Source organism: Hydra vulgaris, chromosome 05, assembly GCF_038396675.1.
Source record: "Hydra vulgaris chromosome 05, alternate assembly HydraT2T_AEP".
Lineage (NCBI taxonomy): Eukaryota > Metazoa > Cnidaria > Hydrozoa > Anthoathecata > Hydridae > Hydra > Hydra vulgaris.
In genome coordinates this window covers 16,516,321-16,588,409 of record NC_088924.1, presented here as the reverse complement: position 1 = coordinate 16,588,409, position 72,089 = coordinate 16,516,321, and the positions used below count along the sequence as shown (strand labels likewise).

At 27.2% G+C, this 72,089-nt stretch overlaps 4 protein-coding genes across 5 annotated transcripts in view; 1 reads left to right on the top strand and 3 right to left on the bottom strand.

Annotated features, from left to right (window-relative positions):
- LOC136080633 (location of vulva defective 1-like) overlaps nt 1-15,428 on the bottom strand; it is a 205,367-nt gene extending 189,939 nt beyond the window's left edge. The window contains exon 1 of the mRNA XM_065797535.1: nt 15,316-15,428. The gene's annotated coding sequence lies outside the window, so the exon portion shown is untranslated. The remainder of the gene's footprint in view (nt 1-15,315) is intronic.
- A 16,845-nt stretch (nt 15,429-32,273) lies between these two features.
- On the bottom strand, nt 32,274-43,774 carry LOC136080210 (uncharacterized). The gene is made up of 6 exons (XM_065796824.1): nt 43,605-43,774; nt 42,973-43,451; nt 42,067-42,601; nt 33,944-34,186; nt 32,527-32,611; nt 32,274-32,363 (listed from the first exon to the last, which is right to left on the bottom strand). Exons 1-6 carry the CDS (start codon nt 43,772-43,774, stop codon nt 32,274-32,276), a joined length of 1,602 nt encoding a protein of 533 aa, XP_065652896.1.
- Nucleotides 43,381-44,770, bottom strand: LOC136080631 (uncharacterized). Its single transcript, XM_065797532.1, has 3 exons — nt 44,196-44,770; nt 43,543-44,083; nt 43,381-43,451 (listed from the first exon to the last, which is right to left on the bottom strand). Exons 1-2 carry the CDS (start codon nt 44,672-44,674, stop codon nt 43,858-43,860), a joined length of 705 nt encoding a protein of 234 aa, XP_065653604.1. The 5' UTR covers nt 44,675-44,770; the 3' UTR covers nt 43,381-43,451; nt 43,543-43,857.
- A 5,271-nt stretch (nt 44,771-50,041) lies between these two features.
- LOC136080630 (coadhesin-like) lies at nt 50,042-58,274 on the top strand. Of its 2 annotated transcripts, none has more exons than XM_065797530.1 (6): nt 50,042-50,194; nt 51,945-52,115; nt 53,552-53,722; nt 53,885-53,994; nt 56,795-56,859; nt 58,077-58,268. In XM_065797530.1, the coding sequence occupies exons 1-6, from the start codon at nt 50,083-50,085 to the stop codon at nt 58,090-58,092; spliced, it is 645 nt and encodes a 214-aa protein (XP_065653602.1). In that variant the 5' UTR covers nt 50,042-50,082; the 3' UTR covers nt 58,093-58,268. The 2 variants fall into 2 exon arrangements, with proteins under 2 accessions (XP_065653602.1, XP_065653603.1); XM_065797531.1 differs by having other exon boundaries at nt 50,064-50,194; nt 51,894-52,115; nt 58,077-58,274.
- Nucleotides 58,275-72,089: the final 13,815 nt, after the last annotated feature.

Genomic DNA, 72,089 nt, shown 5'->3' with positions numbered 1-72,089 from the left:
TTTTTTTTTTTTAATTTTAAAAATTTTGTTTAAAAAATGAGATTTAAAATTGTTTCAAGTGAGAGTAAAATTGTTTCAAATCCATTTATAATTTAATTAAATGTTTATTAAATATCTAATTTAAATATTTAATGAATTCAAATTAAGTATAAAATATTTTTTATGTTTGTTAAATATATGACATATATTTTTTTAGAAATGCATTAGTTCATCTGCTATCTAGTTTCTCTGTTTTAGTGTGTTGTCACACACAGAGTGGAAATTCCAACCCCATTCCCTACAAAAAAATTGTAGTGTATAGTTATAATATAAACTATAAGTATACTATATTATAGTAGAGAACATAATAAGTGAGTAACATAAAGTGAGTCCGCACTAAACCATTATTTTTGCCACCCCTTCCCATCCTTCTTTTGTACAAAACAGTTGTTTTTTTTAAAGACTCATTCTGCCTCTGCGTAAGTACAAACAAAATCAAGATCGTTAAGTAAAATTTCAAAACATTATAAAATCAAACTTTTTTTGTTTAAAGCTTGCTTTTATTATTCTTAGGTGTTTAATTCACGGGAGAGGACGTTTATTAATTTTCGGAAGTTTTTCCCTCCCAGAGCAATCTTATTAAGCTTGCGGTGGAATCATCTCAAAACTGAAAAAAAAAGGAAAAAAAAAATTGCCCTGTCATGAGTGTCCTCCACTGACACACCAGCCACTCTCATATCCTCCACCACTGCATCCATAAACCTCCTCTACCTCTCCTTCTCTTACCGGGAAGTTCCATCCCCAAAATCTTCCTGCTAATATAGCTCTCCTGTCTCCTCTCTACATGTCCAAACCATCTCAATCTCGACTCTCTAACTTTATCTCCAAAACATGCTACATGTGCTGATCCTCTAATAAACTCATTTCTGATCCTATCCTTCTTCGTCACTCCAAATGAGAATCCTAACATCTTTATCTCAGACACCTCCATCTCCCTCACTTGTCTCTTTGTCAGTGCCATTGTCTCCAGTCCATACAACATAGCAGGTCTCACTGCTGTCCTATAGATCTTACCCTTCCTTCTAGCCGACACCCAACGTGTGAAAGTCCGTAATATACATAGTAATATACATAAAGACGACATGTGAAAGTCCGTAATATACATTATTATTATCCATCTGTTGATAGTAATGCTTAATGATAGTGCTCGCTTGTGCATGTTTTTCACGGAACTCTTGGTAGCCATTAAAGCCGAAAAAGAGTCCTTCAGAACTTTTATGTACAAAATGTAAAAAATTTATGTAAATATGCAATTTATTTAAATTGGTTGTAAGATAAGATTGTAAAAGTTTCATTTGTATTGCGTAACGAACAAGCGCCTTTAAGTGGAAACGTCACTTTGTGATGTTGAGTTATGCGTAATTTAACTTTTTAAATTTTCTGAAAGTTGTAAATCATTTTTACTGAAACTGTTTTGTTTTATATTTAAAAAAGCGGCAAGATTGAAAATATTCTTATATATTTTTAAGTTTGTTGTGTTTTATTAAAAATACTTTTAAGCTTTTAAGAAGTCCTTTATTGTAATTTTAATATTTTGTGAATTATTTATTTGAATAATTTTGTGAAATATTTATTTGGCAGGCACATGTATTAACTCATAATATCTTATACTTTATACTAATGAATTCTTATGCCTTAATTATTTATAACTATTTAATTTGTATACAGTACTATCTCTCTAATTCGAATTTTACAGGGGAAAATAAAAGTTCGAATTTGAGAGATTTTCGAATTATAGAAAGGTGACTTTTTTTTAAATATTCTTTTCAAAGTAACGAATAGAAATCAAACAAACAAAGACATAGTAATTCTTAGGCCTAAAAGCAATATATATTATGTGTTTTAAACTTTTAAATTAAAAAAAAAAAAGTAAATAATTGTAGATTGTCTTTTATGCGTTAGTAAATTCATGTCAAAGACACGATTTATATCTTTAAGAACCTCTGTCAAATTATCTCCAAATTAGTTTGCTTTTTCTTAAATTAGTCTAACCATCCTCCCGAAGCTTGAAAATTTTTGAAGCATAACTCTATCGCAAAATATAAAGTTTTTTATTTTAGCAGCAAGCCACTAATTGGTACATTATCTGCTCTCATTTGTTTGAAACATTTAAGTGCAGCTTTTTCGAACTATGGAGATTCGAATTAGAGAGATTGTACTGTATTCAGTTTTTGTTATGTAAGTTTGAAATTTGCCTGGTTTATATATTATTTTGCACGTCAACAACTATTAGGGTAGAGCGAGGCATATCGGAACAGTTGAGCATAATGGTACAGTTATGCCTGAAGTCTTGTATCTCAGCTAAAAATTACTTTTATTCAAAAATATTTTTTGATAAAATATTTTAAATTATTATGCTTTATTATTGTAAAAAATAAAATACTTTTAGAAACACCAAAATACATTAAAGTATCAAATTGCATCAATAAGTTTGCGAAAAACAAAATTTGCTTATTTTCTTAATCTTTAATTAAACTTTTTGAATAGTATTAATTTCAGTAAAATGACTTTTGTGAGGCATATTGGGACAATAAGTTATTTATATAATTGACTATATTACTACCATTTTGTGAGGTTGTTTACAGTTGATGATTTTATTTTTAATCTAAAATATTATTTTTCTAGTTTAGAAAAGCAATATTAGTAATAAATTCAAAGAAATTCTTTTTTTTATAACTTAATCTGGGATATTTAAGTTTGCTCTACATTGGCATAATGCTAATAAATAAGCCAGCTCATCAAAAATGTTGCCAAATAGTTTCCGGATATTATTTGTGTGATTTACGTGATCCATAATATTTTTTGTTTGATTTTAAATTTAGTAGTAGTTACCAATTTAATAATGCATAGCTTAGAGTAGAGCAGGGGTATTTTATAGAGTAGAGCGGAGGTATTTGTTTCTTAAATGTCCCACTCTCCCCTATGAATCTATCTGTTATATTCACGTGATTTATACTAATAATAACAATAAATTTATATTTGTATGTATAATTTATGTGTATATATTTTAATGCACGTGTAAATGTGTGTAGATCCGTATTATCTGATGTTATTTAAAACATCAGATAATACGAATTCGCTCGATAATTTTTTTTTTTTTTTTTAGTATTGAAAGAATTCTTATAATCTGGTGTTTAAAAGTAGTTTATATATATACATACGGGAGGGTTTAATCTAACTGTAAAAGGTTAAAATGCTTAGTAATTGTTAGAGGAGTAGATAGAATTTTTATATTAAAACACTTTAACTCTCTTGTAGGTGCGATGAGTATAACTAAAATAAAAGCAATATGCAAATTTCAATTTAGTTGCTTCATACGCTAAGTTTTGCGATTCTTTACCTTACAATCAGGAGGTTGTCGAAACATTTATAAATCTAATGGTTCTGAAGATGAAGAACTTTTTGTTAACTTTAATTTGAGTTTTCTTTTTATATTTAAAATTTCTTTTTCCTTGTTTTTTGTTTATATATATATATATATATATATATATATATATATATATATATATATATATATATATATATAATATATATATATATATATATATATAATATATATATATATATATATATATATAAATATATATATATATATATATATATATATTTATTGATAAATGTTGTATATTGCTGGAAATACAACTCTGTTTAAGAGTGATCAATATCTTTTTGAAAAAAAATAGATCAAATAATAATATTAAAATATTTTAAATGAGAAAATACAACTTTATAATGGAACTTGAAGTTTCTTGCCATTCGGCAATCATCAGCCATATTATTCAAATATAAAATAAAAACCGTTATGAAAAATACAAATTTAGCGTTGCAACGGCATCTGACGTCAAGTGTACGTGATCCGATATTTGCGAATCGCCGGTATCAAAGTTAGAAAGTGAAATTTTTTTCCTATGTCTACAAGCAGAAACCAATTCACTTTTTTTATTAAGTAAAAAACCACTATCAAAATTCATAATAAAATATTTTTCACTGATGCAAAGGTTACACCTTTTTGTAGATGGATTATAAGATTGGCATCTTTTAATTATGTTCCACTTAATTATAGGCATGTTACCTGCGTCTTTGTGTTTCCAGATCTCTTTGGAAAGTTCTGTATCATTTCTATATCTGGTTGCATTAAATGATTTAAGGTGGTTTGCAAAACTGAGCTTGAAAGCGTTTTCACTGATACCGATGTAATATTTTTCCGTAAGACTGGGATTAGGTGATGATAAAGTGGCTTTATATACAACGTTTTTTGATAGACATTCGTTATTTAACGGGCATGCAGTTTTCTTAATGCAGTTGCAATTTATATCATTAGTGGTGAGTTTGTTGCGCAAAATTTGTTGGTTGTGTGAATTATTAATAGATCGAATATTTGGCATGCAGCTGTAACTAACTTTTATTGTGTTTCTGTTGAAAATTTTGTGGAGCTTATGATGTAATGGAAAATGTAAGTCAATTAAGTTTAAGAAAAGGTGTCCAATTTTTGTTACCACATTTTTACTGAAAGGGGGATTAAACCATATTATATTTCTTTTTCGTTTATTAGTATTAGAAGGATTTAGATTTGAATGATATTGGAGATTGGTGGGAAATCCGGACTTTTCTAATGCGTCTTTATAAATAGGAGCAGACTTTTGGAAAATTTTTTCGTTTGAAGAATTGGAAGATAATCTATGTTCAACTGAGGTTGGTAATTGTTTTAAAATGCTTGGTGGATGGTTGGAACTAGCATGGATATAATTTAGCGTACTATCAGGTTTATGGTAAGGTTGAAAAGTGCAGTTATTAAGATCAAATGTAACATCAAGGTAGTTAACAACTTTCATATTAGATTGAATGGAAATACAGAGGTTGTATTGTGTAAATATTTGAGTAAAATGCTTCTTAATTTTTTCCATTTTTGGACCGCTTACGTTTTTAAACACGGCTAGGCCATCGTCTCTATATAATCCAAAATCAGATTTTTTATAAAATTGCGAAATCTGGAAGAGAAGAAATATACCAACTAACTCACACACTTCCGCTCCATCAAATGCACCCATGGTAACATCAAACAAACCACTTGATTTCTTAATCCAAACTTGATCATTGGTAAATAATAAAGACTTACGCGCGTGGAGAATTAAAGATTTATGATCAGCATCAATGGAAACGTATTGTTCTGCAAAGTTTATGGAGTTGATAAGTAGCTTTTCATTTATAGAAGGGTAAAAGTCAACAATGTCGAAAATAAGGAATTTATAAAAATGTTTGTCATTGATGTTTTTGAACCAATTTATTACATTTTGTGTACTATTCCACTGATTTAATTGTAAAATATTTCTTAGGTTGGTGATAATATCTGATAAAATATGCTTACTTATTCTACCAACTTCATTCTTAGCTGGGTTAATTAGACGAACAGTAGGATTATTTAAAAAATTAGGTTTATGGTCTTTTAATGTAATGAAGCAATTTGAAGAACTGTTTATATTGATTTTTTTAAAAACGTCATGATTCTTTAGAATAGTTTTTCCTTCTTTATTAATGTGATCTTTTATAATAGGGTAGGTTTTTCTATAGTTAGATGGAGTAGCGTTCATTAACAACTTATTGTATTCGTCTTTTGATAATTTATACAAATTTGATGTTTTATCTGCGTAAGTGTAAGTATACGTTGATTTTCGAACAGAAGAAATGTCTTAATAAAAAAAGTGAATTGGTTTCTGCTTGTAGACATAGGAAAAAATTTTTACTTTCTAACTTTGATACCGGCGATTAGCAAATATCGGATCACGTACACTTGACGTCAGATGCCGTTGCTACGCTAAATTTGTATTTTTTATAACGGTTTTTATTTTATATTTGAATAATATGGCTGGTGATTGCCGAATGGCATGAAACTTCAAGTTCCATCATAAAGTTGTATTTTCTCATTTAAAATATTTTAATATTATTATTTGATCTATTTTTTTTCAAAAAGATATTGATCACTCTTAAACAGACAAGAGTTGTATTTCCAGCAATATACAACATTTATCAATAAATTTATTGCTCCTCCTGTTGAGCACTCTTCTCAAGTCGTTAAAAATGGAGAAAGTTAACTTCAATTATTCAATAAAATTTATACCTATACCATCAAATAATGAATACAAATTGCAGTTGCTTGAAAAAACTGAGATATTGATTAAAAGGATGCAATGGAAGGCGTTTTTCTTCATAAATCACCAGTCTAACGGTATGAATGATATTAATAGTAATAGTAATAATTATACCAAATTTAATTCTTATGGTATTAACACACCGCATTGTCCACAACAAATTAAAGATATGCGTGCGTTTGAATGCGATTTATTCAAATTAATTAAGAACATAAAGTTTAGGAAGGTTCAATGCGCCTTCCAAAATAAATTAAAAAAAGACATTTCTTCTGTTCGAAAATCAACGTATACTTACACTTACGCAGATAAAACATCAAATTTGTATAAATTATCAAAAGACGAATACAATAAGTTGTTAATGAACGCTACTCCATCTAACTATAGAAAAACCTACCCTATTATAAAAGATCACATTAATAAAGAAGGAAAAACTATTCTAAAGAATCATGACGTTTTTAAAAAAATCAATATAAACAGTTCTTCAAATTGCTTCATTACATTAAAAGACCATAAACCTAATTTTTTAAATAATCCTACTGTTCGTCTAATTAACCCAGCTAAGAATGAAGTTGGTAGAATAAGTAAGCATATTTTATCAGATATTATCACCAACCTAAGAAATATTTTACAATTAAATCAGTGGAATAGTACACAAAATGTAATAAATTGGTTCAAAAACATCAATGACAAACATTTTTATAAATTCCTTATTTTCGACATTGTTGACTTTTACCCTTCTATAAATGAAAAGCTACTTATCAACTCCATAAACTTTGCAGAACAATACGTTTCCATTGATGCTGATCATAAATCTTTAATTCTCCACGCGCGTAAGTCTTTATTATTTACCAATGATCAAGTTTGGATTAAGAAATCAAGTGGTTTGTTTGATGTTACCATGGGTGCATTTGATGGAGCGGAAGTGTGTGAGTTAGTTGGTATATTTCTTCTCTTCCAGATTTCGCAATTTTATAAAAAATCTGATTTTGGATTATATAGAGACGATGGCCTAGCCGTGTTTAAAAACGTAAGCGGTCCAAAAATGGAAAAAATTAAGAAGCATTTTACTCAAATATTTACACAATACAACCTCTGTATTTCCATTCAATCTAATATGAAAGTTGTTAACTACCTTGATGTTACATTTGATCTTAATAACTGCACTTTTCAACCTTACCATAAACCTGATAGTACGCTAAATTATATCCATGCTAGTTCCAACCATCCACCAAGCATTTTAAAACAATTACCAACCTCAGTTGAACATAGATTATCTTCCAATTCTTCAAACGAAAAAATTTTCCAAAAGTCTGCTCCTATTTATAAAGACGCATTAGAAAAGTCCGGATTTCCCACCAATCTCCAATATCATTCAAATCTAAATCCTTCTAATACTAATAAACGAAAAAGAAATATAATATGGTTTAATCCCCCTTTCAGTAAAAATGTGGTAACAAAAATTGGACACCTTTTCTTAAACTTAATTGACTTACATTTTCCATTACATCATAAGCTCCACAAAATTTTCAACAGAAACACAATAAAAGTTAGTTACAGCTGCATGCCAAATATTCGATCTATTAATAATTCACACAACCAACAAATTTTGCGCAACAAACTCACCACTAATGATATAAATTGCAACTGCATTAAGAAAACTGCATGCCCGTTAAATAACGAATGTCTATCAAAAAACGTTGTATATAAAGCCACTTTATCATCACCTAATCCCAGTCTTACGGAAAAATATTACATCGGTATCAGTGAAAACGCTTTCAAGCTCAGTTTTGCAAACCACCTTAAATCATTTAATGCAACCAGATATAGAAATGATACAGAACTTTCCAAAGAGATCTGGAAACACAAAGACGCAGGTAACATGCCTATAATTAAGTGGAACATAATTAAAAGATGCCAATCTTATAATCCATCTACAAAAAGGTGTAACCTTTGCATCAGTGAAAAATATTTTATTATGAATTTTGATAGTGGTTTTTTACTTAATAAAAAAAGTGAATTGGTTTCTGCTTGTAGACATAGGAAAAAAATTTCACTTTCTAACTTTGATACCGGCGATTAGCAAACATCGGATCACGTACACTTGACGTCAGATGCCGTTGCAACGCTAAATTTGTATTTTTTATAACGGTTTTTATTTTATATTTAAATAATATGGCTGATGATTGCCGAATGGCATGAAACTTCAAGTTCCATTATAAAGTTGTATTTTCTCATTTAAAATATTTTAATAATATATATATATATATATATATATATATATATATATATATATATATGTATATATATATATATATATATATATATATATATATATATATTTATATATATATATATATATACATTTATATATATATATATATATATATATATATATATATATATATTTATATATATATATATACATATATATATATATATATATATATATATATATATATATATATATATATATATATATATATATATATATATATATATATATATATACCGTAAAATTGCCTATGTTCGGTCACCGTGTAACTTCGATCGTTTAAGGAAAAATATAAAAAAACATGCAAAACTAAAATTTTAATAACTTTTTTTGCTTGAATAATATTCACTTCAAAAATATAAATCTATAAAAAGAATTATAATGTTTGTTTGCAACCTGCTGAAATAATTATTTGGCAAAACAACAATTCGAAAAAAGGCATACCATTAAATTCTAAAAAAGCAAAGCATTATAATAAATGATCAAATTTAATCTTAGTATTAATAAGAATCGACAAATTAATTATAATAACTAAGAAAAATTATTAACTTTTGAATATTGTAAACTCTTTTTTTCGAAAATTAGTGAAATTTTCAAATACTCTTACTTGGTTCTTACATAGGTGAACAATGGTGATATGTGAAAAATGTGACTTTTTGAATATGAACTAGTGTTGCAAATGTAAAATTTACCCGTAAGTTTCGAATTTTTTATAATGGATACTTAGCATAGTATTTTATTCGATAAAATAACCTGTTAAAATTTATAATAAAAATTAACCTGTTTTAAAATAAAGTTTACCGGTAAATTTACTGGTAAATTTATATTATTGATATGAGCTAGTTATACTAATATCCCAGCAAATATTGTTTCAGTCGATACATATACCTATAAAGGCTTTTTTGAGAGGTTTATTGGAGTTTTGGTCATCGGTTACATAGTGGACCATTAATGGCAGCCGCTATAAATGACCGGCCAATAACTTTCCGATATAATAATAGTGGCTAGTCATCGGTTAGCCATTTTTGGCGGCTACCACTAAATGTCCACTAAGTAACCAATGAGCAAAACTACAGTAGACTGCTCAAAATGCCTATATAGGTACACTGAAACTTTGCAACAGAATGTTTGCTGAAATATACTGCAACGCACTAAAATAGTTCTTTTGCAAGTTCATATTTCTATGTTTTGATTTACGTGAGATATTTCTATGTATGATTTACTTGAAAAAGCACGGATGGATCGTGGTTTGAAGGCTGTGGACAAAGGTATTAGTAAGAGGAAATTAGCTAAAACACTTGGCTTCAAAAGATTAACTTTCATCGGCAGAAGTAACAGCAAGTATACTAAATAACGACAAATTAACTAATCCGGAATCCGGAAAACTCCACATTTTACAAACTATTTTTGTTTAATTATTTGAATTTTTAGATTGATGGCTTCTAACTCAGGACGGTGTTATCTATAGTGTCACGCAATCTGGCTGGATGGAAGGACCTGCTTTACTAGATAGTTAGAAAAGTTATTTGCTCCACATTACCGCAAGCTTGAAGAGCATGGCTATCTTGATTTCAAGACAGCCATGCTACACATGTAACTTTGGAACTAATTCATTTAGCAAATCTTAAGAGTATTATTTTTTTGAGCTATCGGCTCATACATCTCACGTGCTACAGCCACTTGATGTAGCGTATTCAGGACAGTGAAAAATAATATAACACTTCTTCGAGTTCATTAATACAAAGAACTTCTTTAACGTGTTGCACAACTGCTTGTGAGTATTGAAAGACATGAATTTTAAATGTTGTACATGCTGTCGTGCCCAAAGCTTTCGTATTAAAGCTAAATTTTCCAAATTATAACATGCATCTCATGAAAAGTTACCTTAGACTTCTGATGAAGCTTTGATAGAACTTACAAACAAAAAAAAAAGCAGAAAATAAAAAGAACGAAATACAAACTAGATAAGTTTTGTGTGAAAAAACAAATCAAGTTTTTTGTTTTGTTTATTAAAAAAACCTTTTTAACATAATTGAAAAATATATTTTCAGATTTATTAACCAGGGGCGTAGCAAAAGTGATAAAGACCAAAGTAATAAAACAGTTTTCTAATTGTAATAAAAATAAAAATTATTTATGTCTAAAAGGCCTTTTTTATGTGCTCTTTGTTGTTTTCTTTGGTGTCCCAGTAGACTTTTTTTGAGCCCGGGGCAACGCCCTCTTTGATTACTGGTATTACCTTATATTAAATCATCGTTTAACAATAAAAAAAGTTTAAAATTTATTTTTCATTATTTATGACGTTAAGTTTGTGATGCGTTATGAGGATTTATACAGCAACCCAACTTATGAGATGGTATTGCAAGTTTGGTCAACGTAGATGTTAGACTATTCAAAAGTTAAATAAAATAAATTATTCATATAATTTATTACCTCAAGGTATTGGAATTTAGTCAATATAAACAATTAATATGAATACTGCATACGGTTACCAATTAATTATGAATACTACATTTTTTGATGCGTGTATATACCCATAAAATTTTAGAGAATCTTTATTATTAGAAGAGGGACTTATAATAGATACCTGTTTTTTAAAATTAAAATAGTTTGTTGTCATCAACAATAAAAGAGCTTTCATTCTTTTATTGCCCCTCTCCCCCTCACACCTTGAAAACTGTTTTATTAGTCAATATTACAATATTACATCACAGTGGCGAGGTTGGTTGATAAAGTTTTCTCCTCCCTAAGCTAATATATAATATCTTCCTAAGCTAATACATAACATCTTTAAGCTAATATATAACATCTATAAGCTAATATATAGCATCTTATCTGATGTAATTGGTGGTTCATCACTAAAATATATTTTTTTCGAAAAAACAAAGTTTATTAATTTTTATTAACAAACAAACTAATATTACATCAAATAAGAAAAAAATCGTAAAAATTTTAAAATTTTGTTTAATATTTTCGACAAAATCAGCAAAAACGATTACGATTTGTTAAAAAGTCACCTATTAAGTCAAGAAATTTCTTGTTTATTCGAAAAATAATATATATATTGCCAATATAGCATGGGGCAGTACCCACAAATCTAAATTACAACCACTTTACTTACGTCAAAAACACGCTTCAAGACTAGTATACAACAAAAATAAATTTACTCATGCTCAACCCCTGCTGGAACAAATGAACGCACGAAATATATTTCAAATAAATATTTTTCAAAGTATACTTTTCATGTTTAAATATAAACTAAGTCTGGTTCCAGAACATTTTGCAGCACACTTTTATAAAAACAATATAAATAAATACAATACAAGAGCAACAGGCAACTTTAAGATACCTTTTGAAACAACAAGACTCTCAAAACTCTCAATAACATATCGTGGTCCCTATTTATTTAACAAATTAGTTTCCAGAAACAAATCACTTTTAAACTTAAACAACGAACACTCTCTGAAAAATAAGCTAAAAACTACAATAATCAAATTAAACAAATTAAATTTGAATAAATAAACAAATGGAACTTAACTTTTAATACAAATCGATAAAAAAAAAAATATTATTAACAAGGTATATATGTAACACATACATATATACCACGCATGCTACTGATTTTTTATGTGTATTACACGTCTTAGAAAAAGGTACTCGATGACAAGACTGACTTAAGTCTTCTGCGAGCTTCCTGTGACTACAAATAAGTAATTCTTTTTATCAATCTTACACAAATTTCGTTTTTATCATATTTATACACTAACATTATTTTGAAATGTGGTAAATAAACTTATAGTGAAACATCTAAACTCTCCTCCGAAAAATCAGCAGGTTTATTTTTATTTGTTGTATTTTTTATTTTAATTGGAGTAATATAGAGATATATTTCTCGGGTTATTTTTACGTACACGTTATTATATTGTTGTAATTGGTATTTATTTTATTCATGTCTCGGAGTTGTAAGCAACTATATTTTTATTTACTTCGTATATTTCGAACTTTATATTTATGATTTAAATTTTTATATATTTACTGCCAATCAGTGATTGGTTTCTTGCAATTACTTTGTAGTTGTAAAATAAAAATGTTTTAAAAAAAAAAAAAAAAAAAAACTTCTTCTCTAAACTTTTCTATACATACTGTACTAGAGAATAAACAAAAAAAATTAAATTAATGAAGCTAAAACTTGTTTTTGATTAATTTTTGTAAACATTTTGTTAAAAGTTGTTCTTTTTTCGATTTTTTTCGATTTTTTTCGATTTTTTTCGATTTTTTTCGATTTTTTTCGATTTTTTTCGATTTTTTTCGATTTTTTTCGATTTTTTTTTTTTTGCATTTTAATAAAACAGTCATATTAACATACTACAAGATAAAAAAAACTACTTAGCTTATCCTTCAGAGAATACTATTAGAAAAATTTCCTGAACTTTTCAAGTAAGTTGATGAATTTTTGGCCGAGTTATGATGTTTGAAGAGAAGAAAAAAAAGAAAATTCCAAATGTCATTTAAATCATATAAAATAAATAAACAATCGTTAATAAGCTGCGCATTCCATTCTAGTTGAAAAGTAGTCAACCAAACCAGAGACGGACCTAAACACCGTCAAGTGCTGCAACTGATGGGGTAAAAAAATAAATATTAATATTAAAATAATGACGTCTACCATCCGACCAAATATTGAATGCCGATCTTTTTATTTTTGTTAGAAAATGTATTTTGAAAAAATGCTGTTTTAACTAAGCTTTGCAGAGGATAAAAAAACAATTTTACAAAACTTTATAATGTAAATGATACTTTGCAGGGAATGAGAAAATTGGAAAAGCTTATTTGGTTCCTCACTTCTTAAAATTGCAATCTGTTTAAAAATAAACTTTGCAGTGTAAACTACACATTGCAGAATTTGCAGCAGTTGTTTGATTGGTTGCAAATGTACGCCGTTATATCAAGATTTAAATAAAGTATTCTCAAAAAAGTTTACGATTGTTAAATCATAAGTAAAGTACAAAATAAAAACGCTTTTTGAATTTTAACATCAAATCATGGGTGAAATTTGATAGAAAATGTTTTGAAAAGATTTGAAATTCTTTTGTTAATTCATAACATAACAGCAGTGTTTCTTTTTTTTCTAATATATATATTTTCTGATTACTGAAAACTGGCCAAAATTTGTTTGCACAGCGGACGTAGTTACAACTCTTACAACATGGCGAATGGCGTTAATTTATTTTGACGGGGTATACTAAAAACCTGCTTCCGCCCCTGCAAACAAACAACATTTGATCTACTTACTGAACAACAAAAATAATAAATAGTCCCAAAAAAAAAAAATAAGAAGAAGAGTTTAAATTTTATTATTATACTCATTATAATAGGAAAAACCTGATTGTAGCTAAGGTGTTGCTAAGGACTCATTAGTTTATGTATTTAACTAAAAACTTAAATATCACAATAAGTATATAACATTAAAGTAAAACTTTTTTCAAAAATCTAAAATAAAATTTTCTATTAAATAAGATAATAATATATCTTTTTTTTATCCATTTTTTTGTTGTTGTGAAAAACCTTTTTATTTTATCTTTTTACTTAATCCAAAAAAGACGTTAAAATAAGGGGGAAACGGTAGACCCATAAAAACCTCACATAGAAAAGAAAATTTTGTAGTCTTCATATGTAATCACTATGTTGCTTTGTTTTTTTACATAGACTTTAATTTTCAAACACACTAACATGCACAGTTTAAGTATATCAGCCTTTACACACATCAAACCGTGAGGAGTAATATTTTACGTGTTTACGACTTCCGAAAACTGAGATATAAGATAGGGTATTATTCGCACCTTAAGCAAAAAATGGAGTATTTTCAAAACTAATAATGATGGGTCCAAAAATTTTGAGAATATTTAATATTTAGGTATGTCTACTCATGATTCAATTAGATATTTGGATCATGAGTGTCTAATTGGTTAATTTGGATCATGAGTATCTTTAATTTGCATCATGAGTACCTCATTAATCCAATTAGATATTTTAGAACCCAAATATTTTTCTTAAAAACACAGAGGTTTTAAAAAAATAGAAAAAATACTCATATTACCCAGACCACTTGGTATTATAAGTACTTTATATTAGCTCAAAAAAATAACATTAAGTAAAAAATACCAACATGACAATTAGAACTAATTTGTGAAATATAATAATTCGTTACTTACACAACTTCTCATTGAAAGATAAAATTTTATAACACTTTTTATTGAAACAATACAGCTATGTTTTACGCATTAAAAAAAAAGATTAGTTCGTGATTTTTTCAATTGTATTAACTCAAACCTTTAAAATATAAAATTGCAAATTTTTTGAGTTTAAATTACAAAAAGATATTTGGTATTGGTAAAATACTAAAAATATTTGCTATGTTATGTTTTTATTAAAAAAGCAATTAAAACCACTGCAATTTTAGGACTCTAAACTAGGTAATTTTGATAAAAAACACTGCAAACGGATTTCCAGCTAACATATTTTTCTTTATAAAAAATTAAATTTCATTATTTTCACATAAAAAATTCGCGCAACAGATATATTCATTTTTCAAATTCAAAAAATACAAAGCAACTTTGACTTTACTGCTTAAGTCTTCGAAATCTTTTAGTATGCTCATATTACCAAGGTGCACATATTACCCTAATATACCCTAAAACTTTTTTTTAAGTAATAAAATAGTTATTAAAACAAATTATTTAAACTAATTGTTCTTGTCTAGTGCAAGTTACTCTAAATCTAAAAAATTTTAAAAAAATAGTTAATTAATTGTTTTGGATGTTGAACATTAATTTGTTTTAATAATTAAGATATACTTACTATAAAAGTGTTGTACAAATACATGGTCTCTATTTTTATTACAATATTTTTAATAACAGATATGCTCGTTGAACGAAAAGTTGAACACTTTCTTACTTTTATAAAAGTTTTGTGGTTAATTTTGCATATGTTCAAGTTAAAAATGCAACGCTATACAGCACCTCTTGAATTATAAATGTACTTTAGTTCACTTTTGCACTTTTGTTTCAATTTTTTTTTTTGAATACATATATATAAGTTACTACTTTCATTTTGTTTTAATTTATACTTTTTCGGAAGAACATTTTTGGTTTAAGATTTTAATTTTTAATTTTTATCCAACCAATCAAAATCATTAAAATAACAACCAACCAGCTGGCAACTAATCAAAAGTATAGAATAAAATAGTTAGAACCAGTAAGCTAACTACTGATTTTAGTTTTTGCATTTTTGGTTTGTTTAAAATGTTTCCAGTCATTTAAAGATCGAAAATTTGAATATTTTTGATCATTGAAAAACTGATTTATGATACATTTGCCTTGAATCCAGTTCATTATATTGAATCTAGTTCATTTATTAAATCCAGTTCATTGTATTGAATCCAGTTCATTATGTTGAATCTAGTTCATTATGTTGAACCCAGTTCATTATATTGAATACAGTTTATTATGTTGAATACAGTCACCAGCAACTTTTTTAAAATTTATTAATGTCAAAGTAGTTGAATGTTTTATTTTTGTATAACTGCGCATTGTTGATAATAAACGCATATTTTTAATTCGGCCAGTTCTTTGGGATATATATTTGTCAAAATATTTAGAAAGCAAATGTTTTAATTCATGACTCAAGAATAAAAGTTCCTTTTTTTGTTTGTTCAGGTTCTTAGTTATCTCTTGGGCCATAACCAGAGTAGGAGTAAATACAATAAACGGAGTTAGTAATAAAAAGGATTAATTTTCTTACGTTCGCAAACATGAAAAACACATTCGATATCTAATTTTGATGATTGAGCCAAATTGATCTCAGAAAAGATTGAAAATAGTGTAAAGAATTTATACTCAAATAAGAAAAAGGATTTTATTTTAAAGAAAACTGAAAAAAAAATGCAATAATACTTGAATAATTTTCAGTTTTTCCTGCCTGAACGTTGTCTTAAATTTTTCTTATTTTCTCAATAATCAATTGAAACTTCAAACGCGAATTAAACAAAATAGTACATTTTTTTGCAGCTTGATTTTTTATATTGAAATTTATAAGTATAAAGAGCAAAATAAAGTTTGAAACATTGTGGGATCAGGTGGGAATTTTTTTTATAGTTAAAAAAAACAGGTTTTCACTGATTTCTTTTGGTATTTTTTGTAATATTTTTGTAGATTCTGTGGGTTAATTAGAAAAAATGGTCAAATAAACTTGAGGTGAGCAAAGGAACCTAAGATTTTTACGACAAAACCCCTTTTTATGTACAAAAACTTACTTAATATAAGAAAATAATGCAATTGCAACAAAAAAACAGGTTTTCACTGATTTCTTTTGCAATCTTTTGTAATATTTTTGTGGATTCTGTAAGTTTATTAGAAAAAATGGTCAAATAAACTTAAGGTGAGCAAAGGAACCTAAGATTTTTACGACAAAACCCCTTTTTATGTACAAAAACTTACTTAAAATAGAAAAATAATGCAATTGCAACAAAAAAACAGGTTCTCATGGATTTTTTTGGAATCTTTTGTAATATTATTGTAGATTCTGTGGGTTTATTAAAAAAAATGGTCAAATAAACTTAAGGTCAGCAAAGGAACCTAAGATTTTTACGACAAAACCCCTTTTTATGTACAAAATCTTACTTAAAATAAGAAAATAATGCAATTGCAACAAAAAAACAGGTTTTCACTGATTTCTTTTGGAATCTTTTGTAATATTTTTGTAGAATCTGTGGGTTTATTCGAAAAAAAATGGTCAAATAAACTTGAGGTGAGCAAAGGAACCTAAGATTTTTACGACAAAACCCCTTTTTATGTACAAGAACTTACTAAAAAATAAGAAAATAATACAATTGCAACAAAAAAACAGGTTTTCACTGATTTCTTATGGTATTTTTTGTAATATTTTTGTAAATTCTGTGGGTTTATTAAAAAAAATGGTCAAATAAACTTGAGGTGAGCAAAGGAACCAAAGATTTTTACGATAAAACCCCTTTTAATGTACAAAAACTTACTTAAAATAAGAAAATAATGCAATTGCAACAAAAAAACAGGTTTTCACTGATTTCTTTTGGAATCTTTTGTAATATTTTTGTAAATTCTGTGGGTTAATTAGAAAAAATGGTCAAATAAATTTGAGGTGAGCAAAGGAACCAAAGGTTTTTACGACAAAACCCCTTTTTATGTACAAGAACTTACTTAAAATAAGAAAATAATGCAAATGCAACAAAAAAACAGGTTTTCCCTGATTTCCTTTGGAATCGTTTGTAATATTTTTGTAGATTCTGTGGGTTTATTATAAAAAATGGTCAAATAAACTTAAGGTGAGCAAAGGAACCTAAGATTTTTACGACAAAACCCCTTTTTATGTACAAGAACTTACTTAAAATAAGAAAATAATGCAATTGCAACAAAAAAACAGGTTTTCACTGATTTCCTTTGGAATCTTTTGTAATATTTTTGTAGATTCTGTGGGTTTATTAAAAAAAATGGTCAAATAAACTTGAGGTGAGCAAAGGAACCAGAGATTTTTACGACAAAACCCCTTTTTATGTTCAAGAATTTACTTAAAATAAGAAAATAATGCAATTGCAACAAAAAAACAGATTTTCACTGATTTCTTTTGGTATTTTTTGTAATATTTTTGTAGATTCTGTGGGTTTATTAAAAAAAATGGTCAAATAAACTTAAGGGGAGCAAAGGAACCTATGATTTTTACGATAAAACCGCTTTTTATGTACAAAAACTTACTTAAAATAAGAAAATAATGCAATTGCAACAAAAAAAACAGGTTTTCACTGATTTCTTTTGGAATCTTTTGTAATATTTTTGTAGAATCTGTGGGTTTATTCGAAAAAAAATGGTCAAATAAACTTGAGGTGAGCAAAGGAACCTAAGATTTTTACGACAAAACCCCTTTTTATGTACAAGAACTTACTAAAAAATAAGAAAATAATACAATTGCAACAAAAAAACAGGTTTTCACTGATTTCTTATGGTATTTTTTGTAATATTTTTGTAAATTCTGTGGGTTTATTAAAAAAAATGGTCAAATAAACTTGAGGTGAGCAAAGGAACCAAAGATTTTTACGATAAAACCCCTTTTAATGTACAAAAACTTACTTAAAATAAGAAAATAATGCAATTGCAACAAAAAAACAGGTTTTCACTGATTTCTTTTGGAATCTTTTGTAATATTTTTGTAAATTCTGTGGGTTAATTAGAAAAAATGGTCAAATAAATTTGAGGTGAGCAAAGGAACCAAAGGTTTTTACGACAAAACCCCTTTTTATGTACAAGAACTTACTTAAAATAAGAAAATAATGCAAATGCAACAAAAAAACAGGTTTTCCCTGATTTCCTTTGGAATCGTTTGTAATATTTTTGTAGAATCTGTGGGTTTATTCGAAAAAAAATGGTCAAATAAACTTGAGGTGAGCAAAGGAACCTAAGATTTTTACGACAAAACCCCTTTTTATGTACAAGAACTTACTTAAAATAAGAAAATAATGCAATTGCAACAAAAAAACAGGTTTTCACTGATTTCCTTTGGAATCTTTTGTAATATTTTTGTAGATTCTGTGGGTTTATTAAAAAAAATGGTCAAATAAACTTGAGGTGAGCAAAGGAACCAGAGATTTTTACGACAAAACCCCTTTTTATGTTCAAGAATTTACTTAAAATAAGAAAATAATGCAATTGCAACAAAAAAACAGATTTTCACTGATTTCTTTTGGTATTTTTTGTAATATTTTTGTAGATTCTGTGGGTTTATTAAAAAAAATGGTCAAATAAACTTAAGGGGAGCAAAGGAACCTATGATTTTTACGATAAAACCGCTTTTTATGTACAAAAACTTACTTAAAATAAGAAAATAATGCAATTGCAATAAAAAAACAGGTTTTCACTGATTTCTTTTGGAATCTTTTGTAATATTTTTGTAGAATCTGTGGGTTTATTCGAAAAAAAATGGTCAAATAAACTTGAGGTGAGCAAAGGAACCTAAGATTTTTACGACAAAACCCCTTTTTATGTACAAGAACTTACTAAAAAATAAGAAAATAATACAATTGCAACAAAAAAACAGGTTTTCACTGATTTCTTATGGTATTTTTTGTAATATTTTTGTAAATTCTGTGGGTTTATTAAAAAAAATGGTCAAATAAACTTGAGGTGAGCAAAGGAACCAAAGATTTTTACGATAAAACCCCTTTTAATGTACAAAAACTTACTTAAAAAAAGAAAATAATGCAATTGCAACAAAAAAACAGGTTTTCACTGATTTCTTTTGGAATCTTTTGTAATATTTTTGTAAATTCTGTGGGTTAATTAGAAAAAATGGTCAAATAAATTTGAGGTGAGCAAAGGAACCAAAGGTTTTTACGACAAAACCCCTTTTTATGTACAAGAACTTACTTAAAATAAGAAAATAATGCAAATGCAACAAAAAAACAGGTTTTCCCTGATTTCCTTTGGAATCGTTTGTAATATTTTTGTAGATTCTGTGGGTTTATTATAAAAAATGGTCAAATAAACTTAAGGTGAGCAAAGGAACCTAAGATTTTTACGACAAAACCCCTTTTTATGTACAAGAACTTACTTACAATAAGAAAATAATGCAATTGCAACAAAAAAACAGGTTTTCACTGATTTCCTTTGGAATCTTTTGTAATATTTTTGTAGATTCTGTGGGTTTATTAAAAAAAATGGTCAAATAAACTTGAGGTGAGCAAAGGAACCAGAGATTTTTACGACAAAACCCCTTTTTATGTTCAAGAATTTACTTAAAATAAGAAAATAATGCAATTGCAACAAAAAAACAGATTTTCACTGATTTCTTTTGGTATTTTTTGTAATATTTTTGTAGATTCTGTGGGTTTATTAAAAAAAATGGTCAAATAAACTTAAGGGGAGCAAAGGAACCTATGATTTTTACGATAAAACCGCTTTTTATGTACAAAAACTTACTTAAAATAAGAAAATAATGCAATTGCAACAAAAAAACAGGTTTTCACTGATTTCTTTTGGAATCTTTTGTAATATTTTTGTAGATTCTGTGGGTTTATTAGAAAAAATGGTCAAATAAACTTGAGGTGAGCAAAGGAACCAGAGATTTTTACGACAAAACCCCTTTTTATGTTCAAGAATTTACTTAAAATAAGAAAATAATGCAATTGCAACAAAAAAACAGATTTTCACTGATTTCTTTTGGTATTTTTTGTAATATTTTTGTAGATTCTGTGGGTTTATTAAAAAAAATGGTCAAATAAACTTAAGGGGAGCAAAGGAACCTATGATTTTTACGATAAAACCGCTTTTTATGTAAAAAAACTTACTTAAAATAAGAAAATAATGCAATTGCAACAAAAAATCAGGTTTTTACTGATTTCTTTTGGAATCTTTTGTAATATATTTGTAGATTCTGTGGGTTTATTAGAAAAAATGGTCAAATAAACTTGAGGTAAGCAAAGGAACCAAAGATTTTTACGATAAAACCCCTTTTTATGTACAAAATCTTACTTAAAATAAGAAAATAATGCAATTATAACAAAAAAACAGGTTTTCACTGATTTCCATTGGAATCTTTTGTAATATATTTGTAGATTCTGTGGGTTTATTAAAAAAAATGGTCAAATAAACTTGAGGTGAGCAAAGGAACCTAAGATTTTTACGACAAAACCCCTTTTTATGTACAAAATCCTACTTAAAATAAGAAAATAATGCAATTGCAACAAAAAAACAGGTTTTCACTGACTTCTTTTATAATCTTTTGTAATATTTTTGTAGAATCTGTGGGTTTATTCGAAAAAATGGTCAAATAAACTTGAGGTGAGCAAAGGAACCTAAGATTTTTACGACAAAACCCCTTTTCTATGTACAAAAACTTACTTAATATAAGAAAATAATACAATTGCAACAAAAAAACAGGTTTTCACTGATTTCTTTTGCAATCTTTTGTAATATTTTAGTAGATTCTGTGGGTTTATTAGAAAAAATAATCAAATAAACTTGAGGTGAGGAAAGGAACCTAAGATTTTTACGACAAAACCCCTTTTTATGTACAAGAACTTACTAAAAAATAAGAAAATAATACAATTGCAACAAAAAAACAGGTTTTCACTGATTTCTTATGGTGTTTTCTGTAATATTTTTGTAAATTCTGTAGGTTGATTAGAAAAAATGGTCAAATAAACTTGAGGTGAGCAAAGGAACCAAAGATTTTTTCGATAAAACCCCTTTTTATGTACAAAAACTTACTTAAAATAAGAAAATAATGCAATTGCATCAAAAAATCAGGTTTTCACTGATTTTTTTGGAATCTTTTGTAATATTTTTGTAGATTCTGTGGGTTTATTAGAAAAAATGGTCAAATAAACTTGAGGTGAGCAAAGGAACCAAAGATTTTTACGATAAAACCCCTTTTTATGTTCAAAATCTTACTTAAAATAAGAAAATAATGCAATTGCAACAAAAAAACAGGTTTTCACTGATTTCCATTGGAATCTTTTGTAATATATTTGTAGATTCTGTGGGTTTATTAAAAAAAATGGTCAAATAAACTTGAGGTGAGCAAAGGAACCTAAGATTTTTACGACAAAACCCCTTTTTATGTACAAAATCCTACTTAAAAAAAGAAAATAATGCAATTGCAACAAAAAAACAGGTTTTCACTGACTTCTTTTATAATCTTTTGTAATATTTTTGTAGAATCTGTGGGTTTATTCGAAAAAATGGTCAAATAAACTTGAGGTGAGCAAAGGAACCTAAGATTTTTACGACAAAACCCCTTTTTATGTACAAAAACTTACTTAATATAAGAAAATAATACAATTGCAACAAAAAAACAGGTTTTCACTGATTTCTTTTGCAATCTTTTGTAATATTTTTGTAGATTCTGTGGGTTTATTAGAAAAAATAATCAAATAAACTTGAGGTGAGGAAAGGAACCTAAGATTTTTACGACAAAACCCCTTTTTATGTACAAGAACTTACTAAAAAATAAGAAAATAATACAATTGCAACAAAAAAACAGGTTTTCACTGATTTCTTATGGTATTTTCTGTAATATTTTTGTAAATTCTGTAGGTTTATTAGAAAAAATGGTCAAATAAACTTGAGGTGAGCAAAGGAACCAAAGATTTTTTCGATAAAACCCCTTTTTATGTACAAAAACTTACTTAAAATAAGAAAATAATGCAATTGCATCAAAAAATCAGGTTTTCACTGATTTTTTTGGAATCTTTTGTAATATTTTTGTAGATTCTGTGGGTTTATTAGAAAAAATGGTCAAATAAACTTGAGGTGAGCAAAGGAACCTAAGATTTTTACGACAAAACCCCTTTTTATATACAAGAACTTACTTAAAATAAGAAAATAATGCAATTGCAACAAAAAAACAGGTTTTCACTGATTTCTTTTGGAATCTTTTGTAATATTTTTGTAAATTCTGTGGGTTAATTAGAAAAAATGGTCAAATAATTTTGAGGTGAGCAAAGGAACCAAAGGTTTTTACGACAAAACCCCTTTTTATGTACAAGAACTTACTTAAAATAAGAAAATAATGCAAATGCAACAAAAAAACAGGTTTTCACTGATTTCCTTTGGAATCTTTTGTAATATTTTTGTAGATTCTGTGGGTTTATTATAAAAAATGGTCAAGTAAACTTAAGGTGAGCAATGGAACCTAAGATTTTTACGACAAAACCCCTTTTTATGTACAAGAATTTACTTAAAATAAGAAAATAATGCAATTGCAACAAAAAAACAGGTTTTCACTGATTTCTTTTGGTATTTTTTGTAATATTTTTGTAGATTCTGTGGGTTAATTAGAAAAAATGGTCAAATAAATTTGAGATGAGCAAAGGAACCTAAGATTTTTACGACAAAACCCCTTTTTATGTACAAGAACTTACTTAAAATAAGAAAATAATGCAATTGCAACAAAAAAACAGATTTTCACTGATTTTTTTTGGTATTTTTTGTAATATTTTTGTAGATTCTGTGGGTTTATTAGAAAAAATGGTCAAATAAACTTGAGGTAAGCAAGGGAACCAAAGATTTTTACGACAAAACCCCTTTTTATGTACAAAAACTTACTTAAAATAAGAAAATAATGCAATTGCAACAAAAAAACAGGTTTTCACTGATTTTTTTGGAATCTTTTGTAATATTTTTGTAGATTCTGTGGGTTTATTAAAGCAAATGTTCATTTGAATCAAAAACAACCATGTATACCATTGTTTTTTAGATCAAGGAGTATTTTATGTCGATAAACTTTTTTGTGAAAATGAGTAATTCTCATAAAAAAAATCGAAAAACAGGTTTTCACTGATTTCTTTTAAAATCTTTTGTAATATTTTTGTAGATTCTGTGGGTTTATTCGAAAAAATGGTCAAATAAACTTGAGGTGAGCAAAGGAACCTAAGATTTTTACGACGAAACCCCTTTTTATGTTCAAGAACTTACTTAAAATAAGAAAATAATGCAATTGCAACAAAAAAACAGGTTTTCACTGATTTCTTTTGGTTTTTTTTGTAATATTTCTGTAGATTCTGTGGGTATATTATAAAAAATGGTCAAATAAACTTGAGGTGAGCAAAGGAACCTAAGATTTCTACGACAAAACCCCTTTTTATGTACAAAATCTTACTTAAAATAAGAAAATAATGCAATTGCAACAAAAAAACAGGTTTTCTCTAATTTCTTTTGGAATCTTTTGTAATATTTTTGTAGATTCTGTGGGTTAATTGGAAAAAACGGTCAAATAGATTTGAGATGAGCAAAGGAACCTAAGATTTTTACGACAAAACCCCTTTTTATGTTCAAAAAATTACTTAAAATATGAAAATAATGCAAATGCAACAAAAAAACAGGTTTTCACTGATTTCCTTTGGAATCTATTGTAATATTTTTATAAATTCTGTGGGTTTATTCAAAAAAATGGTCAAATAAACTTGAGGTGAGCAAAGGAACCTAAGATTTTTACGACAAAACCCCTTTTAATGTACAAGAACTTACTTAAAATAAGAAAATAATGCAATTGCAACAAAAAACAGGTTTTCACTGATTTCCTTTGGAATCTTTTGTAAAATTTTTGTAGATTTTGTGGGTTTATTAAAGAAAATGTTTAATTGAATCAAAAACAACCATGTATACCATTGTTTTTTAGATCAAGGAGTATTTTATGTCGATAAACTTTTTTGTAAAAATGAGTAATTCTCATAAAAAAAATCGAAAAACAGGTTTTCACTGATTTGTTTTGGAATCTTTTGTAATATTTTTGTAGATTCTGTGGGTTTATTAGAAAAAATAATCAAATAAACTTGAGGTGAGGAAAGGAACCTAAGATTTTTACGACAAAACCCCTTTTTATGTACAAGAACTTACTAAAAAATAAGAAAATAATACAATTGCAACAAAAAAACAGGTTTTCACTGATTTCTTATGGTATTTTCTGTAATATTTTTGTAAATTCTGTAGGTTTATTAGAAAAAATGGTCAAATAAACTTGAGGTGAGCAAAGGAACCAAAGATTTTTACGATAAAACCCCTTTTTATGTACAAAAACTTACTTAAAATAAGAAAATAATTAAATTGCATCAAATTATCAGGTTTTCACTGATTTCTTTTGGAATCTTTTGTAATATTTTTGTAGATTCTGTGGGTTTATTAGAAAAAATGGTCAAATAAACTTGAGGTGAGCAAAGAAACCTAAGATTTTTACGACGAAACCCCTTTTTATGTACAAGAACTTACTTAAAATAAGAAAATAATGCAATTGCAACAAAAAAACAGGTTTTCACTGATTTCTTTTTTGAATCTTTTGTAATATTTTTGTAAATTCTGTGGGTTAATTAGAAAAAATGGTCAAATAATTTTGAGGTGAGCAAAGGAACCAAAGGATTTTACGACAAAACCCCTTTTTATGTACAAGAACTTACTTAAAATAAGAAAATAATGCAATTGCAACAAAAAAACAGGTTTTCACTGATTTCCTTTGGAATCTTTTGTAATATTTTTATAGATTCTGTGAGTTTATTAGAAAAAAAATGGTCAAATAAACTTGAGGTGAGCAAGGAAACCTAAGATTGTTACGACGAAACCCCTTTTTATGTACAAGAACTTACTTAAAATAAGAAAATAATGCAATTGCAACAAAAAATCAGGTTTTCACTGATTTTCTTTGGAATCTTTTGTAATATTTTTGTAGATTCTGTGGGTTTATTAGAAAAAATGGTCAAATAAACTTGAGGTGAATAAAGGAACCAGAGATTTTTACGACAAAACCCCTTTTAATGTTCAAGAATTTACTTAAAATAAGAAAATAATGCAATTGCAACAAAAAAACAGATTTTCACTGATTTCTTTTGGTATTTTTTGTAATATTTTTGTAGATTCTGTGGGTTTATTAGAAAAAATGGTCAAATAAACTTGAGGTGAGCAAAGGAACCAAAGATTTTTACGACAAAACCCCTTTTTATGTACAAGAACTTACTTAAAATAAGAAATAATGCAATTGCAACAAAAAAACAGGTTTTCACTGATTTCTTTTGGTATTTTTTGTAATATTTTTGTAGATTCTGTGGGTTTATTAGAAAAAATGGTCAAATAAACTTGAGGTGAGCAAAGGAACCTAAGATTTTTACGAGAAAACCTCTTTTTATGTACAAAAACTTACTTAAAATAAGAAAATAATGCAATTGCAACAAAAAAACAGGTTTGCACTAATTTTTTTGGAATCTTTTGTAATATTTTTGTAGATTCTGTGGGTTTATTAAAGAAAAAGTTCATTTGAATCAAAAACAACCATGTATACCATTGTTTTTTAGATCAAGGAATATTTTATGTCGATAAACTTTTTTATCGAAATGATTAATTCTCTTAAAAAAAATCGAAAAACAGTTTTTCACTGATTTCCATTGGAATCTTTTGTAATATTTTTGTAGATTCTGTGGGTTTATTTGAAAAAATGGTCAAATAAACTTGAGGTAAGCAAGGGAACCAAAGATTTTTACGACAAAACCCCTTTTTATGTACAAGAAGTTATTTAAAATAAGAAAATAATGCAATTGCAACAAAAAAACAGGTTTTCACTGATTTCTTTTGGTTTTTTTTGTAATATTTCTGTAGATTCTGTGGGTTTATTATAAAAAATGGTCAAATAAACTTGAGGTGAGCAAAGGAACCTAAGATTTCTACGACAAAACCCCTTTTTATGTACAAAATCTTACTTAAAATAAGAAAATAATGCAAATGCAACAAAAAAACAGGTTTTCACTGATTTCCTTTGGAATCTATTGTACTATTTTAATAAATTCTGTGGGTTTATTTGAAAAAATGGTCAAATAAACTTGAGGTAAGCAAGGGAACCTAAGATTTTTACGACGAAACGCCTTTTTATGTACAAGAACTTACTTAAAATAAGAAAATAATGCAATTGCAACAAAAAAACAGGTTTTCACTGATTTCCTTTGGAATCTTTTGTAAAATTTTTGTAGATTCTGTGGGTTTATTAAAAAAAATGATCGTTTGAATCAAAAACAACCATGTATACCATTGTTTTTTAGATCAAGGAGTATTTTATGTCGATAAACTTTTTTGTGAAAATGAGTAATTCTCATAAAAAAAATCGAAAAACAGGTTTTCACTGAGTTGTTTTGGAATCTTTTGTAATATTTTTGTTGATTCTGTGGGTTAATTAAAAAAATGGTCACATAAATTTGAGGTGAGCAAAGGAACCAAAGATTTTTACGACAAAACCCCTTTTTATGTACAAGAACTTACTTAAAATAAGAAAATAATGCAATTGCAACAAAAAAACAGGTTTTCACTGATTTCCTTTGGAGTCTTTTGTAAAATTTTTGTAGATTCTGTGGGTTTATTAGAAAAAATGGTCAAATAAACTTGAGGTGAGCAAGGAAACCTAAGATTTTTACGACGAAACCCCTTTTTATGTACAAGAACTTACTTAAAATAAGAAAATAATGCAATTGCAACAAAAAAACAGGTTTTCACTAATTTCCTTTGAAATCTTTTGTAATATTTTTGTAGATTCTGTGGGTTTATTAGAAAAAATGGTCACATAAATTTGAGGTGAGCAAAGGAACCAAAGATTTTTACGACAAAACCCCTTTTTATGTACAAGAACTTACTTAAAATAAGAAAATAATGCAATTGCAACAAAAAAACAGGTTTTCACTGATTTCTTTTGGAATCTTTTGTAATATTTTTGTAGATTCTGTGGGTTAATTAGAAAAAATGGTCAAATAAATTTGAGATGAGCAAAGGAACCTAAGATTTTTACGACAAAACCCCTTTTTATGTACAAAAACTTACTTAAAATAAGACAATAATGCAAATGCAACAATAAAACAGGTTTTCACTGATTTCCTTTGGAATCTTTTGTATTAATTTTGTAGATTCTGTGAGTTTATTATAAAAAATGGTCAAATAAACTTAAGGTGAGCAAAGGAACCTAAGACTTTTACAACAAAACCCCTTTTTATGTACAAGAACTTACTTAAAATAAGAAAATAATGCAATTGCAACAATAAAACAGGTTTTCACTGATTTCCTTTGGCATCTTTATTTAAATTTTTGTAGATTCTGTGGGTTTATTAGAAAAAATAATCAAATAAACTTGAGGTGAGCAAAGGAACCTAAGATTTTTACGACAAAACCCCTTTTTATGTACAAGAACTTACTTTAAATAAGAAAATAATGCAATTGCAACAAAAAAACAGGTTTTCACTGATTTTTTATGGTATTTTTTGTAATATTTATGTAGATTATGTGGGTTTATTAGAAAAAATGGTCAAATAAACTTGAGGTGAGCAAAGGAACCTAAGATTTTTACGACGAAACCCCTTTTTATGGACAAGAACTTACTTAAAATAAGAAAATAATGCAATTGCGACAAAAAAACAGGTTTTCACTGATTTCCTTAAGAATCTTTTGTAATATTTTTGTAGATTTTGTGAGTTTATTATAAAAAATGGTCAAATAAACTTAAGGTGGGAAAAGGAACCTAAGATTTTTACGACAAAACCCCTTTTTATGTACAAGAACTTACTTAAAATAAGAAAATAATGCTATTGCAACAAAAAAACAGGTTTTCACTGATTTCTTTTGAAATATTTTGTAATATTTTTGTAGATTCTGTGGGTTTATTAGAAAAAATGGTCAAATAAACTTGAGGTGAGCAAAGTAACCTAAGATTTTTACGACAAAACCCGTTTTTATGTACAAAATCTTAATTAAAATTAGAAATTAATGCAATTGCAACAAAAAAACAGGTTTTCACTAATTTCTTTTGGAATCTTTTGTAATATTTTTGTAGATTCTGTTGGTTAATTAGAAAAAATGGTCAAATAAACTTGATTTGAGCAAAGGAACCTAAGATTTTTACGACGAAACCCCTTTTTATGGACAAGAACTTACTTAAAATAAGAAAATAATGCAATTGCAACAGAAAAACAGGTTTTCACTGATTTCCTTTGGAATCTTTTGTAATATTTTTGTAGATTTTGTGAGTTTATTATAAAAAATGGTCAAATAAACTTAAGGTGAGAAAAGGAACCTAAGATTTTTACGACAAAACCCCTTTTTATGTACAAGAACTTACTTAAAATAAGAAAATAATGCAATTGCAACAAAAAAACAGGTTTTCACTGATTTCTTTTTGTATTTTATGTAATATTTTTGTAGATTCTGTGGGTTTATTAGAAAAATGGGTCAAATAAACTTGAGGTAAGCATAGGAACCTAAGATTTTTACGACAAAACCCGTTTTTATGTACAAAATCTTACTTAAAATAAGAAAATAATGCAATTGCAACAAAAAAACAGGTTTTCACTGAGTTGTTTTGGAATCTTTTGTAATATTTTTGTTGATTCTGTGGGTTAATTAAAAAAATGGTCACATAAATTTGAGGTGAGCAAAGGAACCAAAGATTTTTACGACAAAACCCCTTTTTATGTACAAGAACTTACTTAAAATAAGAAAATAATGCAATTGCAACAAAAAAACAGGTTTTCACTGATTTCCTTTGGAATCTTTTGTAAAATTTTTGTAGATTCTGTGGGTTTATTAAAAAAAATGATCGTTTGAATCAAAAACAACCATGTACACCATTGTTTTTTAGATCAAGGAGTATTTTATGTCGATAAACTTTTTTGTGAAAATGAGTAATTCTCATAAAAAAAATCGAAAAACAGGTTTTCACTGATTTGTTTTAAAATCTTTTGTAATATTTTTGTTGATTCTGTGGGTTAATTAAAAAAATGGTCACATAAATTTGAGGTGAGCAAAGGAACCAAAGATTTTTACGACAAAACCCCTTTTTATGTACAAGAACTTACTTAAAATAAGAAAATAATGCAATTGCAACAAAAAAACAGGTTTTCACTGATTTCCTTTGGAGTCTTTTGTAAAATTTTTGTAGATTCTGTGGGTTTATTAAAGAAAATGATCGTTTGAATCAAAAACAACCATGTATACCATTGTTTTTTAGATCAAGGAGTATTTTATGTCGATAAACTTTTTTGTGAAAATGAGTAATTCTCATAAAAAAAATCGAAAAACAGGTTTTCACTGATTTGTTTTAAAATCTTTTGTAATATTTTTGTTGATTCTGTGGGTTAATTAAAAAAATGGTCACATAAATTTGAGGTGAGCAAAGGAACCAAAGATTTTTACGACAAAACCCCTTTTTATGTACAAGAACTTACTTAAAATAAGAAAATAATGCAATTGCAACAAAAAAACAGGTTTTCACTGATTTCCTTTGGAATCTTTTGTAAAATTTTTGTAGATTCTGTGGGTTTATTAAAGAAAATGTTCATTTGAATCAAAAACAACCATGTATACCATTGTTTTTTAGATCAAGGAGTATTTTATGTCGATAAACTTTTTTGTGAAAATGAGTAATTCTCATAAAAAAAATCGAAAAACAGGTTTTCACTGAGTTGTTTTGGAATCTTTTGTAATATTTTTGTTGATTCTGTGGGTTAATTAAAAAAATGGTCACATAAATTTGAGGTGAGCAAAGGAACCAAAGATTTTTACGACAAAACCCCTTTTTATGTACAAGAACTTACTTAAAATAAGAAAATAATGCAATTGCAACAAAAAAACAGGTTTTCACTGATTTCCTTTGGAATCTTTTGTAAAATTTTTGTAGATTCTGTGGGTTTATTAAAGAAAATGTTCATTTGAATCAAAAACAACCATGTATACCATTGTTTTTTAGATCAAGGAGTATTTTATGTCGATAAACTTTTTTGTGAAAATGAGTAATTCTCATAAAAAAAATCGAAAAACAGGTTTTCACTGATTTGTTTTGGAATCTTTTGTAATATTTTTGTAGATTCTGTGGGTTAATTAAAAAAATGGTCACATAAATTTGAGGTGAGCAAAGGAACCAAAGATTTTTATGACAAAACCCCTTTTTATGTACAAGAACTTACTTAAAATAAGAAAATAATGCAATTGCAACAAAAAAACAGGTTTTCACTGATTTCCTTTGGAATCTTTTGTAAAATTTTTGTAGATTCTGTGGGTTTATTCGAAAAAATGGTCAAATAAACTTGAGGTGAGCAAAGGAACCTAAGATTTTTACGACGAAACCCCTTTTTATGTACAAGAACTTACATAAATTAAGAAATTAATGCAATTGCAACAAAAAAACAGGTTTTGACTGATTTCTTTTGGTATGTTTTGTAATATTTTTGTAGATTCTGTGGGTTTATTAGAAAAAATGGTCAAATAAACTTGAGGTGAGCAAAGGAACCTAAGATTTTTACGACAAAACCCCTTTTTATGTACAAAATCTTACTTAAAATAAGAAAATAATGCAATTGCAACAAAAAAACAGGTTTTCATTGATTTCTTTTGGAATCTTTTGTAATATTTTTGTAGATTCTGTGGGTTAATTAGAAAAAATGGTCAAATAAATTTGAGATGAGCAAAGGAACCTAAGATTTTTACGACAAAACCCCTTTTTATGTACAAAAACTTACTTAAAATAAGACAATAATGCAAATGCAACAATAAAACAGGTTTTCACTGATTTCCTTTGGAATCTTTTGTATTAATTTTGTAGATTCTGTGAGTTTATTATAAAAAATGGTCAAATAAACTTAAGGTGAGCAAAGGAACCTAAGACTTTTACAACAAAACCCCTTTTTATGTACAAGAACTTACTTAAAATAAGAAAATAATGCAATTGCAACAATAAAACAGGTTTTCACTGATTTCCTTTGGCATCTTTATTTAAATTTTTGTAGATTCTGTGGGTTTATTAGAAAAAATAATCAAATAAACTTGAGGTGAGCAAAGGAACCTAAGATTTTTACGACAAAACCCCTTTTTATGTACAAGAACTTACTTAAAATAAGAAAATAATGCAATTGCAACAAAAAAACAGGTTTTCACTGATTTCTTATGGTATTTTTTGTAATATTTATGTAGGTTCTGTGGGTTTATTAGAAAAAATGGTCTTTTAATAACTGGTCTGTTTGTAAGCAGTTCACTAGGAAAAAAATTCTTTCCAGGTCCAATAAACTATGAAATTCTAGTGATGGATGAATGTTTAGTCTTAGCTTTTGACATTTGACAATTTATGTATAGCTCAATTAAATAACAAATTAAATAGTAATAAACTACAATCTTATAATGATTTTAAACAGCGAAGAGCTAAGCCAAAATCTATTTTAAAATTGATTCGGCACTGGGCTCTTTATGAGAGTCTAATACATAAAAACGGGTTATCTTTATTTTATACTAATTTAATTCAATTTTAACAATGTCTAAATGTGAAAATTTGGGTATCAAGATATTTTCTAGTCGAAAAGTGGTCCATAGTAAACCTACCTTGAAATTTAATTTTACATAAGAATATACTTTTTCCTAAGCTTAAACTTTATTTTTTCAAAAACATAAGAATTTCGCTGTACCCTAATATATATATATATATATATATATATATATATATATATATATATATATATATATATATATATATAAATAAATATACTTTGAGTGAAAAAGCAGCAAGATCGATAACAACACTTTCTTCAATATACAAGTTGGCTGCTTCTTGTTCGAATAAAAGTAGCTCACTAAAAAAATTCAAAAAATCTGTTTTGGGTATTATTAGTTAATAAACAATGGAAATGCTGAAAATACAGTAGCTTAGGTTTTAAAAAATTAAGTATGTATTTTTAATTAAATTAGATAAAATTCAATAAGTGTGGGGATTAAAAGAGGCTGATTTGTAAAAATGACTTACCTCCCCGCCTGATTTGACCCTTTAAATCTGTCTCTACTGATCAACTTATAAAGATTTAATTAAAATTAAAAAACATTTACTTTTTTGTATCAAAGTTAGCACTATTATTTTTTTAATTTTTATGACATCGGAAATATTTTTCAAGACATTGGAAACATTTTTCACAACATTTGAAATAAATGTCTAATATAAAAGAAAAGAGAGATTTTTGCAAATTCAGAAATTGTTAAAAAAATTGTAAACAAAATGAGCTGCAAAATAAAGCATGTTTTGATAAAAACTTGCAACAAATATCTTCAAAAGCTCGACAAACTACTATAAAAGAGATGTTTATAGGTACTGTTGAAACATCTGACATAGTTGATAAAACAAAAAGAATTTTTAAGATTGCCACTGATAAAAAAATCAATTTAAAACTAGTCAAAACTTTTAAGACAATGAAACATATTAACAAAAAAGAGAAAAAAAAAAAATTGCAGTGTATATTGGAAAACCTTTATTATATATCAGGCTGAAGTTGTAAATTAGATGAAGTTCCCCATCATAACGATAAGAGTGAAATATAAAAACCTTACTTGGACTAATAAGCATTTTGTATGTGTCTGGCAGAGAGCAAGGTACAAAAGTTTCTCTGCTAGTATTTGAAAATATAGCAAGAAACTAAAAAGAAAAGAAACGTCAAGAGTTATTATGTTTGTATATAAAATTATTTGCTTTATTACTTATATATAATTTTATTATTTGTATATAAATTTTTTTACTCAAAGTAACTTTATTAACTTTTTAGATTTTTTAAATTTTTTTCCAGATAAAAGGTGAAGTTACTCTTTGTAACGAGGTATGAGATATAAAGTGAAGTTACTCTTTGTAATGAACAGTTGATCGACCTAAGCATTAATTATAAAACCAACACAACCGATGTTATGGAAAAAGCTAAAATGGAAAGAGCTAAGAAAAAAGTTTGCCTTTTTTAGATAAAAGACTTTTAAAACTTTACACAAAAAATTAAAAATTATTTTTTTCATTTAAAAAATTTATAATTTTTTATTTTATTTTAAAAATTTTAGCAAAATAACTTTTCTTAAAATTTTTTAACTTTTTAATTCTAATTTAAATTATATAAAAGATAAACACTTATCTAACTTTTATATAAATATTATACCTGCTATCAATGTCTTTTTCAAAACTTTTACATAAAGTTTCACAGAGCCATTCACATGCAAATTCATTCTCTGTTGCAAGATGCTCAACATAAGAAAATAGACAAACAAGAACCATGTTAGGATGAACATAGTTTTTATTTAACTTTTGAACAAACTGAACATTTAGTGTAGCAATCTTTCGAATATCTTCATCTTCGTCTTGAAGTAGGCACACACACGACGAGAGTAACAATGGAAGCAAACTAAGTTAACAACAATTATTTTAAATAATAATAGTTCATCAAAATATTTTTTTAATTTTACACTTAATTTTTAATTTCATTTTACAAATTGTTTATTAAACTTTTACTGATACTTTGAGTGAACTGCACCATTTTATTTGTAGTGTTTAATTTTCCATAAACTTTCAATAAAAATTAGTATTTTTGTTATTTTTAGAAAGAAAATACAAATAAAATTGTAAAAAGTGAGTTTATCAAAAATAAAAGTTTGAAAAGCTTTAAAACTTAACCAATTATTGTTGAATTGCAAAAACAATAGACTCACACTTCTGAATGTTCTTAAGATTTCACTGTTAGATAAAATTTCTGAGTCAATGTCACACCAATAGCAGGAATGTTTGCTTGAATGTGATTAAATTCCACAAAAAGTAAATTTAAGACTGCATGGAATTTTGAATGTGACATTGGTTTTGTTAATTAAATCTAGCAATGTCTTAAACTAATCCAATCATAATATTTTTGTAGGATTCTGGAAATGTTAGATTCTGGAGATGCTAGATTACATGATTCTAAAAATTAGATGTTAGATTCTGGAACTTCTGCATTTTTAATGATTAGGCGCTTGACTCCAGAATCTGAAGCTGTTGAATTCTTAAGTAATTTTTGAATTTTCAGCGGAGGGCTAAATGTGTCATCAATTGCCTCGATGTGTTTATAAGACCATGCCTAATTTCCTAAAATGATCTTCCATCATGAATTCCATTCTTTATAAGATAATCTATCAAGTATTGCATTCCAAGTAGAACATGATTGCTTAGTATTTCAAACTCTTGCAATGAACAATACCTGTGTTCTTGAAAATTGTCATTTTTTATTATTTTATATTATTCAAAACTAACAGGTTAGGTAAATAATTTTTTTTTTACCTGCATTTAATTTTGAGCAACTTTTGACTGTTATCACAAACTCCTCTAAAATCTTTTTTTATTATTAAAATTGATTTTAAATAAATTATTTCATTTTTTCAATACGTTGTAATTTCTCTTTTACATTTTTGTAAATATCATTTGTAATATACACAAAACGGTGTGTTTTGTGCACAAAACACACCGTTTTGTGCACAAAACACACATGGTGGTAATGTTCATGATGTTTACTTTTGTTAGGCATTTAAAAATGTTATAATTCAAAAATTTTATTGAGCAAAGCCCAATTCCTAACAAGTTGCAAGACATTAATTTAAAACTGCTAATGAATTCCTTCTTTATTATTATTTTTTATTCTGAATTCCTTTTTTATTAGTTCCTAAAATGCTTGATTTCTTCCATTATTAATTGCAATTTTTTGTTACTTCCAGTCTTTTATTACTTTATTTCATTTCTTCCTAGATTAAAATAATCTAAAAAAAAAACAACTATACAAACATTTTTTTGTAAAACTTACTTCAAAGCTCTCTTTGTGGTAACTTTATTTAGAATAATGTTTGAAAAAAAAAATCTTATTTGAATCTTTCCAATTTAAGGTGTTTTTTTAGCAAAATCTTAAAAATATTTCTTTTGGACAAAATTAAAAGATTTTGATACTTTGCCAAGTTAATCTACCATATGTGTATACAATCATTGAAAGAATTTTTACAGTTCTCGTTGAAAGAATTTTTACAGTTCTCGTTGAAAGAATTTTTACAGTTCTCGTTGAAAGAATTTTTACAGTTCTCGTTGAAAGAATTTTTACAGTTCTCGTTGAAAGAATTTTTACAGTTCTCGTTGAAAGATTTTTAACAGTTCTCGTTGAAAGAATTTTTACAGTTCTGTAACGAACAATTTCCAGAGCAAAAGCAAAAAAAATAAGACTAAAAATAAAACTATATAAGTTATTCAATTTTCACTTTCAAATATCTTATATTATATATCAAAAAATAATTTTATTTTAAAAAGATTTTCTTGCAAAAGTTTAAAAACAACCGAATTTTGATAGAAATTTATTTTAAAAAGCATTGAAGTTTTTTTCCATGGATAGTTGCAATAAGAATTTGGTATCCATATGTTATATTATCCACTTGTCTTCAAAAAGGCATCAAAGCAATGATAATCATTTTAATGCAAAATCAAATCAACTGAATTAATAAGGACATCATGAGTTACACACATATTCTTCAATCAAAGCAAAATAATGGTCTTTGCTAGTTGGTTTTCTACCAACTATTTGCTGATTGATACACTCCCAACAATGCTTGATTGGATTGAGATCTAGGTTCTGTGACAATCATTTAAGAACTTATATATATTGTGATTTAATAATCTTAATTTAATTATGCCTTGTGATTTAATCTATTTTGTAATTTTCCTAAACAAAACTTTATTACTTTAAATCATTATCTTGCTGTTAGGGTTTAATTTGCAAGTCATTTCATCTTTTGCATTTAGCAACATAACATTGTTCATAACTTAAAGCTGTTGTTCATTGCTCATTGTTTTGTTGTTCACTGTTCATTGTTGTTCATTGTTCATAACTTAAAGCTAAACAACATAACATTGTTCATAACCTTAAAGCTGTTGTTAATTGTTCATTGTTTTGTTGTTCACTGTTCATTGTTCATTTGTTGTTCATTGTTCATAACTTAAAGCTGATGATACTCTTTCCGTGATTTTCTTTGTGATGACCTTTGGGTAGAAATCTTTTGTCATACTGCTGATGAATAGGTTTCTTACATAACTTCATGGATTCAGGCTGACATGGAATCTTTTATTCCCTCTCAACGATTCCAAGTCAAGCCTCACTCTTCTCCTTGGTTTACCTGACATTGTGCTGCTGCAATTTCTGATCGAAACCATTACTTCTATATCTATCAGCAAAATAATTCCCCAGAAAACAGACGTCTGTTTACTATTGCTAGAAACCATTGTAAAATGGTTTTGTTTAATGCTAAAGCCCGCTATTCTCAGGTCATGAAATCTCGTATTTCATTGCAAAAATTAGGCTCTTAAGATTTCTGGAGAATCTTTAATAGTATCAATAATAAGGGCAAATCTGTCATTCCACCTCACTTGCATGGTTCAGATTTTGTCACCTCACCTAAAGACAAAGCTGAATTATTTGCTAAGAACTTTTCATCAATATCATCTCTTGATTCCACTTATTGCGTTATATCTTATATTGCCGACAAACAGGTTGATCCATTGCTTGACATTTGTATTACTCCAGCTTCTATTTCTAAAGTGATTTCCTGCTTATACTCTACTGCAGTTTTTGGTCCGAACAACATACCTGTTGTAGTCTTGCAGAAGGGTAGAGCTGTCATCTATACTTTCAAAACTATTTAACAACTGCTTATTAGAGCCTTGTTTTCCGTCATGCTGGAAAGCAGCATCTGTTATCCCTATTTTCAAAAACTCTGGAGAACCGATCTGACTTGTATAACTACTGTCCCATTAGTCTTTTTCCTATTATAAGCAAAGTTTTTGAGTCATTAATTAACAAGCACTTAATCTCTCATCTTGAATCTAATAACTTACTTTCTGATCATCAATATGGATTTCGATCTTATCGTTCTACCACCGATTTGCTAACAGTAATAACTGATAGGTTTTATCATATATTAGATAGAGGTGGAGAGGTTAGGGCTATTGCTCTTAACATTTCTAAAGCTTTTGATAAAGTTTAGCATGCTGGTCTTCTCCATAAGCTTTCTTTTTACAGTGTATCAGGTAAAATCTTTAAGATTGTTGAATCCTTCCTGCTTTTCCAATTGTAGTATAAAAGTTATCTTCAATGGGCAACACTCTTCTTCTTATTCTGTAACTTCAGGGGTTCCTCAAGGTTTAATTCTTGGCCCTATGCACTTTTTAATTTACATTAACAATCTTTCAGATATTCTTATATTTAAGGTGGCATTGTTCGCTGATGATAGCACCATTTATTCTTGCCTTGATAAGAAGCCAACACTCTACTATGTGTACATAGTTATTTTTAGCTCAAATGCCCTCTGAAATGGGGGCATTTGAGCTTGAAAAGTATCTGACTTCTGCTACAGCATAGGGCTTACAGTGAACTTTAATTTAGATAAAACTCAATTTTTTTCAGCCAATCATTACCGCAATAATTTAGATATTCCTTTATTTATGAACAGTGATGTACTCAACGAGTCATCTAACCTTCATCTTTTAAGATTAACTCTTACTTCTGATCTTTTTTGGAAACCATATATAAAATCCATTGCAAAATCAGCACCTGCTAAGGTTGCATCGCGTTATCATTCCCCACACTTTCTTACTCCGAATACTAGTCTTTATTAGATTTATCTATAAATCTCAAATTCAGCCATGTATGGAATACTGTTGCTATATCGGGGGCGGATCTTGGAATTCCTTTCTCTTTTAGACAAGGTGCAAAAATGCATTGTAAACATAGTTGGACCTGCTCTTGCAGTCAACTTCCAACCAAGAGCTAGCATCTCTTGTGCCATCTACTAAAATCCATTCTCTTGTTACTAGTCATTCAATTAAGTCTCATCCTTTTTCTGTGACTATTCCTATATGCTCCAAACTCTTATTCGTCTAGTCTTGAACATCAGTTCTTTGGAATTAGCTTCCTTCATCTTGCTTTCCTGATTCATATAACTTGCAATCTTTTAAGTCGTCTGTCAATCATTATCTTGCTCTATAAACTTCATCTTTTCTCTCAAGTAACTTCCAACTCTAATATTGGTTGCTTGCGGCGTTGTTGGGGGCGAGGTTGTTGGAAAAAAAAACTAAATTTACTCTCTGGTTTATAATATCTACTATGTAATGAAGGAGACATTGGTCTAAAACATCCCAAAACTATAACATTTCCTCTACCATGTTTAACAGTAGGTAACTGATATTTTAGATTGAGTCTGTCTCCTACTGGATGTCTGACAGAGAAAAGGACTTTTGTCCACTGTCCACCTAATATGATCTTTTGTAAACTTCTGGATTCCAAATTTCAACCATCAGCAGTTTCTAAATTAGACAACCACCATACAGATTATTTTGACATAATCAACATTTAGTTGCATAGATGCTACAGTTTGTGCCATAAAACTGACACATAATTATATTGGGTTTGACAACAGCCTTGCAAGGATCATTTATGCAATACCATACCAATAATCTATCAGGCTATTTCAGTAAAAATACTTAAGGTGCACAAATGTGTGGAATGTTGTACTGACAAAACTATTGACTATTTCAAAGTTTTGAAATATCATAAAGATAAGAAACTTTTCTGTGAGAAATTTTTCTGCAACTTTTATAATTAAATTCTTTACTCATTTGAAATTTCTTTACCATGCTCCATGTTGTTACCATGCTTACCATGTTCCATGTTGTTACCATGCTTACCATGTTCTATGCTTTTGAATTTCAAAATAATTGCAGTATAAAAGTTTACAAATATTTTGACACTTAGTTATACTCTAACTGCTCTTGAATTATTTTCAGGTGATTTTATTATTAAATTTCACAACTAATTTAGCCTAATAATATATATATATATATATATATATATATATATATATATATATATATATATATATATATATATATATATATATATATATATAAGTGTATGTACATATAAGTGATGTACCCATTGCACATTTTTGGTTGATTCCAATATTGATGAATAGGAAAAGGCTAATACCGATGGATTAACTAATTATTACAATTTTTGAAAACATGAAACCATACAATTTTAAATCATGTAAACTTATTTATGGAATTAGAACTTGTAAACAAATACTTAGACCTAAATCAGAACCAAAGCTTTATTTTAAAAGCTATTATAAAAACTTTGTTAAAATAATATACATTTTCAAGTTTTTTTTCTATCCATCAAAACTTTCAAAAAATAAATACAATTTTAGAGAAACACTTTTTATTTCAATTCTAAAAAGAAAATGGTGTCATGATAAGTTTACTTAAGAATTTTTATCTCTTTATAAAAAACAAAAAAAATTTTTTTCACTTTCAACAGAAGGTGGAGGGCATAATAAATACTTCTGAGCTATTGGAGCTAATTGCTTGAAGTTATTTCTATTTACTCTCCACCATACCATAGGACTATATTGTTGAATGATAATATCATCGCACAAACAAATTAAAACTTCATTTTTCAATTTTAAATAATGTTTGTTTTCTGTTTCTTGCAGAGCTTCAGATATTGATGTGTTTTTGATTAAAGTGTTTTTATTTTTAATAAAATCTTCAAAGCATATTGAAAAATTGAAATCTAGATTTATTGTACTTGATGACAAACTGAGCTCGGGTTGAAATTCCGTATGATTTTTTGTTGAAGACTTTTTGAGCAATCTACAAGCCGTTTAATAATATTTTCAAAATTTATCAGCTTCTTTATTTGGAAAAAAATCAAAACTTCTGTTCAAAAATTCTTTCTAACATAAAATGTTGACTATTCCAACTTGGTGTAATGTCTTGTTTGAACCTATTTTCTGGCACTTGATAATGAGTTTGATATTTTTGATAAGCTTCAAAAGAAAATGGCGAATGATTAAAATAGGTTATTATGTTTTTACAAGTTGTTGATATATTTTTAATATATATCTGGGCAAATACAGCATCATTCAATACAAATTGCAAAGTGTGTAAAAAACACGGCAAACTGTTGTAACCTGCTCTTTTATTCCAGCTACCATATTAGCTACGTTGTCTCTAGTGACATCAAAGTTAAGTTGGAATAAGAACCTAAAACCATTGTGTCCTACTTGCTGGGCTGTTCGTTCTAGTGCCTTTGGAAGGATTGTCAGATAAAACGACTTACAAGTCTGTTATAAATGCAATAGCAGAAATTGGAGAATTGGTATCAGATAACTCTGCGTCCAAAGCAAGGGGAATATCACAAGGGGAATAACTTCAAAAACTTGAAATAAATTTTAGCATGAAAATGTACTTTTTTTTTTAATGCAACAGAGCAGACTTCAGGTACGTTAAAAACGAAAGCCTTGTCCTTAACTGAAGCTATGAAGAGTGTGACAGTCATCAAACAGAATTTGCAAAGATTAAGAGATACATCATTTGATCAGTTCTACAAAGAAGTAAAATCTGAAGCTAATGATTTGAAAGTAAGTGAGCCATCAATTCCACGGACTCGAAACAACCACGGTGGTTAGAATCTGAATCTGAGCTCGGAAAACTTGGAGTCAGAAACTATCGAGATTTATCACTGTCAAAAATGTACCCTGACTGGACAAGGTTAACATGCCAACTTCACGTGCTACCTGAATTAATCAAATATAGCAAAAGCAACAAAGTAAAGCCAATTACTAAGATAACCACCATCTCAACATTAGTTGAAATATTTGTCAAAAATGATGCATCTAAAATGTTTGATGAAGTGTGTAAAGTTCTAAAAGTCTTTCTTACTATACCGGTCAGTACAGCAACAGCAGAAAGATCATTTTTCAGCCTAAGAAGGTTAAAAACATATCTCCATTCTACTATGAATCTAAAAAGACTAAACAGCACCATTGTGAGTCATATTTATAAAGATATTTTGGAAGAAGTTGACATCAACACTATTTATAAAGAATTTGTACTGGCAAATAATGAGCGCCAACAATATTTTGGAAAACCATTGAGTTTGTTACATGTACTACGTACTTATTAAATTATGTTATATTAAATGTATTACTTTATAATTATATTATTGTAATATTGAATTATGTTGTGTTTAGTGTGTGTAGTTTCCTACACCACCTGATTTCAGGCAAGATATATAAAACATATTTTAGTATTTATTACATTATTGAGTCATAAAGTTAATATCTAATGTCAAATAATTAAAAACACATATCAAATAATGACATAATAATGATAACAATGCTAACAATGAAAATGAAAAGTTAAAAAAAAAAAAAGGAATACCGCATTAGGTTTGAAGTATTTTCGTTTTTAGCTGATGGTAGTAATAAAACAAAATCTTCTAGAAAACCAATAGAATTTGCAGCAGCTAACCGCAAATCTTCAATTTGTTCTGCCATACTGAAACTTTTAATAAATTCACACATGGTTTTCAGGTCAGAAAAACTTTTCCATTTGTTTTGTAATCTTTGAGACATAACCTTGTACAAATTTGGTAAAATTACAGACTTTAATCCAGGATATTGCATAATTAATTTTAAAAAGTGACTTGTAAAATATTCATCTTCATTATGTCCTGTCCAATAAGTCCAACTTTTCTTTGGCAGAAAACTTAAACAAGTAAAAGTAGTTTGTAGAAAAAGTTGCGATTGAGAATGCGCAATACATTTTAATGCAAATTTAGCAACAAGCAATTGTGAATTGTTGCTTATAACATTTATGCACGAGGTAATGTTTTTTAGAAACTGCAAGTGAAGACCAGAGTTTGGGGAGATGGTAACCTCGTAAACCAGATCATTTTCATTTTCACTTTTGTTTTCTATAAAAATAGTGAAATGTTTTTTATAAATTTTTATATTTGTGTTATAACATATATATATATATATATATATATATATATATATATATATATATATATATATATATAAATATATACATATATATATAAATATAAATATGTATATATATATTTATAAATATATATATATATATATATATATATATATATATATATATATATATATATATATATATATATATATATATATATATATATATATATATATATACAAATATATACAAATAAAAAATATATATATACATATATTAATATATATACTTTTTATAACATTTTAAAAATTAAAAAATGATTTTTTTTACCCAGAAAATTTAACAATAGAATTTGCTTACCAATAAATTTATTTTCATTTTTAGCAAATAAAACAGCAACTTTTGCTAAAGATTTTTCAAGGTAAGGCTGGCCGACAATTAAATCTTTACAAAGAGAAGTCATGGCTTTTTTTACATAGAAAAATGTGAACCTCAAAACGTCTTTTGATTTCAAATATTTACAACCTTGGATCAATGTATCAATATAGACACTCTGTGAAATACAGCATAAGTTTTTCTCATACAAACGGTTTAAAACACCAAAAATAGCAACATAAACAGATGGGCAGCAATCATTTATGGAAGACATTTTTAACAAAATCATGAGTAAAGAATGGATTGTGTTTTTGCAGGTACTAACTACTAACTCAGAGTAAACTTCTTCACAAAAGATAGCATACTGACATTGGTGTAAAAGCAAAAATCCCTTAGTCAAATCACGAATTTTCCAAACTGGAGAGCTTTTGAAAGACAAAAGATTCAGAAGAATTTCATGAGACCTGAAAAAACACATGACACAGAAAAATACAGAAAAAAAAATTATTATAGATAAATAGAGTAAAAATACTTTGAAAGAATAAAAAAAACAACCTCTTATTTTGTATTACTGAAGCTGGATGAAGCTTTGATAAAATTGTTAAAACAGGTATAACATGGTGCAATGTGCAAGGAAGTCTGGAATGCGAGAAAAGATTCTCTTTGAGACACCGCTTAAACTGCTAACAAAGTATTCACATAAACTTTGGTAACGATTAAAAAAAATATCAACTGTACCAGCATTTTGAGAATTATCTTCAGTTTGGCTAATTCTTTGGCCTAACATTCTCTGAATTAAAGCCCCTAAAAGTTGTGTAGAGGCGTTTCTAATTGACCATGATGGAGACAAAAAACCTTCAATGGTCAAAATTATTCCACGTTCAACATATGGTAATACTGCCTCCTTAATGAAGTATCTCGAAATATAGCTTTGAGTATACTTATTGCATTAAACTGTGGCAAACTCCTGTCAACATTTTCTAAGGGTGTGCTTGCCGTTTGAACTAATCGACTGACAATGTCACATAAAAAAGAACCATGGTTTCCAGATGGTTCTGCTGAAAGAATTGCTTGCACAAACATTGGTATTCCAACACTTAAAAAGCAACAATAAAAAAATAAAAAATAAAATTAAATGAGAGAATTAGAACTTTTTATGTTATATTTTCAACAGTTTTTCCTTGTTTAATATTTTAACAAACTATTACCTCCTCATCGTTACAGATGATGTATGTGAAAATGATGTGCAAAATCCAATCGTTTCAATACAATGTCGCATTAGATCTTGCCAAAAGACAGGAATGTTTGAAACACTTTTTGCATATGTACAAAAACTTGCATAACAAGATTCCACAATTCCCTTGTGGCGACATTTTATAAGTGACTGCTTGTAAAACTCCATCATCAAAGTAAAATTGGTAATATTTAAAAATTGGTAATTTTTGACACTTAAAAGTTCTGCAAATGCTGCAAATGCAACACTAATAGATTTCATGTTCAACCAACAAAAAGAGATTAGCAACTCTTTACAATGAACGTGACCAACTTTTTCTGATACAATACTATAAGAAGGGCTTTTTTTCAAACAAGAATCGATTGCATTATTCATATCAGCAAAAGAAGGTGAAATTTCACTACCATCAAAACTATCTGAATTCATAAGTAGCTGTAATAAGCTACTAGCCATTGATGAATAGAGTTTAACAGACTCATCAAAAAGATGATGTTGTATTTCCAAGTTATTATTAAAAAATAACTTGATTATATATGCAAAAGCAAGTACAGAACCTAAAAAACAAATAATCAAAATAATAAATAATTTATTGAATAACCTAGTTTAGGTTGACAGACATAAGATTTATTAAAAGTCACCTTATAAAATGTTTTCATATTATAAATAACTAAATTACAACAATTTTAAATAGAAAATAATTGACCATTAAAGAATTTTAATATGAGTAAACATTTGATCGCACATGTATTATTTAATCAATATATATATATATATATATATATATATATATATATATATATATATATATATATATATATATATATATATATTAATTTTTTAGTACATTTCCTAAATAGTTACATTGACAAAACATCCAAGTCATATTACATTACATCTGTCATGGTAAAGTTTTCAAAAAAAAAAAAATTATATATATATGCATGGTCCTGTTTGAGCCCGATTATTAAGATAAAAAAAGGCATATATATATTTATATATATATATAATTTTTGCTAATTAATTGGCACCGACATCATCAACTTGTAACATAGTTACAAAATTGTGACAATTAAATAACAAAATTAAAGTTTGACATCTGCTTAATTATGGTTTCTTTAATATAAGTATGAAAAAAGTCAAAAAATTTATTTTGACATATTGTTCATTGTCTAAATTAATACCACCATTTATTGGAGAACATTGATGTTGTTGTATCTCCGAGGCTTCACAGACTTTTCTATCAAATCTTTTAGCGTCCACTTTATGTGTTTTTGGTTTTTCACATTCAATTTTCTCATTGCAATTTTCTCAATGCATAGCTAATTTTATTTGCCTTTGATCAAATATTTCTGGTGTTGTTGAATCCTTGTTCGTATTTGAGGTTTTGATTCGCCAACATACATTTTGGAGACTTTGAATTTAATTATATAGGCTCCTGGTTGGCTGATCTATGGTAATTTTGATTTATTTCTAGACGTTAATAGCGTTTTTAAGTTGACATTTGATTTTAAACAGTTCTGTAACCAGCTTTTCTGAATATTTGCTAAGCCTGGGAGATATTATTGGTATCCATGGTAAAGAGATAGTAAAAAGGATATTAGAGTTTGATTGGATTTCATTTTTGTTTGCTGAACGTTTTTTTCCAACCTAATAAGAAATATCTTTAAGCATTCTTTCATTGTACCCATTTTTAGTAAACACTTTAATAAGGAAATTTATCTCATCTTGTCGATCATTTTTGCTGCATATTGAGTAAGCTCTGTGTATGTATCCATTATTTATTGCTTTTAAAATATTGTGATCCTGATTAGAATAAGGATTTGATTTGCACAAGGAGATAGAGAGGCTTGGCTTCAAACCGCCAAAAAAGAAATAAATATTTCCATGTCTGACTCCAGGAACTTACATAAGAGGTGGAATTTTTAGTAGAGAGAAAAAACAATAGCCCAAAGACCATCAAAAAATTGCCAAAAGAATCAATCAGCCTTAAAATATTAAAAAATTGAAATATTTTTAGAGCTTTTTCCTAAAATTGCAATCTAAGCTTTAATGTTTATCAGAAATAAGTTAATTTAAATTTTTATGTGTATTTTATGTGTATTTGTCATTCTACAAATTATTTCATTGTTGCAACGGCTTCAAATGCATAATATAAAAAATCATTTATTTTTACTCGATGATACTCGTGTTAGAGATCAGGTTACAATAATTTAACAGACAATAAAAAGTTACATGTTTTTAAAGTTTATTTTCATAGTTATTAACAAATATCTTTGTTCTTGGATAATCATAAATTCAAAGTTCTGGTAAAAAATTTGTTTTTTGCATTATATTGTTCCTAGAAACTTTGTGCACTTATAACTTTTATTTAATATACTTTTTTCAATTAAAAAATATTCACCTAAATATGCAGTAAAAAAAATATTTTACACTTTAAAAAACGAAATTAATTAATCAATCAGTTTTAATGGTATTTAGAAAAGTTGTTGCTTTAAAATTCTTAAAAGTAAAAATGTAATTAATTTGTAAGGATTTATTATCTTTATAATAAACTTATTTTTATTGGCTTATAAAAATAAAAGAATTTATGTTTTTTGTTGGTTCATGTTAATATTTTTTTTTTTGTATTTTTCTTATTTGCAGATTTTTTTTTTTTCATATTTTTTGCATTAACACAAAAACTATAAATTTTACAATATTTAGAAGTTATTGGTGCTGATTTGAAAGCAGATTTCAAATTCTTAATATTTAACAGCAAAATGGCTGGACCATTACTTATTTTTTTTTGTAATAAATCTATCCTTTAATACTTTTTCCTGCATTCATTACTTACATTTATTACTAAGTTTTTATTCTCTTTTCAACAGATATTTTCTTTCCCAATTATCTTTCCCAATTCTTTGCTCCATCCTAACTTGGCTGGTTTATAATTGATGTAATACACATTTGTAAAATGTAAGTACATTTTGGAAGGAAAGTTTAATTCTGAAATGTGAATTCTATAATTCTTGCACACTTTAGCAATGAATGACTAAAAATTATAAACACAACTTTTTTTAGACTACAATTTGAATTCACTATTTTTATATGTTTATGTATCTCAAGAAGAAAATAATTATTTTAGAAAAAGTTTAGCAGCTTGATACTAGATAATTATTGTCAATAAAAAAGCTTTAATGTCACGTATTTTGTTGATAATTTATGATATGTTGTTATGAGAAAAGATCAAATAAATTTCTCAATCTCTTACTCAGATAGTTAACTCTGTGACTTGTTTTTCAGACAACCATAGTCACTTACTTTTGCTCCTTAGTTTGCATATTGTCTCTAACCCTAGCTCTTGTTCAGTTTCTCCTTGTTCATTGTTCCGACCATGTAATGAACTCTATAAATCTTTTTTCTCATACTTCTTTTTTGAACTCATCCTATCATTGCACTACTTACTATTACCCTAAAGCTGACTAACGTTTTTTTTAGGATTTTGTTTATGATGGTTGGTGGGCTAATGTCTTTTCTCTTTTCACTGACAATTGAATCCATACCTTTTTGGATACTGGATCCAGGCAAGTATGGATCCAGGATCAAGGTAGATAATGTAATTTCTCTTTTGATAAAGGCTTGCATACTTGCCTGAATCCTGGATCCAGGCAAGTACAGAAGATTTTATTTATTCTTTTGGGTTTAAAGTCAAGCCTCATTTTAAGTCACGGTTTTCATATTCTTGTGCAGCTTCTAAATCTAATTGTAATCATTATTTATTATGCAAGAAGTCAATTTTAAAAGTGCTGTTTATTAAATCTTGTATCTTATATCAGAAGTTAGGCTCTAAAGACTTAAGTCTTTAGAGCCTAACTTCTGATATAAGATACAAGATTTAATAAACAAGGAATAATGGAGCTTAGCATCAGACAGCACCTTTTAAAATTGACTTCTTGCAATAATAAATAATGATTACAATCATTATTTATTATTGCAAGAAGTCAATTTTAAAAGGTGCTGTCTGACGTGAAATCTTCAACAGTTTCGATAACTAGGAAAGACTTAAAAGTGAATCGGAAATAATTTGGGAAAAAAGAAAACTGTAAAAATAATAATTTAATTTTGCCCATTGATACAAAATATGCTTTTAGCTGAAAAAACACTACATTTCTGTAGTAAATGAATGCCTGGTTGTTGTTATGAGTCCATACTGAAATTTAAAAAGAAATGGAAAGCAACATGGTGAGCTGCTAGGCATTGTTGAATGTAAATCAGGTAGAAGATCAAGCATTGATATCTTTTAAATAAGTTTAGATTGAAAGTTGTATAATTTGTGCTGACACAACAGCATGTTACACTAGTTGTTATATGGTTTACTTCAGTATTTTAAAGGAAATTTTAGATTGACCTCTGTTAAGACTATATTGTAGAAAACGTTCTCAAGAATCTATTTACACAAGATTTAATGCTGCTTTGCAAATTCATTATGAAAATGTAGATCAGTTATCAAAGTTTCTGTGATGTGAAGTTATTGGAACTCCTTTAAAAGATATGTTTTAAAAAAGATTAAACTTTTGCAAAAAAGCTTTAAACTTTGATATGCTCCCCAAAATTGATTATAAACATCTGTGTCAATATGTCATTGATTTTCTGAAAGGAAGTGATGCATTTCCTGGATTTATAATACACAAACCAGCTGCTGAACTTTTTTCATTGAAGTCAAATTGTTTGTGCACTGATTTGATCATACTTTTTATAATCAGGATCAGATGATTCTGATTGTAAAAATGTGTAAAAGTTTATAAAAAGGTTAGTTGGCATTAGTCATTGTAGTAAAAAGGTTGGCATTAGTCGTTGTAGTAAAAAGGTTGGCATTTTTGTTGTAGTAAAGAGGTTGGCATTAGTCATTGTAGTAAAAAGGTTGACGTCGTTGTAGTAAAATGAATGCCATTAGTCGTTGTAGTAAAAAGGTCGGCATTAGTAGTTGTAGTAAAAGCAATATTAAATGGGTAATAAACTGATTTAACAATTAAAGAAAAAAAAATTTCAAACCATTTTACTAGTTTTGAAGAAGTACCAAATTAATTTTCCATTTTCTAAATGTCACTAGTCCAAAGTAATACTTAGTAAATTTATAATACATTTTATATGTATAAAAGTAACCAACTTTTTTATGAATTATATATTGGGCAATATATTGTTAGTAAACAGTTTTCCATCCAAAAATGCAATTTTCATTGAATTTTCAATGTCTATTTAACATATATACAAACAAAAACAGAAAAACCAGGTCATTTTTCAAAAAATTTCAAATACGTTATCTTGAAAAATTTGTTAGAAAGTTGATTCCTAAAAACAGATCTACCAACTGTAGACGTTCTATTAAATCTAATAATAATATTATCTAATAAATATTGTGACAATCATCAATATTTGCAAGAGAAAAAATGCTTTGCATTAGAAATTGTTGTTTTCTCTTTTTCATAAGTTTTTCACAATTGTCAGGATTAATCATTTGCAATTTCAATTTATTGAAAATTTTTAATTTTTAAAAAAGCCTTCAAAAAAGTTATGAAAAGTTTACTCTTTTTTACTCTAATACAATAAAAATCAACTTTTTTAACACAAAGAAATTGAACATTTTTGTTCAAACAATATATTCTCTTTACGTTCAATTATTGTTTAGAATGGTTTTACGCACACTTTTAAACATTTTTTGAAAACCTGAAAAGCACTCAATGCATTTTTACAAATAAAATATTACTGCAAATAGCAAATCATTTACCCTAATTTCAGAAATAGCTAATAAATTAAATTTTTTATTTATTTTTTAATTATTACTTTTATAAAATAGATGACTCTATTGTTTAGAAGAATGGTCAATGTGGAGTGATTGTTCCGCAACATGTGGAGAAGGCAATAAAACTAGTTACGAATTAAATGCAAATGTTGCTAAAGCAAGAGCGGAATATTGCAATTTAGTTAATTGTCCTGGTAATCTACATATAGTTTTTATTTTTAAATTTTATCATTTTTATAAATATATAAAAATGACAAAATTTAAAAAACAATTTTTTTAAGTTTTATCATTTTTATTTATATTTAATTATATTTAATATTTTTCTAAATATGTTACTATGAAAATACATTTTCTTTGTTGAACCATAGCATGGAGGAGAGCTAAACTTTTTGTGAATAGAGAGTGTGTAAAAAATAGTTTTTGAAGATGAAGTTATCACACGACTCTTTTGTTTGGAAAATTTTCTTCTTTTCTTGACGGAAATTTAAAAATATTTGTTTCAAAGTCATTTTTTTATCATTTTTAAATATCTTTCACTTGAAGGGAAAACAAAATAAAAGTTCATCAGTTTTCGGATGTAAATGTGCGAAAAGAAAACTGTTTATTTAGTATTTTTTTTATACTAACACATAATTTTCTAAACTTGATGATTCTTTTCTGAATGCACACAACTTATCTGTGTACTATAGTGCATAAAAACATTTTTGTCTTTGAAAATCTTAGAGCTTTTAAAATGTATGTGTTATTATAAAGACTCAGATACAGGGTGGCTTAAAAGAAATAGAGATTTAAATAATCTATGATTTTCTAGCTTAATGTTACTAAACTTTAGATAAATATATTTTAGATAAAAATATATAAAACATTGAAATTAAGATAAACAGATGCACTAGTGAGTGACAAAAAAATATCATTGAATTTTTATTTTGAAAATCATTGATCCATTGTAATGGCTCAATTTAATTGCTCAAATCATTACAGAATTTTTAATATAAGAACTGGGCCATTGTATTCAGCAATTAAATGATTATTAGCATGTTTTTGAAAACAAGACTCAGTCTATGATTTCCCTTGAAAAACTACTCTGAATGAAGAAAAATTTGAATGAAGAAAAATTTGAATGAAGAAAATTTGAATGAAGAAAATCTGAATGAAGAAAAATCTGAATGAAGAAAAATTCGTGAAAAACTACTCTGAATGAAAAAAATGTGCTAAACATACAGGAGAGAATCCAGAATGTTTAGGAATAATGTCAACAAATTGAGCAGAACTTCAGTTATTGTTGTGAAAATGAAAAGAAAAAAAACTGCAGTAGTTGGAAACTAAAAATCCCAAAATTATGCATTTATCAAAAATGTTTCATATAAGTGTTGTTATGGAACATTTTTGATGAATGCGTAATTTCAAGAAGGAGTAACTTCAACTGGCCATAGAGAAGGCCATACTTCAACTTGATTTAAATATTCTGAAAAACTCAAGTTAAATATTCTTGAATAGTTTCAAAAAATAACACTAATAATTTCAGACAAAGTTGTAGAAAAAATTTTAAAAAACCATGGGTATGCAAATGCTCAAAAGCTCAAAAAAACAAATACTTATGACCTTATATTTCACCATGGTTTAGATTCACTTTTTGTACACTCTAATAAAAATTAAACTAAGAAATTAAATATCTTTATATGTAAAAATTTATAAATTACTTTAGGTCTCTTCTCTTCCTTTGTGCCACCCTGTATTTAAGAAAACATTATTATATATTATACCATTTAGTACCTCAAGTAAAAATAAAAAAGATAAACCTGAAATCAAATCATATTTCATTTCTGATAAATGTCATATATTTAACTAACTTATATTTGAGTTTGTATGGTGAATATTACATTTATGATTTAGTAAACTACATTAGTTTGGTAATTCAATTCAAAAAAAACAACTAAATTTTAGTGGATGGAATGTGGAGTCTTTGGTCAAACTCCTGGTGTTCAACAACTTGTGGTGGTGGAAAGATAGTATACAGTCGATTTTGTGACAATCCATTTCCTGCATATCATGGTAATGATTGCATGGGTATCAGCAATTATACTAAAGATTGTGAAGATTATACAATTTGTCCAGGTGTCAATTTTTATTATTTGTAATTATATGGTTAGCCTTAAAAAGCTTTCTCTAAACCAAATGTTAACTCAGTTGTTCCTTACTTTTCCTTATGTACTAAAGTTTGTTGTGAACCAAATATACACCCTCTTTTAACTTAAAGTAAAGTTAAGCTGCTTCTTTTTAAGTTATTTATTACAGTTGTAATTGGTATTTATTGTGTTCACCATTATATTATAAATAGTATTAATTGTAAATTGAAAAATTGCCATCGAAGATATAGTGTTCCTTATTTGTTTTTGTTTATTATTTATTATTTGAATTAAGTCAGGTCCCTTTTTGTTGAAAACAGGCAATGCCTATCTTCAAAGAAGGTTTATAAGCTGAACCAGGTAATAAATAGAAGAAAGTCGGAAGTGGTATAGCTGATCATCTGCAAATTAAGTTGAATCATGAAGTGAGACACCAGATCGTTTGAACTAGCGTCTCACTGCATATTTCAATTCAAAATGGCTGGCTATGATTACGGAAACAAAAAAAGGATTTTCTCAGTATCAAAAAATAGTGTGTAGTTTTAGTTGAGTTTCACTAGGATTCTATAAATGTGCTGAGCAGTGTGCTCCAGGGCTCTGTAATTGGGCCACTGTTTTATGTTTTATTTTTGTTAATGATATGCTGGAAATTAATAGAAATCTTTGTAAGTTATTTGCCAATGTCGATCAACTGGCAGCCAAAACTAAAACCATTTTTAACTTGTTCATGTCCAGACAGACATTGATTCATTGAGAGAATAGTTTAAACTTTGGTGTATAGATTTCAACATTTGCAAAATGTTAAGTCTTAAAATTTAATTCCAGATCACTGGATTTCTATGGCTCTCTATACATAGTTATGACAGTTTGCAATCATATTCAATCAGAAAATGTTTTTGGATTGTCAAGTGTCAAGTTTTCTTGACAATGAAACTTAGTGTAAATCATATTAAGAAATGGTGGCCGTAGAGTTGTAATTTGATTAGCATTAACATCATGAAGTGATATTTTTAAAATACAGATGATTCTGTTTATTTAACGTGTAATATATACTGCTTTAAAAAGGATAAAGATTTTTGGTTTAAAAAAATCTGTTTTGTTTTCAATTTTCACTGGGCTAACTGCTTTTTTAGAGCGCTGGCCCATCTTTTTCAATAATTTAATTTGTTGGTTGGAAGATAAAAAAAAAGATTTTGAAAATAACAATGCAACATGTAGTAGCTGAGTTCAATGACACAATACCTACAAAACATATTCTTATTTCTAATTATTTAGTTATTATAACCAAGGCAAATCAATATTAAATAAATATCAAATTTATATGAATTAAAGTTCATCACATGTTAAATTGGAAAGACACCACAACCTTGTATGTGTACACACACTTGTATCAAATTTGTTCTATTTTTTTACTGACTTTTACAGTAAATGGTGGTTGGTCAAGTTGGTCTTCTTGGTCACTTTGCAATCAACCATGTGAAGGTGGTTTAGTGTCCAGATTTCGCAACTGTTCTAATCCCACCTCACAATATGGTGGTCTTAATTGCAATGGAAGCAGTATGGAAACTGTTAACTGTTCGTGGAAATTTTGTAAAAGTAAAACAAGTTCTTTCTATTTTTGTTAACTTTAAATTATGTTTTAGTTATGATCAATTTTATACTTTGTTATTAAATTAAAAAATATTTAATTTTTTTTTGATTTTTTTGGTATTTTATATACATACTTTTGTTTATTGATTATTTTTGTTTTCATTGTAGAAGTAGACCTCAATGTAGAAGTTTTTTTTGTGGATAAAGAATATAACGATGGCTTTGTCCGTTCAACAATTGATCCTACTTTCGAGCTTAAAGAAAGAGTGATAAAAGCAGTAATAGTCTAAATATATTTTATTTATTGTATATATTAATATACCAACGACATAGACATTTTATCCCAACTAAGGATAAGTTTGATAAGTGCATATATATACTTTGATTGAAATCAAATGTATATTTGAATAAAAAAAGGAATGGATTTTATTATTTTACAATTTAGTTATAAAAACTACTAAAATTATAAAAGTCTCTGTACCTCTCAAACCAATTTTTTATTTGACAACTTTGCTGACAGACCTTTTGTTTGTGGTGTACGTTACTAGAATCTTATCCATAAAATTAAATTTCTAATGACTCCTTGATTTGTAATGAGAATTTAAATTTTCAATGTATTTTCACTTATGCTATTGGTTCAAATTATTCTTCTGGTGCCGGCAAAAAATATTGAGAAATTGTTTAAAATTTCAAGAAACCATCAACAAGTTTTAAAGTCCTTTTTTTTTAATTTCCAACTGTTGTGTATAAAACAGTAAATAACACACTGACTTTTTTTTTTTTAAATTTGATTATTCTTTTAAGTAAAAAAAAAGTATGTTTTTGTGCCATTTAAATTGCAATTCAAACATTAATTAAACAAATGTTTTTCTAGTCTGTCCATAGAATGACTACTGATTATAAGCCTGCAGTTGGGCTTGTATTTTTTAAGTAAAAGGCAAGGACCTTTTACTTAAAAAATCAATCCTCAGATGGAGAATTTGTAAGATTCTATCTTTTAAAACATTGTATATCCATTTGCTGTTTAAACCTAGATTGAAACTGTGTTTTAATCTAGGTTTAAACACACAGTGGGAGAAATTTATGCAATCAAGTTTTTTGTGTCAAAATTATTTTTGTAGTTTTTTTATTAGAATAGCTATATCTCTATATAAAATGCATAAATAAAGTAATAAACATGTAATTATATAATATTAAAAAAATATTAAAAAAATTAAATATTGGTGAAAAATACGAAATATTTTTAATGAACAAGACAACTTTTATCAGTGTAAACATTAAAAATATTACTTGTATTTGTCATAAAATAATATTTTTAGATTTATATTTACAGATCATATGTTCTATAACAGTAAAGAAAGATTTTGTAGGTATTCTTTGTGTAAAAAATATCTTTTTATAATGTTCAGTATTTTTCATCAACTGACCATTAACCGAAGACCAATCTTTTGTTATAACTTTTTTTATTGAAAAAAGTAGCAAAATATTTATGATGTATGGCTATTTACATACATTTAGCATGAGATTTACATAGTCAAATGTTTGGAGGATATTGGAGGATAGTTTATCTGATATCTAATAGTAAAGGTAAGTAGCAAAAAAATATCGAAAAGTGTCTGTTTTCGATGCAGAAAAACTAATGATTTCTCTTACGTTAATTTATTTTTCAAAGTCTGAGCGAAAAAAACATTGTTAATTAAACTAATATATTTTAAAATGTAAGTCAATAAAGTTAATTTAAAACAATAGTAGCGTAAGTAACTTGATAAATAAAAAATGCAAAATAGCGTTTTGGAACACATGTCAAATTAACGTGTAAATAACCGCATAAAATTACGCTTAAAATTATATTTAATGTTTTAACTAGATATTTCCTCTAATGAACATGTCTTCACCATTATAACAAATTTTCACCGTGCAATGTCGACATTGATTATTTGGTATTTTGGCACGCTATTCTATTATATTCACGACATTGATTATTTGCTATTTTTGACACTTAATTCTGTTCCTCTGAGCAGCGTCAGTTTAAGACAATGTAACAGTTATTATATTATGGAAAGATACGATAGTCCAATTTATACCTGCTTTTCAATACCCTTTAGTATTATTATGCTTTCATTTGGCACCAGCTTTTTGTTTTTAAAACCATATCAATAAAATAAAACTTTATTGTTGAATGTCTGTTTAATAATTCTAAATGTAGTACACAAAACCAAGACAAACTATTGTTCTTCTGGTGATAAAAAAACTTTACTAATCTAAGTACTTACAAACTAAAGAAAAAAAGCTTAATTGCTACGTAGGATGAAAAGGTTGTTTGAACTTATTTTTTTTTTTTTTATTTCTTTTAACTCAAAAACGTGTTGAAGTTAGGTCCAAAACAAAATACAATTTGATTGAAAACTGTTATTTTTTAATGCAATAAAAATTGCAATGATCAAAAAAGCTTAGAAACAGAACAAAGTTTCTTTCTTTGTGGAAACTCAAGTAAATACCTGCACTAAATTTTTTTTGTTTTTTGCTGTATATTTGCATTCTAATTATTATTATTAAATATTTATTTGCAAAAAATTCTATAAAGAATTCTATATAGAATTTTATAAAGAATTCTATAAAGGATTTTACAAAGAATTCTATAAAGAATTTACAAAGAATTCTATAAAGTATTCTACAAAGAATTCTATAAAGAATTCTACAAAGAGTTATACAAAGTACTCCGTGAAGCAGAGAAACTCACCTATGCCTTCAATCCGAGTCTTTGAATGAAAAAGTTTGTCAAGTTTTTACGTTCGTTATTTCTGGTATATTTTTTATTAATGTTTATGAGATCAGGAGGTGGTGTACTTCAATCGGCTGCCACATGTTATTAATTTCAAATATGATATTTATTTCATGACAATTGAAAACAAAGGACTTAAATTTTTCTTGTATTTTAAAAATTGTACATTTATATATAAAGTGTAATTTTCATCTTTTTTTTAAATCTTGTTCTAGTAAAAATTTAATTACTTTTTACTTAAGATCTCCAACATTTACGAAAATTCTAAAATGTTTATTAATTATTTTTAATTTTAGATCTCCAAACTTTACCAAAATTTTAAAATGGTTGCTAATTTTAGCGTTGAGTTGCATTCAATAAGGTAAATGGATTTTTAAATTTATAAGATGTAAACATACTTTTAGAAGAAAAATATACATTGCTTAAATGCTTAAAATCTCCACAGGCACGCCAGTAGTACGTAATATATTTAATGATGATAACGTTGCTTTGTTAATCTATAGATTTTAATTCATGCAGACAAAAAGTAAAGTCTGAACCATTTTTAACTAGTTTGAAATATATAAAATTTGTAATGAATTAAGTGTTGCGAAATCAAATTTTCATTACTTCATTTAAACTTTTAGTGTACTAACTGTGAGTGACTATCCTAGAATTAGTTTGATCAAAAATTAAATTAAGCCAGTAAAGTTGAAAGAAATGTTCACAAATAAGAACCACAAGGACATGCCAAACTTTTTTGTCGACTCTTTTTCCAAAAAGTAATTTAAAAAATATATTAAAAATTTAAATTTCGAAAGATTGAAAATTACGGTTCGGACAATATGTTATTCATATGTTATTAAGGTAATTTTTTAATTTCAAGTTTGAAGAAACTTTGCTGTTACTTACGTTTATGAGTTTTGATATGGTTTGAAAAAAACAAAAGTATGTATGTATTAATATTAATACATTGATACTTTATTTTTATTAATACACTTTATTAATATTATATTTTTCGAACCATATCAAAACTCAAAAACGCAGTAACAAAAAGTTTCTCAAAACTTAAAATAAACAAATCACCTAATTTTTTTACTATATTTTTTTTTAAATTATTTTAAATAACTGTAAATTCTAAATTAAAGCTTAAATTAAAGTTATGCTTGATGATTTTAAAGATTAACTTTTTAAAGTGTTATCAATATTATTAATTTATTAACTTTATTTTTAAGGATTTTTACTAATAGGCGATCAATATAAATCATAAAATAATACATCTTTTAAAGCTTCAACGTTATCAGTGTTGCTCTTTTTAAGGGTTTGAATGATTATTTAGAATTAGGAGATTAGAAAAAATGCAAATTTCTTTTTTTTAATAATGTTGTAACATATTACTTGATGTTTGCTGGGTCCGCTACAAAATAAATTGGTTTAGGTTGGCACAACAATCTGTCATTAGTCTAGTATTTAGATATTTTATAGTTTTGATGTGGAGTATTTAGATTTCTTGGTCTTTCGTTTTTTCTCTTCGCCGTTAAATTTTGGTGCGTTTTGCAATATTAAATAAAATTGTAATTGGTACGTTTTTTTTTTTAGAAATGACGTTCCTTAGCCTTACTATCATTAGCTTTTTATAAATTTCTGATCAACTATTTGTGATCAGGTTTTGAAGGTTAGCAGAAAACGATGGATAATTATACTTGTAAAACAACAAAATTTTTGTTTATATTACTATATAATTGGTAAAATTATAAAAAATAATTTATTAGTAATATATTAGATTATGTAAATTAATAATTTAAAAGGATTATTAACATATATTAGATTTTGTAATTTTTTAATTTAGTTTTATAGATGAACTATGGTTAAATTATGCAAATATTTAATGTTAGTTCTTTTTAATATGAAGCCAAACATTTTTGCTCACAACCAGATACCTCAATATTAAGTGCTGGGCAATATTTTGTCTATTATTTAATATATCTTAAGTGTGCGCAAATATGGCCTGCGGCTTCCCTTTAATTATTGAGTTAACAATTCAATATTGCTGAGTTTCAAGGGGTTTGTATTACTTTAACCAAATTAAGATACAAAAGTTTATTTTGTCAACAAAAAAATGTTTTGCTCTAAATATACATTTCAAAACAGTTAATCAGGAAAAAATATTTGCAGTTGCAATTACTTGTTAATGGCAAATATGCGTGCAACAATATTTAGTGGTCTTTATTAACCATCAAAAAATGCAAGTTTTAAAAAAATTATTTAAACGATTTTAATAAGTCTTTCTCACTTAATAAAGTTATTTAAATTCATCTTGTTAACCCACTCAAAAATGTGTTTTCTACTTTACATGCTTTAGTTACATGGGTTAGTTTATGGAATGCATGTTACATATTAGCTACAGTTAAGATATGAAAAGTGATACGTTAGAAGTGATGAAGATAAATTTAGTGTCCAACAAAGCACTATGTCTCAGAAAGGTGAAAAACTCCTAAATTAAAATTATTAGTTATACTTTAACAACTTTTTTTTCATACTCTCAGACATATATATTAGTAGCATTAGGGTACTGGGTACTATAATTTTATAGAACTAAGTATTAAGTACAAAAATATGTTTTTCTAAAACTATTGATATTTGGAGTTCCTTTTATATCTAATAAAATCATGCAAAAAAAAAAAAATCTTTATTTGCATATATAAAACTATAAGAAAAAAAAATCAGTTTTTGCTACACTTTTTTTAAGTTTTTGTACATAAAAAGGGGTTTTGTCGTAAAAATCTTAGGTTCCTTTGCTCATCTTAAGTTTATTTGACCATTTTTTCTAATAAACCCACAGAATCTACAAAAATATTACAAAAGATTCCAAAACAAATCAGTTAAAACCTGTTTTTTTGTTGCATTTGCATTATTTTCTTATTTTAAGTAAGTTTTTATACAAAAAAAGGAGTTTTGTCGTAAAAATCTTAGGTTCCTTTGCTCACCTTAAGTTTATTTGACTATTTTTCTAATAAACCCACAGAATCTACAAAAATATTACAAAAGATTCTGAAAGAAATCAGTGAAAACCTGTTTTTTTGTTGCATTTGCATTATTTTCTAATTTTAAGTAAGTTTTCGTACATAAAAAGGGGTTTTGTCGTAAAAATCTTAGGTTCATTTGCTCACCTTAAGTTTATTTGACCATTTTTTATAATAAACCCACAGAATCTACAAAAATATTACAAAAGATTCCAAAGGAAATCAGTGAAAACCTGTTTTTTTGTTGCATTTGCATTATTTTCTTATTTTAAGTAAGTTTTTATACATAAAAAGGGGTTTTGTCGTAAAAATCTTAGGTTCCTTTGCTCACCTTAAGTTTATTTGACTATTTTTCTAATAAACCCACAGAATCTACAAAAATATTACAAAAGATTCCAATGAAAATCAGTGAAAACCTGTTTTTTTGTTGCATTTGCATTATTTTCTAATTTTAAGTAAGTTCTTGTACATAAAAAAAGGTTTTGTCGTAAAAATCTTAGGTTCCTTTGCTCACCTCAAGTTTATTTGACCATTTTTTCTAATTAACCCACAGAATCTACAAAAATATTACAAAAGATTCCAAAAGAAATCAGTGAAAACCTGTTTTTTTGTTGCAATTGCATTATTTTCTTATTTTAAGTAAGATTTTGTACATAAAAAGGGGTTTTGTCGTAAAAATCTTAGGTTCCTTTGCTCACCTTAAGTTTATTTGACCATTTTTTATAATAAACCCACAGAATCTACAAAAATATTACAAAAGAATTCAAAAGAAATCAGTGAAAACCTGTTTTTTTGTTGCATTTGAATTATTTTCTTATTTTAAGTAAGTTCTTGTACATAAAAAGGGGTTTTGTCGTAAAAATCTTAGGTTCCTTTGCTCACCTCAAGTTTATTTGACCATTTTTTCTAATAAACCCACAGAATCTACAAAAATTTTACAAAAGATTCCAAAGGAAATCAGTGAAAACCTGTTTTTTTGTTGCAATTGCATTATTTTCTTATTTTAAGTAAGTTCTTGTACATAAAAAGGGGTTTCGTCGTAAAAATCTTAGGTTCCCTTGCTCACCTTAAGTTTATTTGACCATTTTTTCTAATAAACCCACAGAATCTACAAAAATATTACAAAAGATTCCAATGGAAATCAGTGAAAACCTGTTTTTTTGTTGCATTTGCATTATTTTCTTATTTTAAGTAAGTTTTTGTACATAAAAAGGGGTTTTGTCGTAAAAATCTTTGGTTCCTTTGCTCACCTCAAATTTATGTGACCATTTTTTCTAATATACCCACAGAATCTACAAAAATATTACAAAAGATTCCAAAACAAATCAGTGAAAACCTGTTTTTCGATTTTTTTTATGAGAATTACTCATTTTCACAAAAAAGTTTATCGACATAAAATACTCCTTGATCTAAAAAACAATGGTATACATGGTTGTTTTTGATTCAAATGAACATTTTCTTTAATAAACCCACAGAATCTACAAAAATTTTACAAAAGATTCCAAAGGAAATCAGTGAAAACCTGTTTTTTTGTTGCAATTGCATTATTTTCTTATTTTAAGTAAGTTCTTGTACATAAAAAGGGGTTTTGTCGTAAAAATCTTAGGTTCCTTTGCTCACCTTAAGTTTATTTGACTATTTTTTATAATAAACCTACAGAATCTACAAAAATATTACAAAATATTCCAAACGAAATCAGTGAAAACCTGTTTTTTTGTTGCATTTGCATTATTTTCTTATTTTAAGTAAGTTTTTATACATAAAAAGGGGTTTTATCGTAAAAATCTTAGGTTTCTTTGCTCACCTCAAGTTTATTTGACCATTTTTTCTAATAAACCCACAGAATCTACAAAAATATTACAAAAGATTCCAAAAGAAATCAGTGAAAACCTGTTTTTTTGATGCATTTGCATTATTTTCTTGTTTTAAGTAAGTTTTTGTACATAAAAAGGGGTTTTGTCGTAAAAATCTTAGGTTCCTTTGCTCATCTCAAATTTATTTGACCATTTTTTGTAATGAATTCACTGATTGTACAATAATTTTACAAATGATTCCAAAAGAAATCAGTGAAAACCTGTTTTTTTGTTGCAATTGCATTATTTTCTTATTTTAAGTAAGTTTTTGTACATAAAAAGGGGTTTTGTCGTAAAAATCTTAGGTTCCTTTGCTCACCTTAAGTTTATTTGACCATTTTTTATAATAAACCCACAGAATCTACAAAAATATTACAAAAGATTCCAAAAGAAATCAGTGAAAACCTGTTTTTTTGTTGCAATTGCATTATTTTCTTATTTTAAGTAAGTTTTTGTACATAAAAAGGGGTTTTATCGTAAAAATCTTAGGTTCCTTTGCTCACCTCAAGTTTATTTGACCATTTTTTCTAATAAACCTACAGAATCTACAAAAATATTACAAAAAGTACCAAAGGAAATCAGTGAAAACCTGTTTTTTTGTTGCATTTGGATTATTTTCTTATTTTAAGTAAGTTTTTGTACATAAAAAGGGGTTTTGTCGTAAAAATCTTAGGTTCCTTTGCTCACCTCAAGTTTATTTGACCATTTTTTCTAATAAACCCACAGAATCTACAAAAATATTACAAAAGATTCCAAAGGAAATCAGTGAAAACCTGTTTTTTTGATGCATTTGCATTTTTTTCTTATTTTAAGTAAGTTTTTGTACATAAAAAGGGGTTTTGTCGTAAAAATCTTTGGTTCCTTTGCTCACCTCAAATTTATGTGACCATTTTTTCTAATTAACCCATAGAATCTACAAAAATATTACAAAAGATTCCAATGGAAATCAGTGAAAACCTGTTTTTTTGTTGCATTTGCATTATTTTCTTATTTTAAGTAAGTTTTTGTACATAAAAAGGGGTTTTGTCGTAAAAATCTTTGGTTCCTTTGCTCACCTCAAATTTATGTGACCATTTTTTCTAATATACCCACAGAATCTACAAAAATATTACAAAAGATTCCAAAAAAAATCAGTGAAAACCTGTTTTTTTGTTGCAATTGCATTATTTTCTTATTTTAAGTAAGTTCTTGTTCAAAAAAGGGGTTTTGTCGTAAAAATCTTAGGTTCCTTTGCTCACCTTAAGTTTATTTGACTATTTTTCTAATAAACCCACAGAATCTACAAAAATATTACAAAAGATTCCAATGAAAATCAGTGAAAACCTGTTTTTTTGTTGCATTTGCATTATTTTCTAATTTTAAGTAAGTTCTTGTACATAAAAAAAGGTTTTGTCGTAAAAATCTTAGGTTCCTTTGCTCACCTCAAGTTTATTTGACCATTTTTTCTAATTAACCCACAGAATCTACAAAAATATTACAAAAGATTCCAAAAGAAATCAGTGAAAACCTGTTTTTTTGTTGCAATTGCATTATTTTCTTATTTTAAGTAAGATTTTGTACATAAAAAGGGGTTTTGTCGTAAAAATGTTAGGTTCCTTTGCTCACCTTAAGTTTATTTGACCATTTTTTATAATAAACCCACAGAATCTACAAAAATATTACAAAAGATTCCAAAAGAAATCAGTGAAAACCTGTTTTTTTGTTGCATTTGCATTATTTTCTTATTTTAAGTAAGTTCTTGTACATAAAAAGGGGTTTTGTCGTAAAAATCTTAGGTTCCTTTGCTCACCTCAAGTTTATTTGACCATTTTTTCTAATAAACCCACAGAATCTACAAAAATTTTACAAAAGATTCCAAAGGAAATCAGTGAAAACCTGTTTTTTTGTTGCAATTGCATTATTTTCTTATTTTAAGTAAGTTCTTGTACATAAAAAGGGGTTTCGTCGTAAAAATCTTAGGTTCCCTTGCTCACCTCAAGTTTATTTGACCATTTTTTCTAATAAACCCACAGAATCTACAAAAATATTACAAAAGATTCCAATGGAAATCAGTGAAAACCTGTTTTTTTGTTGCATTTGCATTATTTTCTTATTTTAAGTAAGTTTTTGTACATAAAAAGGGGTTTTGTCGTAAAAATCTTTGGTTCCTTTGCTCACCTCAAATTTATGTGACCATTTTTTCTAATATACCCACAGAATCTACAAAAATATTACAAAAGATTCCAAAACAAATCAGTGAAAACCTGTTTTTCGATTTTTTTTATGAGAATTACTCATTTTCACAAAAAAGTTTATCGACATAAAATACTCCTTGATCTAAAAAACAATGGTATACATGGTTGTTTTTGATTCAAATGAACATTTTCTTTAATAAACCCACAGAATCTACAAAAATTTTACAAAAGATTCCAAAGGAAATCAGTGAAAACCTGTTTTTTTGTTGCAATTGCATTATTTTCTTATTTTAAGTAAGTTCTTGTACATAAAAAGGGGTTTTGTCGTAAAAATCTTAGGTTCCTTTGCTCACCTTAAGTTTATTTGACTATTTTTTATAATAAACCTACAGAATCTACAAAAATATTACAAAATATTCCAAACGAAATCAGTGAAAACCTGTTTTTTTGTTGCATTTGCATTATTTTCTTATTTTAAGTAAGTTTTTATACATAAAAAGGGGTTTTATCGTAAAAATCTTAGGTTTCTTTGCTCACCTCAAGTTTATTTGACCATTTTTTCTAATAAACCCACAGAATCTACAAAAATATTACAAAAGATTCCAAAAGAAATCAGTGAAAACCTGTTTTTTTGATGCATTTGCATAATTTTCTTATTTTAAGTAAGTTTTTGTACATAAAAAGGGGTTTTGTCGTAAAAATCTTAGGTTCCTTTGCTCATCTCAAATTTATTTGACCATTTTTTGTAATTAATCCACAGAATCTACAAAAATATTACAAAAGATTCTAAAAGAAATCAGTGAAAACCTGTTTTTTTGTTGCAATTGCATTATTTTCTTATTTTAAGTAAGATTTTGTACATAAAAAGGGGTTTTGTCGTAAAAATCTTAGGTTCCTTTGCTCACCTTAAGTTTATTTGACCATTTTTTATAATAAACCCACAGAATCTACAAAAATATTACAAAAGAATTCAAAAGAAATCAGTGAAAACCTGTTTTTTTGTTGCATTTGAATTATTTTCTTATTTTAAGTAAGTTCTTGTACATAAAAAGGGGTTTTGTCGTAAAAATCTTAGGTTCCTTTGCTCACATCAAGTTTATTTAACCATTTTTTCTAATAAACCCACAGAATCTACAAAAATTTTACAAAAGATTCCAAAGGAAATCAGTGAAAACCTGTTTTTTTGTTGCAATTGCATTATTTTCTAATTTTAAGTAAGTTCTTGTACATAAAAAGGGGTTTTGTCGTAAAAATCTTAGGTTCCTTTGCTCACCTTAAGTTTATTTGACTATTTTTTATAATAAACCTACAGAATCTACAAAAATATTACAAAAGATTCCAAAGGAAATCAGTGAAAACCTGTTTTTTTGTTGCATTTGCATTATTTTCTTATTTTAAGTAAGTTTTTGTACATAAAAAGGGGTTTTGTCGTAAAAATCTTTGGTTCCTTTGCTCACCTCAAATTTATGTGACCATTTTTTCTAATATACCCACAGAATCTACAAAAATATTACAAAAGATTTCAAAACAAATCAGTGAAAACCTGTATTTCGATTTTTTTTATGAGAATTACTCATTTTCACAAAAAAGTTTATCGACATAAAATACTCCTTGATCTAAAAAACAATGGTATACATGGTTGTTTTTGATTCAAATGAACAATTTCTTTAATAAACCCACCGAATCTACAAAAATTTTACAAAAGATTCCAATGGAAATCAGTGAAAACCTGTTTTTTTGTTGCAATTGCATTATTTTCTTATTTTAAGTAAGTTCTTGTACATAAAAAGGGGTTTTGTCGTAAAAATCTTAGGTTCCTTTGCTCACCTTAAGTTTATTTGACTATTTTTTATAATAAACCTACAGAATCTACAAAAATATTACAAAATATTCCAAACGAAATCAGTGAAAACCTGTTTTTTTGTTGCATTTGCATTATTTTCTTATTTTAAGTAAGTTTTTGTACATAAAAAGGGGTTTTGTCGTAAAAATCTTAGGCTCCTTTGCTCATCTCAAATATATTTGACCATTTTTTCTAATTAACCCACAGAATCTACAAAAATATTACAAAAGATTCCAAAAAAATCAGTGAAAACCTGTTTTTTTGTTGCAATTGCATTATTTTCTTATTTTAAGTAAGTTTTTGTACATAAAAAGGGGTTTTGTCGTAATAATTTTAGGTTCCTTTGCTCACCTTAAGTTTGTTTGACCATTTTTAAAATAAACTCACAGAATCTACAAAAATATTACAAAAGATTCCAATGGAAATCAGTGAAAAACTGTTTTTTTGATGCATTTGCATTTTTTTCTTATTTTAAGTAAGTTTTTGTACATAAAAAGGGGTTTTGTCGTAAAAATCTTTGGTTCCTTTGCTCACCTCAAATTTATGTGACCATTTTTTCTAATTAACCCATAGAATCTACAAAAATATTACAAAAGATTCCAATGGAAATCAGTTAAAACCTGTTTTTTTGTTGCATTTGCATTATTTTCTTATTTTAAGTAAGTTTTTGTACATAAAAAGGGGTTTTGTCGTAAAAATCTTAGGTTCCTTTGCTCACCTCAAATTTATTTGACAATTTTTCTAATAAACCCACAGAATCTACAAAAATATTACAAAACATTTTAAAAGAAATCAGTGAAAACCTGTTTTTTTGTTGCATTTGCATTATTTTCTAATTTTAAGTAAGTTTTTGTACATAAAAAGGGGTTTTGTCGTTAAAATCTTAGGTTCCTTTGCTCACCTTAAGTTTATTTGACCATTTTTTATAATAAACCCACAGAATCTACAAAAATATTACAAAAGACTCCAAAGGAAATCAGTGAAAACCTGTTTTTTTGTTGCATTTGCATTATTTTCTTATTTTAAGTAAGTTTTTATACATAAAAAGGGGTTTTATCGTAAAAATCTTATGTTCCTTTGCTCACCTTAAGTTTATTTGACTATTTTTGTAATTAACCCATAGAATCTACAAAAATATTACAAAAGATTCCAATGGAAATCAGTGAAAACCTGTTTTTTTGTTGCATTTGCATTATTTTCTTATTTTAAGTAAGTTTTTGTACATAAAAAGGGGTTTTGTCGTAAAAATCTTTGGTTCCTTTGCTCACCTCAAATTTATGTGACCATTTTTTCTAATATACCCACAGAATCTACAAAAATATTACAAAAGATTCCAAAACAAATCAGTGAAAACCTGTTTTTTGATTTTTTTTATGAGAATTACTCATTTTCACAAAAAAGTTTATCGACATAAAATACTCCTTGATCTAAAAAACAATGGTATACATGGTTGTTTTTGATTCAAATGAACATTTTCTTTAATAAACCCACAGAATCTACAAAAATTTTACAAAAGATTTCAAAGGAAATCAGTGAAAACCTGTTTTTTTGTTGCAATTGCATTATTTTCTTATTTTAAGTAAGTTCTTGTACATAAAAAGGGGTTTCGTCGTAAAAATCTTAGGTTCCCTTGCTCACCTCAAGTTTATTTGACCATTTTTTCTAATAAACCCACAGAATCTACAAAAATATTACAAAAGATTCCAAAGGAAATCAGTGAAAACCTGTTTTTTTGATGCATTTGCATTTTTTTCTTATTTTAAGTAAGTTTTTGTACATAAAAAGGGGTTTTGTCGTAAAAATCTTTGGTTCCTTTGCTCACCTCAAATTTATGTGACCATTTTTTCTAATTAACCCACAGAATCTACAAAAATATTACAAAAGATTCCAAAAGAAATCAGTGAAAACCTGTTTTTTTATTGCAATTGCATTAATTTCTTATTTTAAGTAAGATTTTGTACATAAAAAGGGGTTTCGTCGTAAAAATCTTAGGTTCCTTTGCTCACCTCAAGTTTATTTGACCATTTTTTGAATAAACCCACAGAATCTACAAAAATATTACAAAAGATTCCAATGGAAATCAGTGAAAACCTGTTTTTTTGTTGCATTTGCAATATTTTCTTATTTTAAGTAAGTTTTTGTACATAAAAAGGGGTTTTGTCGTAAAAATCTTTGGTTCCTTTGCTCACCTCAAATTTATGTGACCATTTTTTCTAATTAACCCACAGAATCTACAAAAATATTACAAAAGATTCCAATACAAATCAGTGAAAACCTGTTTTTTTGTTGCATTTGCATTATTTTGTTATTTTAAGTAAGTTTTTATACATAAAAAGGGGTTTTGTCGTAAAAATCTTAGGTTCCTTTGCTCACCTCAAATTTATTTGACTATTTTTCTAATAAACCCACAGAATCTACAAAAATATTACAAAACATTTTAAAAGAAATTAGCGAAAACCTGTTTTTTTGTTGCATTTGCATTATTTTCAAATTTTAAGTAAGTTTTCGTACATAAAAAGGGGTTTTGTCGTAAAAATCTTAGGTTCCTTTGCTCACCTTAAGTTTATTTGACCATTTTTTATAATAAACTCACAGAATCTACAAAAATATTACAAAAGACTCCAAAGGAAATCAGTGAAAACCTGTTTTTTTGTTGCAATTGCATTATTTTCTTATTTTAAGTAAGTTCTTGTACATAAAAAGGGGTTTTGTCGTAAAAATCTTTGGTTCCTTTGCTCACCTCAAATTTATGTGACCATTTTTTTAATTAACCCACAGAATCAACAAAAATATTACAAAAGATTTTAAAACAAATCAGTGAAAACCTGTTTTTCGATTTTTTTTATGAGAATTACTCATTTTCACAAAAAAGTTTATCGACATAAAATACTCCTTGATCTAAAAAACAATGGTATACATGGTTGTTTTTGATTCAAATGAACATTTTCTTTAATAAACCCACAGAATCTACAAAAATTTTACAAAAGATTCCAAAGGAAATCAGTGAAAACCTGTTTTTTTGTTGCAATTGCATTATTTTCTTATTTTAAGTAAGTTCTTGTACATAAAAAGGGGTTTTGTCGTAAAAATCTTAGGTTCCTTTGCTCACCTTAAGTTTATTTGACTATTTTTTATAATAAACCTACAGAATCTACAAAAATATTACAAAATATTCCAAACGAAATCAGTGAAAACCTGTTTTTTTGTTGCATTTGCATTATTTTCTTATTTTAAGTAAGTTTTTGTACATAAAAAGGGGTTTTGTCGTAAAAATCTTAGGTTCCTTTGCTCATCTCAAATATATTTGACCATTTTTTCTAATTAACCCACAGAATCTACAAAAATATTACAAAAGATTCCAAAAGAAATCAGTGAAAACCTGTTTTTTTATTGCAATTGCATTAATTTCTTATTTTAAGTAAGATTTTGTACATAAAAAGGGGTTTCGTCGTAAAAATCTTAGGTTCCTTTGCTCACCTCAAGTTTATTTGACCATTTTTTGAATAAACCTACAGAATCTACAAAAATATTACAAAAGATTCCAATGGAAATCAGTGAAAACCTGTTTTTTTGTTGCATTTGCATTATTTTCTTATTTTAAGTAAGTTTTTGTACATAAAAAGGGGTTTTGTCGTAAAAATCTTTGGTTCCTTTGCTCACCTCAAATTTATGTGACCATTTTTTCTAATTAACCCACAGAATCTACAAAAATATTACAAAAGATTCCAATACAGATCAGTGAAAACCTGTTTTTTTGTTGCATTTGCATTATTTTCTTATTTTAAGTAAGTTTTTGTACATAAAAAGGGGTTTTGTCGTAAAAATCTTAGGTTCCTTTGCTCATCTTAAGTTTATTTGACCATTTTTTTTAATAAACCCACAGAATCTACAAAAATATTACAAAAGATTCCAAAACAAATCAGTTAAAACCTGTTTTTTTGTTGCATTTGCATTATTTTCTTATTTTAAGTAAGTTTTTATACATAAAAAGGGGTTTTATCGTAAAAATCTTAGGTTCCTTTGCTCACCTTAAGTTTATTTGACTATTTTTGTAATAAACCCACAGAATCTACAAAAATATTACAAAAGATTCTAAAAGAAATCAGTAAAAACCTGTTTTTTTGTTGCAATTGCATTATTTTCTTATTTTAAGTAAGTTCTTGTACATAAGAAGAAGTTTTGTCGTATAAATCCTATGTTCCTTTGCTCACCTCAAGTTTATTTGACCATTTTTTCTAATAAACCCACAGAATCTACACAAATTTTACAAAAAATTCCTAAGGAAATCAGTGAAAATCTGTTTTTTTGTTGCAATTGCATTATTTTCTTATTTTAAGTAAGTTCTTGTACATAAAAAGGGGTTTTGTCGTAAAAATCTTAGGTTCCTTTGCTCACCTTAAGTTTATTTGACCATTTTTTATAACAAACCCACAGAATCTGCAAAAATATTACAAAAGATTCCAAACGAAATCAGTCAAAACCTGTTTTTTTGTTGCAATTGCATTATTTTCTTATTTTAATTAAGTTCTTGTACATAAAAAGGGGTTTTGTCGTAAAATCTTAGGTTCCTTTGCTCACCTCAAGTTTATTTGACCATTTTTTATAATAAACCCACAGAATCTACAAAAATATTACAAAAGATTCCAAAGGAAATCAGTGAAAACCTGTTTTTTTGTTGCATTTGCATTATTTTCTTATTTTAAGTAAGTTTTTGTACATAAAAAGGGGTTTTGTCGTAAAAATCTTAGGTTCCTTTGCTCATCTCAAATTTATTTGACCATTTTTTCTAATTAACCCACAGAATCTACAAAAATATTACAAAAGATTCCAAAAGAAATCAGTGAAAACCTGTTTTTTTGTTGCAATTGCATTATTTTCTTATTTTAAGTAAGATTTTGTACATAAAAAGGGGTTTTGTCGTAAAAATCTTAGGTTCCTTTGCTCACCTCAAGTTTATTTGACCATTTTTTCTAATAAACCCACAGAATCTACAAAAATATTACAAAAAATACCAAAAGAAATCAGTCAAAACCTGTTTTTTTGTTGCAATTGCATTATTTTCTTATTTCAAGTAAGTTCTTGTACATAAAAAGGGGTTTCGTCGTAAAAATCTTAGGTTCCTTTGCTCACCTCAAATTTATGTGACCATTTTTTCTAATTAACCCATAGAATCTACAAAAATATTACAAAAGATTCCAATGGAAATCAGTGAAAACCTGTTTTTTTGTTGCATTTGCATTATTTTCTTATTTTAAGTAAGTTTTTGTACATAAAAAGGGGTTTTGTCGTAAAAATCTTTGGTTCCTTTGCTCACCTCAAATTTATGTGACCATTTTTTCTAATTAACCCACAGAATCTACAAAAATATTACAAAAGATTCCAAAACAAATCAGTGAAAACCTGTTTTTCGATTTTTTTTATGAGAATTACTCATTTTCACAAAAAAGTTTATCGACATAAAATACTCCTTGATCTAAAAAACAATGGTATACATGGTTGTTTTTGATTCAAATGAACATTTGCTTTAATAAACCCACAGAATCTACAAAAATATTACAAAAGATTCCAAAAAAATCAGTGAAAACCTGTTTTTTTGTTGCAATTGCATTATTTTCTTATTTTAAGTAAGTTTTTGTACATAAAAAGGGGTTTTGTCGTAACTGGGTTTTTTTTTAATCAATACCCAAACATTATAAACAGGTTTATTGCTTTTTTGTTCCGGTAAACAATAAGCTGCATTGTAGCAATACTTAGAGTCAGAGTTGATATTGTGATACCGACTATTGGAAAGATGGTTTGATTTAAAATACTTTTGCCACCTCTAAAAGCTTTTCTAGCATTTCTTTTGTTTAAATATAACTGAACTTCTGCATATGTTACATCTGGGAATAGCGAAGGACCAATAACCCAACCATAAGTTAAGGATTTTGGGTCTACAATTAATTTTGATGATGTTTTTCTTTTACTCAACTTGTCATTTTTAAATTTATTTTCTTCATCCTGAGCCCTCTGCACTTGAGCTTGCAATTTCATCCTGAGCCCTCTGCACTTGAGCTTGCAAGTTCATCCTGAGCCCTCTGCACTTGAGCTTGCAAGTTCATCCTGAGCCCTCTGCACTTGAGCTTGCAAGTTCAGGCAATAAGCAAAGTAAGCATTCTTTGCTAAAGTTGCTTGAAAAAGAAAATAAATTAGCTTTAAAAACGTAACAAAAAATGATTTCTGCTTCGAGTTATTTACTAAAAAAACTCAAAACAGAAATTAGTTTTACGTTTTTAAATTGCATTTGAAAAAAATTACTTTAAAACTTATCTTTTAAAACGTTTAATAAAAGTTACGCAAAACGCTTTTACAAATTACTTCTACCGTAAAACTTTAGCCATTTTTAAAAACTTTAATTAAACATCTGTAACTTTTAAACAGTTAACTAACGTTTTACTATTTTTGTTTTATTTTTAAATGCAATCTTTCTTGGTTAATTTTTGATCTGAAGTTTGTTTCAAATGCTCTTTATTATAAGTGAGTAAGAATGAAAACTACATCTTGGTAAAACACAATCAAAAACTGTAAAACAGAATGTTGTCTGGGCGAAGATAAAAATGATAGCAATCAACTCAGTTTTTCTTCTGTTTTAAAGACAAACGTTCAGATAAAATTAAGCGAAAAGGTTTTGGCTCACGTAACAACATTCTGGTTTTTTTACAGGGTGGTCAAAGTTACCC

Coding starts and splice junctions, on each gene's coding strand:
- LOC136080210 (XM_065796824.1), bottom strand. CDS start 43,774: ATGTTAGGCCAAAGAATTAGCCAAACTGAAGATAATTCTCAAAATGCT. Junction 43,452..43,604: donor TTCCTTGCACATTGCACCAT/GTTATACCTGTT, acceptor GTGTTTTTTCAG/GTCTCATGAAATTCTTCTGA. Junction 32,364..32,526: donor TTGCTGCTTTTTCACTCAAA/GTATATTTATTT, acceptor TTAAATTTCAAG/GTAGGTTTACTATGGACCAC.
- LOC136080631 (XM_065797532.1), bottom strand. CDS start 44,674: ATGGCTAGTAGCTTATTACAGCTACTTATGAATTCAGATAGTTTTGAT. Junction 44,084..44,195: donor TCATCTGTAACGATGAGGAG/GTAATAGTTTGT, acceptor TTGCTTTTTAAG/TGTTGGAATACCAATGTTTG.
- LOC136080630 (XM_065797530.1), top strand. CDS start 50,083: ATGTGGAGTGATTGTTCCGCAACATGTGGAGAAGGCAATAAAACTAGT. Junction 50,195..51,944: donor CAATTTAGTTAATTGTCCTG/GTAATCTACATA, acceptor ACTAAATTTTAG/TGGATGGAATGTGGAGTCTT. Junction 53,723..53,884: donor TTCGTGGAAATTTTGTAAAA/GTAAAACAAGTT, acceptor TTTTCATTGTAG/AAGTAGACCTCAATGTAGAA.